Source organism: Sphaeramia orbicularis, chromosome 3, assembly GCF_902148855.1.
Source record: "Sphaeramia orbicularis chromosome 3, fSphaOr1.1, whole genome shotgun sequence".
In the NCBI taxonomy this organism is placed as follows: Eukaryota; Metazoa; Chordata; class Actinopteri; order Kurtiformes; family Apogonidae; genus Sphaeramia; species Sphaeramia orbicularis.
The window spans coordinates 9,558,589-9,630,677 of NC_043959.1; the positions used below are offsets into that span (position 1 = coordinate 9,558,589).

Consider the following 72,089-nt stretch of genomic DNA (forward strand, 5'->3'; position numbering starts at 1 on the left):
GTTACCTCCACCAGGAGGTATTGTGATCGCTTTGCTTTGTGTGTTTGCATGTTTGCGTGTTTGTTTGTTAGCAGGATAACTCAAAAAGTTATGAACAGATTTTCATGAAATTTTCAGGAAATGTTGATACTGGCACAAGGAAGAAATGTGTTTGAATTGTGCTACCATTTACACATTTATTTTTAAGTTTAACACTTTCATGCATAGTGGTTATTGCAGTGGACAGTTACTAAGCTGTTCTTTTCATGGATTCATATCCATATTAGTGGATATATTAAATATATTTCCTCATATTCATGGACTTTGTTGTTTTAGTTCCATATCAGGCAACACAGTGGTTCATTCAGTCACCACTGTATGAATATGAAGACACCTGACCAGACTGTAGTACCCACAGCTTTAATGCCTTTAAACAGATAAGTGCAGGCACGCATTAGTGATGCAACTGTGATAGGACTCCCAGCACACAGGCTGCTCAACTCCAACTCAGGAGGTACATGGTTATAAAAGCTTATTATAGTACAATGACATATGTATTAGTGTGCTATTAATAACAGGTCTATATAATAATCATGGAACAAGTGTATAATTAATATATAACAGCTATTACTATATTATAACTTGATGAACTATGATTGAACATTTATCCAAAAATTAAACATGTACAAAACAATCTAAATACACTTCATTTTAACACAAACAAAACAAAATACTAAAAATAAAATCAGCATTAAAAGTGCAGTACAGTTTTATATGTAATTTCATAAATGAAAAAGAGCATGTGCAGACAAACCTTTAAACAGATAAGTGGAGGCATGTATTAGAGACACAACTTTGATACGGCTCCCTATACGAGCAAAATGGGGGGAAACAAACAAAAACAACCCTTCATATGATTATGTTACAATATTTTTTACTTGTTATAAGTTTATCTTTGTATTTTGAACTCTTATTTGGAGCTCACTTAACTGTAAAAACCGCTAGCTTATCTTATAGGGGCAGTCTAGATGAACCATGACTGACCAGCACACAGGCAGCTCAGCTCCAACTGAGGGGGACAGAGGAACCGTCTGTCAATACCAAGAATGCAGAGTACGCTCTGGTGAACTGGGCAACTGCGGTCTTGGTAAGAACGCTCTCAGAGAACATTAGGGATGGGAATTGAGAACTGGTTCTTTTTGAGAACCGGTTCCCAGTAGCTCAATTCCTTGGAATCGTTTGGATGACACCAGGTCCACTTGTAACACTGTCGAAGCTTCCATTTCTTCTAAAGGGTGAAATCCCTGCAATCTGTTCAAACATTCATCCACAGCATGTGATTCATTTACAGGAATGTCACGTATTTGATTCGCTACTCATCAATGCTTGTGAATGTAGCGGCAGAGTGAACGCCAGGCCCAGTTCTGGTTCTGGTGCGGGCAACAAACGTCGTACCCCCTCAAATACAAGTTTCCGAAGGTAGGGGAAAGGAAATGAGGTGCACAATAACGGGAAACGAGCCGAGCTGAGTCGAACCGGTTTGACGTAGTGGAAATGCGGCAATAGAGGAATTAGAAAAGCATGTTTAGTTTCACTTTCACTGCACACACCCCCCCTCCCCAAACCGGGCCAAGCGTCATCTGTTATTTATATTTGTACATACTGTATATGTTGTATTTTCTGTGCAGAGATGGAAATATAAAAGACAGTTAATGCAAACTCACCTGTTTGTACTCTTTTATTCCCTCACCCAATGAGAATCGATAAGAGAATCGATAAGGAATCAGATTGATAAGCAAAATCAATAATGGAATCGTTTGACAGATTTGATGAAAAATTGGTCACGAAAGTCTCCCGCACCTTTAAAGTAAAAACACAAAAAACACATCTACAAATTGGAAATGGCTATTCTATTATTATGTTGAAACATACCTTGTTGTCATGTAATTGTGCACTACAGTCACAGTTTCATCTATTTACCAGCTTACTCATATCCATCAGCTCACTACCAGCATCTTACCGTAACTACACACACAAATGATTGTAATGTAAAATACATACACAGCAGTGTTAATGTGTTCAGGACCAAATTATTTTTAGACTACAGCTCCGGCACTTCGAATACCCACCCCATCATTTTCACCATCACTACGACCATTAATTTTAATGAGATGCCACACTTTTGGTGACCTCCTGTGGTCCATCGTTCACTGTTGTGACCATACTTCAAGTAGTAAAAATCAGACATAAAATTAACTTTTGATGGCTTCTTGGTACCATTTGGATTTGGTTTTATTATGAGAACAGGTTTTATGCTGCATTTCCACTACGTGGAACCGGCTCGGCTCGGCTCGGCTCGGCTCGACTCTGGTACCAGGTCCTATTCCAGACCGTTTCCGTTACAGGATACTACAGACTTTACAGTACCTGGTGTCATGCGTCGACGTTTATGTTGATTTAGTTTTGGGTTTTTGTCTGTTCCTGTTTTATTTTGGTGATAGTGGTCTCTTTCCTGTTTTATCTGCACTCTATCAGTCTTGTCTCTGTCTTCCCTGTCCCATCATTGCTTGCACCTGGTGTTCCCCTCGTAATTGTCCACACCTGTTTGTGATCCCTGCCTCCCTTATATATTCTCCTCGCTCCTTTTGTCTCGTCAGTGCGTCGTATCTGTGATCTTGTGAAGACCATCTAGTGTTAAGTATCTTGAATCTTGTACTTTGTGTTATCTACTCAGGTTTTTAGTTCTTATAGAGTATGTTGTACTTCTCTTTTAGTTCATTAGGGTTTTTTTTAGGTTTATGTAGAGCATGTTGTGCTTTCTCTTTTTGTTATCCTTTTTGTGCTTTTGAATTTTTGTAAAATAAATCCTTTTTGACCAATGATCTTTGAGTCTCGTTGCATTTGGGTCCACACCAAGCGTCGTGACTTAACACCTGGTCGTCATAGTGATGCAGTGCGTTACTTCTGTGTCGTCTGCTCAGAGTTGCTGATAAACTCACTCGTTGCCTGTTGTCTCGTCAAACTCATGCTGAATTTTTACGTCTGCACCTCCTCAACAAACCATGGTGTAGTTTTACAGAAATGTCATCATGTGGATTAACCTACCGACATATTTACTGTCAACTTCCACATCTGTTTTTTGTAAAAGGGCGGGTCACAGAGATGACTCTGACCAATCAGTGGTCTGCAGTGTTTACACGTCACCTTTTAGTATCTGGTCCCCAGTCCTGGAACCTCAGCGGAGGTGATACCAAAAAACTAGTACCGGGTACCAGATTCCAGGTCCTTTTTCGTAGTGGAAACGCAAAAAGGTCGAGTCGAGCCGATACCACATAATGGAAACACAGCATTAGTGTCAGTTAGTATCCAAATAACATCCATTTCAGTCAGCACAATTAAAAACCTACAATAGACAAATGAAACATCCATGGTTTGACAGACTTCAATTAGGGCTGCGTGATGTAGGCAATGTTATCATGATAAACAATGCACAGATTAGTTTATAATGATCATCATCATAACTGTCAACTTCCTTTGTTTCCAACTTAAAGGCTGACTACGAGTCATGAGTAAAAGTTGAGGGAATCAGATAAGCTACTTGTTTGTGGTTGTATACTCTTCTTCCTGATCAGAACATAAACACCAGCCAAACAGCGGAACATTTCACATATCGAGAGCAATGAAAACATAAGCAATTTATCTGACAACCTGAACAAAATAACCCCCCCAAAAAAACAACCAACAAGTACCAGTTTTGTTGTATTGCCCATTATTACCCTACGGTCAATGTTTTAGTCCACAGGGACAGTTTTTGTCAAATTCCTACAGAAAGTAGTGTGAAAAATCTGTAGGTTAGTATAGTAATAGTCTTTGGAGCCACCATAAAAAGATCTCCAGTATTTGATTGCTTTATCATTTCACACTGCTACTTGTCTGACCTTCTCAGAGAATTGCTTCCTTCTGTGCAGATCCAGTCTGAGACAACAAAGGCAGAAAAGATGGATTTATGATGGACCTCTCTGTAACTCTTAGAGATTCAGCACAAGGTCTACGTGTCCTGGAGGTTTTCCAAGATAGCCTCCTCAAAAGACATGAAGAGTAAAACTCCAGGTTATGCATTGCTTCAGACACACTGTATCTCTATTGTGCTTCAAAGTAAAATGGCCCTGAGCTACCCTAAACAGTTAGTAGTTTATTAATGTTTAAAACCATGTACACGACAGAACTTCAAAATAAGAACTAATAAGTGACCCAAGGCCCTGATCTGGTCAGACAGGCAGCCTACTAAGTATAAATCTAAATGGTGTTAAACTGCGCTGCAAATATAAGGTCCCCTGTTGCTAATGAGACGGTTTAACCCGAGGAGGCCACACATAGCTGGAAAGCCTCTGACTGATCACACTGCTAAGAGGCATTTATTGGAGCTGCCGGATCTTATTTTCACACTCTGAGCAAACCTGACGCCTGGTGCGGCTGGATGTGATATGTGTGTGCCAGCTGCATTTCACTCCTGATGGACACACAGATTTATGGGGGACCAGATGGCTCTTAGGGTGGGTGGATGGAAAGTTGAACTGGCTTTAGGCTTTGTTTTTCACCTGTTCACTGTGCATAATGTTTCTTTGAGGGCAACAGAAGTCATATGGATTCTTCACAGAGGAAACCCACAGTTACATTGTTGGAAAAAATAGCACTGCATAGGGATGGGAATCAATAAGAATTTAACGATTCCGATTTCATTATCGATTCTCTTATCGATTCTCATTGGGTGAGGGAATAAAAGAGTACAAACGGGTGTGTTTGCATTAACTGTCTTTTATATTTCCATCTCTGCACAGAAAATATAACAGTATGTACAAATAATAATAACAGGTGATGCCCGGCCCGGTTTGGGGGCGGGGGGGGCAGGCATTGAAGGTGAAACTAAAGACGCTTTACTAATTCTTCTATTGCCGCATTTCTACTTTGTGGAACCGGTTTGACTCGGCTCATCTCCCATTGTTGTGCACCTCATTTCCTTTCCCCTGCCTTCGGATTTTATTTTGAGGGGGCACGACGTTTGTTGGCCACACCGGAACTGGACCCAGCGTTCACTCTGCCGCGACATTCACAAGCGTCACTAAGTAGTGAATCAAATGAATCACATGCTGTGGACAAAGGTTTGAACAGACTGGAGGGATTCCACCCTTTAGAAGAAATGGAAGCTTTGACAGTGTTCCAGTGGACCTGGTGTGGTCTGCTTGGACCTGGTGTGGTCTGCTTGGACCTGGTGTGGTCTGTCTGGACCTGGTGTGGTCTGTCTGGACCTGGTGTGGTCTGCTTGGACCTGGTGTGGTCTGTCTGGACCTGGTGTGGTCTGTCTGGACCTGGTGTGGTCTGCTTGGACCTGGTGTGGTCTGCTTGGACCTGGTGTGGTCTGTCTGGACCTGGTGTGGTCTGTCTGGACCTGGTGTCATCTGTTAGACCTGGTGTGGTCTGTTTGAACCTGGTGTCATCTGTTAGACCTGGTGTCGTCCGTTTGGACCATTTCTGCCTCAACACCATGTTGGCTACGTTCTGACCAAAACAATTCAGCGTACGTGTGATGTCATCACGCATGCGCCACGAAGGTGGAATCAATAAGCAGAATTGTGAAGCAGGCAGGCAAACGATTCCAAGGAATCGAGCTACTGGGATTCGCTTCTTGAAAAAAAAACAGTTCTCGATTCCCACCCCTAGCACTGCAGCTATCCAAAGCTACCCTAACTGCCAACTTAAAAACAGTATTAGAATACACCTAAGGAGACTTTACAGCCCTGAAATTCATCACTTATCATAAAAGGTTCAATATGTAGATTGGTTTTTAACCAACGGCTGCTGTTGCCACTGTAGAGGAGCAGTAGAGATACAAAGAACTCAAGAGTGAGCACATGGATTTTCACTGAAAACCAACTCCAGTCTTCCACATAGACTTCAGTTACAGGCCTTACCGTGGATGGAACCAACTGCATTCTTTCTTTCTACTATCAGTGTCACAGCCCCTTTATGTCAGTTACACAAACAACAAATCCCCCATTCCCATCCTACTATATAATGTACATTCTGTGTCCAATCGATCGATGTTGCAGCACAGGAGGGTGTTTGTACGGGTTTTCCTCAGCCTTCACAGGCCCGATCTCCGCCAAACTCACCAAATGAATAGAAACATTACCTGACTATCTACTAGGCACAATTTTATGTCCGTATTCAAATGTTGTGAGGTATGCTGGGAGATTTTAGCCTCTCTCTACTTTGAATTCTTCATTCCTTTTTTGGCATATCTTCCTGAGACCCAGCAATGCATTGTGTCCTCTAAAGGGGAAAAAAGGTTGACAGTTTAACTAAAATGCTGTCCATTGCAAAGGACATTCCATTAAAAAAAATCAATAAATAACTAAAAACAATTTTTAAAATGTATCTGAAAAAAACTGTTGCATTATGCAGTTTCCAATCAAGACAAATTTTGTAGTGTAAAAAAGCTAAAATTGTGAATTTCCTGGGTCTCAGAGGATATTATCTCCATGAAATGAGTAATAACTAGTGTTTGAGTAGGATAAAATGTGAGAAAACATCAGATTAGCGGCATTAAAAATGTTTTTATTTCATAGTTTCCACGCAGTTTATCCCTTTCTGATGATGAGTTTTGAATACATGTTTCTTTGCTTCAAAAATTAAATGCATGGTGTCCAGTTGAGTGGACATTTTTGTAACTCCATGAAAAATAGGTTCATAAAAAAAATAAAAATAAAAATAAATAAATAAATTGCATTGTTTTTTAAATGCCTAAAGAGGAATAAAAATACTCAAGAAAAAGGTATTGACTGAGGTTCTGATAATTCATGCATGAAAGGGTTAATCATGTTTGACAGGCAAAACAAATACATGCTCTTCCCTTCATGCCTCACATGTTGGCTCCAATTATTACCTGCACAATGCATGAGTATATGGCAGTTTACAAATGGATAGTGGTGGCAGACAAGTTCTACTTATCATGCTATCATACAATGGCACCACGGGTACAATGTCACTAGTGGTAATTAAATGTCATTTCCACCTACATACACTAGTTTGAAGTTCTGCTTCAGCCCATGGATGGATTATGTTCTGTCAGTCTTGACTTTTTGCTCCCTTGAGTTCTCAGTTCTTAGTGTTAGTTATAGTGTTATACTGTTAACACTGGTTCACTGCATTGAATCTTACTGGAATCAAGTTGAGCACGGACCAGTTTCTGTCATTGAAAGTGCAGTGCAGTAACAGATCACCTGTTAGCTGGTCAGCAAAAATGGTCAGTAAACTGGTTGACCGGCTCGGCTCATTGTAAGACCACAGTGGAGCATGACCAACGATGGTGGTCTGTCATATATCATTAATGGAAAATGTTCAAGTAGATGACATCAGATGTGACTGAAGTTAAGCTGAAGTTATGTTTACAAATGCACTGGGAAAAAAAATTTAAAATTAAAAAAAAAAAAAAAGTATTATTCCGGCAGCAGGGGTGCCAAAAAAATATTGTCAAATAATGGAAAATAGCCATATCATAAAAATACGGTAATTTTCCATAATTAAAATAATTTTTTTTTTTGCTCTAACTTTACATGACATTTTTCTTTTTTTTTTTTTTTTGAGTTTTTAATGTTTACTAAAGAATATTTACATGTATTAAAATAATCAAATTACCTATATATATATATATATATATATATGTATAAAATTTTCAGTGAGACTCAGTTGTACCATCCACTGATAAAAACTGTATTTGGACAGTTTATCAGTGCTTATACATGTTATACGTTCACAAAAATACATTTATTCAACATTTTTGTTGTGAAACCTCCCGTAATTACACAAAATATTTGTCAATTACCAAAAAGTCTTGTTACACTTACAGAACAAATACTTCTTTTACGGTTAATTGTAAGTGATTTTATCTGTTTTTTTTTTTTTTTTGTTTGTTTTTTTTTGCAGTATTAAACTTTAAATTAACAGTTTAATCTCATTAATAGAAAATAAATATTTGTGAAATTATGATACATTTGCAAATGTATTTTAACTGTATTTTTCTGTGAAAAAAATTCTTTTAAAAAATTGAATTTTTTTGGTTATTCACAGTTACAGTTTTTTCATGTTATTTTACATTTGACATGTGAAATCACAGTCTATTTGTGTAATTCCATTGATATTTTCCTGTATCTTAAAAATACAGGAAAAATCTGTAAAATAAACAGTGAAAATTCTGTTAAATTACAGATTTTTTTTTTACAGTGTGCCGTACTGTACTTGTTTGAGAGTACATTTACAAAAGATTCAGTGTGTTTTCATCCAAATGAAAGAACCATGGTAACATCCAATGTTAATGTTAGTGCTGTATAAGGTACTGTACGTGACTCCTCAGACAGAAGACCAAATGTCATTACGTTCAATAAAATTATATTTCCTCTGAGTTAGAATATCGAAAGTATCTGATACACACAAAAAAAAAAGTTACACAGTAATATTTAGAACATATATTGCATGTTTCATGTTATAATTTAATGGGTGTTAATTGGTGGCGCTCTGAGGTGAGTTTGCATCAAGGTTATTTTCGTTAATGAAAACTAACGAAATGATGAAAACTAGAATTGTAAAAACATTTTCGTTAACTGAAATAAATAAAAACTATAATTAAAAGAAAAAAACGATAACTAACTGAAACTGTATTGTGTGTTTACAAAACTAACTAAAACGGATAAAAATTATAGATAAAATTCCCTTCGTTTTCGTCTTTGTCAGTGTCGGATTGATAAGAACTCGATTTATTTCCCTCAAGCAATTTTCTCTGCTATCACCGTACGACACTTGACGGTCCGTCACTTGTGGTTTCCAGTCGTCTTCTGGTCCCCACTCTACCTGGAAACATGGAGACTAAAGTTGGGAGAAAGCAGCAGAGTCCTGTCTGCGATTTATTTGAATACGACGGAGAAGAAGAGAAAAGATATAAAAAAAACCTAAAACTAAACTAAAACTAAGCATTTAGAAAAAAACGAAAACTAATAAAAACTAGCAAACCTGCTTTAAAAACAAATTAAAACTAACTGAATTAAAGAAAAAAAAAAGTCAAAACTAAATAAAACTAAACTATAATGAAAAATCTAAAACTATTAGAGCCTTGGTTTGCATCACATGGTGGAGCTTTTCCTCAGGTCTCTCAGGCCTAATGGTAATAAAAGCAGAAATAATTGCATGTCTTGGACTCGTACTGGAGCCTGTAAGCTGCCTATATATAAAGGTGTAAATTCCAGGCATTGGTCAACCTCCAAACATCTGACAATGCAAATCTAATCTAAGCAAACATACCACAGTAATGTCGTGACTCATTTTAGGTTTGTACTGGTGGCCTTTAACTGGAACGGCTGCACTCAACATCCACTGTCTTCCCTCTGACGCTCCCTGAAGTACAAGAGGGGCTTTTGGGGGGGGGGGTTTAAGAGGAAACGACAGGTGGGCACTCGGGTGCTGAAACTTGGATTGCTGATGGCAGCCTGCTGGTTGCTTTCAGCATGGCCTTGTTGTCACCTCTCCCAACCACTGATCTGCCAACCACCACCCGAGCGCAGACTTCCTCCAGGAGCACTCGCCCTCCGATCTGACCCCCCCACCCCCTTACCCACATGACAGCAAAGACCCCCAAGCAGCTGGAGCTGATGACACTTGTCAGCACAGAGATAGAGTGTCTGACTGTGCACCAGTATCTGTCTGTGACTGATGCATGTACGTTTACACGCTTATGTGTGTTCACTCGTACACACACGTTTCCTAACACTTCCTGAAAGTATATGTCTGCCTCATGTTTCAGGAAGGCCTCTCTGGTACAGGGGACTGTGACACACCACCACACACAGATATAGGAATTATTAGGTAGTCATAGACATATAACATGACATAGTACAAATGTTCGGAGCTTTTCAGAGACAATCTTGTCGTGGACATACAGTAACGAGATTATGTGACTGTTCCACTGCGCTGTAAGCCCAGACTTTGTATTTACTGAAATGCTTCACAGTTTTTCTCAACTGCTAAAACACATTTCACAAAATTTTCCTCCATTTTTCCAAAACTCTAAACATAGCACACTTTTCTAAAGCTACATAAACAAAACTACACCTTCTCTCTTCAAAATTCAAACTTTCACTCCAAAACAGCTGCTCAATGCCTGCAAAAATGTAAACACTATGCACATTATAACACACTACAAAAAAAAAAACAACTGAAAACACAGTGTTCAGTGTATGAGAATGTTCTTTTTTGTCACAACTGCCAAAGCATATTTTTAGACACCTTACAGCATCTGTTCTCAGAACATATCACTGTAAAGTACTGGGCCTTCATAGATGTGTGTTTCATATGAACAGCATGTAAATCTGCAGAAAATACAGTCTGTACACTACTGTACTGGATCACAACTCTATGCAAACACTACAGAGGATCCAGTACACACAACAACACTCACTGAAAACAATGTTCAGGGTGTGATATTTTTTATTTACAGTATTTATCCCACACACGTCATTGCACTGGGTCAGGCCACAGGACCTCATCTACATCACAGGCAATATTGTCCCTTGCTAGGGCAACGTGGGAAAAATGCCTTGGCATGGCGGATCCAGCCTTGGAAGGCCTCCACAGGCACGTCAACACAGGCCAGGTCCATAGCTCTGAGAAGGTTCTCTCTTGTGTAAGGTTGGCGGTCAGATACCTTCCACCTCCATGTGGCATTCTTTCAACTCTAGACAAACAAACATGCATTATAGCACTGACTTGTATGTACTCTACTGTAAAAACCATGCATCTACATCAGTAGAAGCATCAATGGACATGCTCTGCAATATAGCAACTGAGATGAAACCAACTACAGTCTACTCTCGTTAAACCGCCCGCCGTTATACCGCCATTTTCACTCACCGCCGACCAAAACCATTGCACAAAAATCCCCAATGCATTATTCCATTAGCTACCGCCATTTCCGCCTATCGCCATCCGCCAGCCCAGTTCCATGCACAAACAACACTTATACCATTGATTTCCCGACCGTTATACCGCCAGCGTGACTGCCATCGAGTACACATAAATTTTAACAATGCACTGAAACAAATGCGCCAGACGCTGATCACGACAAGCTACGAGTAGGTCTACGGAACGGCCACCGTTCATTTATCGCAGAACACTCAGTAGGTCAGGATGTCGGGAAGAGGACGTGGGATTAAGCCAAAGCCTCAAGATGATGGGGTGTCATTTCCCGACACGGTATAATAACACTTAAAATGTTTCCCCACTTTAAATGATCCCTTACAACATAACAGAATCAAGATTTATTTAGAAACGCAATTAGAACGGGTTAACGGAGGCAGCATAGACATCATATAGTAAAGACATGCACATTATGGACGCAACCCGTTGTAACGCCATTTTCGCTATACCGCCAATTTGGCCGTGAATGGAAGTTGGCGGTATAACGAGAGTAGACTGTATACTCCACTATACTGTAAAAATGTGTTGTAGTGACCAACACAGCAATACAGTACAATACCTGTTGTGTTCTCTGAATGCCCGGTTAATGGTGGACACTGAGAACCTACGCAGGGTTGGACCAACTCTTAGTCCTGCTTCAGTCATTGCCATGCCATAGACAATGACAGGATCAGTGACTGTTGCTCGTATCTTGTCTGTAATGGTGGTGTGAGTTTGTCTTGCTCTCCCTCCTGGGCCTGCTCCTCTCCCTCCTCTCACTGGAACTCCTCTTCCTCTTCCTCTGCCACTGTCCATTGTGTTTGTTTGAACCTTTAGCAAACTGTGCACTCTGAACTGCCTTTTATAGGTGGAATCACATCATCTGCAACAAGTGTCTTCAATTTGAGTCGTTGTGTTTAACCCTTTCATGCATAGTGGTTACTCTACAGCTTTACTCTTGTATATTCATAGGTTTTGTTGTTTTAGTTCCATATCAACCAACACAGTGGACACTTATGCATCATCTCATAAACTGCAATTCATACCATTATTGTAACTTTGCTGTTCTTGATTGGTTCTTGAGTGGAAATCAATTGTTAATATTTATTTTTTGCATATTATCTCCATGAAGTGAGTAATAACTAGTATTAGAACATGTTAAAATGTGCGAAAACATCAGATTAGCAGCATTAAACATGGTTTCATTTCACTGTTTTCATATCATTTTATGATATTGGGTTGTAAATACATGTTTCTTTGCTTCAACAATAAAATTCATGGTGTAGCTGAGTGGACATTTTTGTAACTCCATGAAAAACAAGTTGATTTAAAAAATAAATAAATAAAAAAAAAAATTCAATCACATTGTTTTTGTTTTTTCATGCCTAAAGAGGAATAAAAACGCTCAGGAAAAAAAAATCTTGATTAAGGTTCTCATAATTCATGCATGAAAAGGTTAATGAATGAAGCCAGGTGTGTTCATTGTGTTCAAATTTTGCTGACTGTGGCAAGTGTTTTGCATCCCATGAGCTTTAATTTGAAAATCTGAGCAGAGTTTTTTGCAACTTGTGTTTTAGCAAGACAAATGTGTTTAGATTTATGAAAAAAGGAGGATTGTGTTTTGTGAATTGTGTCTTCATGTGAAATGTGTTTATGGTTTTGGCAAACGGGGGCTACTTTTATTAAATGTGTTTAGAGGACTGGTCATTTGGTTTAGAGAATTAGCTTTTGTGTTTTAGCAATTCGGAAAAACTGTAATTACAATAACTTAAATGATTTAAGTTTTATTGCATTACTATAAAATGTTCAGTATACTCTAATAATTGTAGACATAGTCCAAAGTACAAAACAGTTTCAGTTGAATGGATTTAAATCACTCAGTTTCAGTCCTGACCACACCTTTTTATCTGTGCATTGCATTGTGGGTATTGTTCATGTAGTTGTAAATGTGTTCTTTTTCTGTGCAGGGGTTCAGTGGGGTTGTGCTGTTAGTGTTCATTTGGACTGAATGTGTGTATGTCAGTGTTTATTGGCCTTTTTATGTTTGTTTTTGTATTTTTGTACAGCTGCACCACGAGTCAGAGCCAGAGGAAGAACTATGGATTTACTGTTCAGATAGAATTGTTCTTGTTTAATGTAAATCTTTATGCTTTGCCAAATTAAAAGCTCTTCCTGTACTGGTAAATTACATTGAGCTGACTTCCTGCCTAATGTCCATCCATGCTACAATATATTAAGTCTAATAATTATGCAAAACAATTTATATTGCAGAAGATTTTAATTTAAATCAACTTGGAATTGAGTAAAATGACTTGATGGTAACGAGTCTAAGTCTAGCATTTAAATTTATTAATACACTCAAGTTTTCATTACTCATTACTGAAATTTTTTAAGGCAACAGGTTAGAGTTACATTACTTACGATGTGATCGGTTTCAACTGTTTGTTTTAATTAACTTATTGGGGTTTACAGTGTGTGCCGCCATGAATTCTACCATAATAAATTAAAATAAAATAATGTGTATAATCCCTTGACCCCTTGCACTATAAGCCCGGATAAGTAGAGTTTACTCAAAAAATTTGAGGCAAGTGATTGCACTTAAAAGATTTGAGTAATGATCGACTAATCAATTGGTTTAAGTAGGTTCAACTTTATTGCTAAAAGTATTGAACTTTAACTATTAAGTAGAAAACACTAAAAGACAACTTATTTGTACTTTAAATCTGTTGTAAAATCAACCCCACTATCCAATCATTCAACTCAGCATTTTAGGTTACACTGACTAATGTTCTCAATTGCAGCCAGATTAATTTGTCATTGATTAAACTACTTTTTTTAAGATAATCAAACTCGCAATCCTATCCCTGATAATTATAGTTGTGAAATTATTCTATTTAGTATATTATAGCATAAATAGAAGGTAGCTCAATATCATTTGCTAATAGGGGAAGTGTTTAGAATTTGACAAATCATTAAGATTTCCATTGTGCAATAATGATCTCAGATGAACAGTAAATCCTTAGTTCTTCCTCTGGTTCTGACTCATGGTGCAGCTGTACAAAAATACAAAAACAAACACAAAAAGGCCAATAAACACTGACATACACACATTAAATCCCAATTAACACAAACACCACAACCCCGCTGAACCCCTGCACAGAAAAATAACACATTTTCAACAATATGCCCAATACCCACAATGCAATGCGAAGATAAAAAGGTGTGGTCATGACTAAAACTTAGTGATTTAATTCCATTCAGCTGAAACTTTTTCGTACTTTCAACTATGTCTACAAATTAGTAGAATATACTGAACATTTTATAGTAACATCATAAAACTTAAATCATTTACGTGCATTGTAATTAAAGCATTTTAGTAAATACAAATTCCGGGCTTACAGTGTGGAGTTATCAAGACTTAGCAAAGCTCAATTAGCTCACTGTGTGACCCATTTTTTCAGTAATTTTTTGTAATTCTTTAGCTGTAGGATACCATACATTGCATAAAATCCCCTTTAGGCTGCAGTGCTCGATAGTTTCTAGCTTTAAAGTCAAACTGCCTTTCAGCATATTGTAATTCATGGGGTCAAAGTGAGACATCTGCATCTATTACTTCATAGTATTTTCAAGTCACAGAAAATCTACCCCGTGACACTATGATTTCTGTAATAAATCTATATTTGGTGTATTTTCCTGGTTATTATCCGCTTATATTCTTCAGTCTTACCATTTGTTCCATACAAAGACACACAGTATTAATGGCTCCAGACATGGTCAAAATGGAGAGTTTTAGAGTCAGATACGGTGGCACTGGTTATGGTCCGGTCCAGGAGACACAGGGCACTGGTTTTAATAGGAAGCACAATCCAGTGTTTTATTTAGCATACTGCACCACTGCAGAAAACAACCAAGGCTGCACCTGGGAACGATCACAACAACTAACAGAGACTGGCACAAAGACTTTCATAACTATAAGCACATCAAGCACATCACCCTGGTAACACTTTACAGTAAGTACACACTATGAAGCATTAGGTAAGCATTAACAAATACTGAATTCATTATAAAGCATATTTCTGACATGAATACTCATTAGTATATGGTTTATAAACACGGTTATAAATGTTTTACTATTCATTAATAAGCCCATTAGTTAAGCATTAATAAATACTGAATTTATTATTTATTAAGCATATTTCTGACATGAATACTCATTAGTACATAGTTTATAAGCACAGTTACAAATGTTTAACTCATTAATAAGCACAATAGTAAAGTATTAATAAATACTGAATTCATTATTTATAAAGCATATTTCTGACATGAATACTCATTAGTATATGGTTTATAACCACAGTTGTAAATGTTTTACTCATCATTAATAAGCTCATCTACAGTGTGCTTAATGAGTGTATTTTCATACTTTATAAATTATGGATTTAGAATCAGATTCAGAAAATCTCATTTGTAAATGTTTTATATGTCATAGATAGTGCACACTTTAGATGAGCTCACACCATAGACCTAATTGATGAGTAGTAAGTGCTTTAGAACTACCTGAAATAATGAATTCCTGTATTAATAACTGTTTATAGGACATCTATTGGAAAAGAAATGTGTGAGTTAGTATAAAATACCCACTAACATATTCACTAACCATTAGTACGTGTCTGAATAGTGTATGTGCAGCATAAATGCACATCATAACTGGTTTGTAAGTGATGCAATGCTAAATGTTTAAATGCTGAAACCATAATTTATAAAGTATGAAAATACAATCATTAAGCACATTGTAGATGAGCTATTAATGATGAGTAAAGCCATTATAAACTGTGTTTATAAACCATATATTAATGAGTATTCATGTCAGAAATCTGCTTTATAAATGATGAGTTCAGTATTTGTTAATGCTTAACTAATGCTTCATAGTGTGTACTTATTATGAAGTGTTACCCATCACCCTTATGTTTTCTTTGACAGACTGACAAGTAATACTATCCTCTTCATACGAGAACTGGTTCACAGTCTATATTCTTCCTTTTTTTTGTTTATTTTTTCTGAACACAACAAAGTGTCAAACGGTAGAAAAGGAAGCAGTGAGTTGAATCAGTGTTGGCTTCTGGTACCATATAACCCCTTCTGACACTACTGTGTGTTTACATTCATTTTCAGTGTGTTGTCTGTGTCATTGTTAAGACTATAAATCCGATAATCTGACACAGTGATCACTCCAACTAATGATTATTCCATAGTTGGGTCCAGAAAATGGTGAAAAAGTATTTCCCAAAGCTCACAAGACATCTTGAAAAGTCTTGTTTGAGCCACAACCAAGGTTACTTAGTTTACTGTCACAAAAAAGGCAAAAAAACTGAGGCAATGTTCACGTTTAAAAAGTTGAAATAACAGAATTTAGACTTTTTTTCTTGAAAAATTACTGAAATGTATTACTATTCAGACTGGATTAGTTTTATTTAGGTATGTGGGGTAAAGTAATAATTGACAGAGATTTTAGTCCCGTCCAGTGGTGGCACCAAGGGGGGGCATGGGGGGGACAAATGCCCCCCTAGTCACAACCTTTGCCCCCCCACCCAGATGTGGGCAAATCTTTGGGAAAATTCAGGCAACGAAGAAATATGAAAAATCCGTCAGTGAAAGCGTACATAACACATTTTGATACACTTATAATACAAGTTAGTGTACCTAAGTCTACAGATGTTGTCAGTGATTATATACATGTGCATGTAGTGGAAGCCATTGTATACATACGTTTTGTTTGATTAGCTGGTTAGGCTATTAGTTTTATTTTGTTTTCAACATTTATTAACTTGCATACATTGGCATTGCTATTTGTTTGCTGCATGTTTTTCTGATGTGTTTAGAGAAATATGTGAAAGTAGATTGTACCTATTAAATAATCAGAACAGAAAGTCTTTTATATGTACATATATATATATATATATATATATATATATATATATATATATATATATATATATATATATATATATAATACATACAGGGTGGGGAAGCAAAATGTACAATATTTTGAGGCAGGGATTGAAAAACAGTGTATGACCAATTAGTTTATTGAAAGTCATGAGAATTTATTTGCCACAAGAAATTGACATAATAGAAAATGTTTTATTCTATGTGTCCTCCTTCTTTCTCAATAACTGCCTTCACACGCTTCCTGAAACTTGCGCAAGTGTTCCTCAAATATTCGGGTGACAACTTCTCCCATTCTTCTTTAATAGTATCTTCCAGACTTTCTCGTTAATAGTTTTTGCTCATAGTCATTCTCTTCTTTCCATTATAAACAGTCTTTATGGACACTCCAAACTATTTTTGAAATCTCCTTTGGTGTGACGAGTGCATTCAGCAAATCACACACTCTTTGACGTTTGCTTTCCTGTTTACTCATATGGGCAAAAGTTTCTGAAAAGGTATGGATAATAGTGTTAGGTATGATTATGACATCAATATATGTTTAGTTTCAAAACAACTGACGTAGTGCCTGCTGAGAAAAAAACAACAAAATGTTCATTGTAAATTTTGCTTCCCACCTTGTGTATAATATATATATATATATCTCAGCTGCTAAAGCACAAAGCGTTAATTTCACGCTGTGCGCAAAAATTTTTTTGTTCCGCCCCCCCAACATCTTTCTTTGCCCTCAAGTTTCCCCCCCACTTTTAAAATCCTGGTGCAGCCACTGGTCCTGTCCGAATGTGCTTCGTCAGTAATCATTACCGCACAATGTCAGTAAAGATTACCACGACTTTTACCTTCTGTGAAAGGGTCTGGGAAAATGACCCCAGGTAACACTAACCTGTGTGAATAGACCAGTAGTTAATGTGTGTGAAGGTATTCCATCATATCCTGTTTACAAGTGTTTTTTTGTGGATTTTCAAGCATGGAAGCATTCAGTTCAGAAATGCTTGGGAAATGCTGTTCAAAAGTTAGCTCATAGTGTAATTTTATTTTATTTTTTTGGTGGATAACATGTAGTTGTTCTCCACTACGATGTATGAAGTGCATTGCTTTTTCAGGTCTCACCTTCCTTTCACTTGGTATGTATACAGTATTTCATGAGGAGATCCAGGTTTGACAGCCCATATCCATGTCCAACCTGCTTGCTCAGAGTAGGAAACCAGGCAGTGTCATATGGCAAACGGAATAAAAAGTGATGTCAACACATCCACCCGGGCAGGGATGAATTTCAGCAACTCGCCGACCACTTTGTCAAAGTGACACAAGGGTGAGCACACGTGGCGCCCTGAACGTCTTACCATTCAGAGACACATAACGGAACTGCCTCAGTAAAAGTGCTCTGTATCTAATGTAGTCACAGTCATTGCACGAACATTCATCTAAACTGGGGCTGTCAAACTCATTTTAGTTCAGCTCCACATTCAGCTAAATTTGATCTGGCAGTGGGCCGAACCAGTAAAATAAGAACATAATATATATAAATAAAGTCAACTCCAAACTTTTCTCTATGTTTTAGACCAAAAAAAACTAAATTTACATTATGAAAAGGTTTACATCTACAAACTGTCTTTTCAAATATGTGAATAACAAGAACAAACTGAAAAATAAGTGAATCTTAACAATATTTAGCCTCAGTTTATCATTTACACATGTACATTATAACTTACAGATCACAGTGGATCTACAAAACACACAAAACATTTAATAACAGACAGAATATTGTTAAAATTGCATTTCTCTTAAGACATTTCAGGTTCATATTTGTTCAGGTTATTCACATTTTTTGCGAAATTATACTTTGTTTAGTGTAAATACATGAAAATATTTACATTTACAAAGAGAAACATTTGGACTTGTCATTATTTATATGTTATTATGATAGTATTTTACAAGTCCTGCCCACTGGAGATTGAATTGGTCTGAATGTGGAACCTGAACTAAAAGCATTGATAATATCTTTAGTGTAATTTTTGCATTTCACAAATTCATCCCAAGGGCCGGACTGGGCCCTTTGGCGGGCCAAGATTTGGCCCCTGGGCCGCAGGTTTGACACCTGTGAACTAAACCGTAGCGTAATTCAGATTTTTGAAGAAAAAAACTGTGACTTTAATAATCACAATTACACACATCGTGGTTAAACATTCATTATGTAATTTCTGCCACTTGGGTCCCTCAACCAAAATATTAACAAAACTGCTGCTGCGTTGCATGATAGGCCAGTCAAAATTATGACAGATATTCTACTGAGTTAACTGCAACCATTTAGGATAACTGTGGTAACAGTCTCCATCTGGAAGAAATGTCACTATGTATACACAATGTATTTCTGTTGTCAGTTTTATGTATTTAAGCTATTTTTCCCTAATCTCTCTTGTGCAATTTTTATTTGAAAAGAATAAAAGCAACACACAATTTTTTTTTTTTTTTCATATGTTCCAATGTTCAGTAACAGTAAATGGCTCTTCAGTGTTTGCACTGTACCTGTATAAATAAATTATTGTTGGGTTATACAAGGATTGGGAATCTTAGTTGTAAGGCCAATACGATACGCATCTCGATACAGCATCTCCGATCTGATATATTAAAGATACGTGTATGGCATCTCATGATGCGATGCGATACGATTCACACCCAAATCACGATACAGAGAGATTAAACACATTCTGATTGAACACATTCATTCTGGTAAAAAAATAAAATGTGCAGTGCAATTCAGTGAGCTTGATTACCTTATTTATCAATAAGACCATGACTTTCTACAAAGTGTCTTTAGTTCAGTTTCAGAACACGTGCCTCACATTCAGTCAGGTGAAAAAGTTTGGACTTTGTTTCCAAAGTCATTTCTCTGTTTCTAATGCCTCGTTTCCACTGCATGGTATTGACTCGGTTCGGCTCGGCTCGGCCTTTTTGCATTTCCATTATGAAAAAGGACCTGGAATCTGGTACCTGGTACTACTTTTTTGGTATCACCTCCGCTGAGGTTCCAGGACCGGGGACCAGATACTAAACCATGATGTCTAAGCACTGCAGACCACTGATTGGTCAGACAGTTTTCTCTATGACCCGCCGTTTTACAAAAAACAGATGCGGAAGTGGACAGTAAATATAGCGGTACATTAATCCACATGATAACAGTCGAAAACTGCACCATGGTCGTTCGAGGAGATTCAGTCTTTGGTGGCCGATGTAAAAATTCAGACAAGACAACACGCAACGAGCGAGTTTATCAGCAACTCTCTGAACAGACGACACCGGAAATAACACGCCGCATCGCTTATGACGTCCAGGTACTGTAAAGTCGGTAGTATCTTGTAATGGAAACGGTCTCCAGGAATGCTGAGCCAAGCTGAGTCGAGCTGGTTCCGCGAAGTGTAAATGCGGCATTACACTCAACTTCTTGCTCCTGTGCTCAATCAATTTGTAATGTTATGTATTTGTAATGTAGGTAAAACAGAAAAAGGTTCTGTCACTTTAAGAGACACCTGCACAAGGTACTCTGGGATGTGCTGTTGGATATGTATGTGACTGTTTAAGGAAGGCGACACAGTGGTGCAGTGGATAGCACTGGTGCCTCATAGACAGAGGGTCCTGGGTTCCATTCCAACACCAGTCCATGGGGGTGGGACCTTTCTGTGTGGAGTTTACATGTTCTCCCCATGTCTGCGTGGGTTCTCTCTGGTACTCTGGCTCCTCCCACCATCCAAACACATGCACTGATAGGTTAACTGCTTAATCTAAATTGCCCATAGGTGTGAAAGTGACAGTGATTGTTTGTCTCTGTATGTTCAGCCCTGAGATGAACTGGTCACATGTCCAGGGTGAACCCCGCCTTCATCCATAAGAAGCTGGGATAGGCTCCAAGCGACCCCCATGACCTAGTGAGGATAAAGCGGGTTCAGAAAATGAATGAATGAATGAATTTTTGGTTTTTTCCTCCTTAAGTCGCTTTGGAAAAAAGCCTCTGAATGTGAACGTAATATCAGGAAATGACTGGGCAGAGGAGCCTCACAGCCTGGGCCTCCGTGGACATAAAAAAGGACAAACTGATGAAACTGAAACGCACAGACCACCTCGATGACAGAGTCATTGAAGCTTTCCAGCACAAAGGAGGCTGGATTTTGTATCCTACTTTATAAAACACGTTCTGTGTCCCATCGATGTTGCAGCGCAGGAGGGCATTTGTACGGGTTTTCCTCACCCTTCACAGGCCCGATCTCCGCCAAACTCACCAAATGAATAGAAACATTACCTGACTATCTACTAGGCACAATTTATGTCCGTATTCAAATGTTGTGAGGCATGCTGGGAGATTTTAGCCTCTCTCTACTTTGAATTCTTCATCCCTGCCGCCATACTCCATTTTCAGAAGTGGTTATACTGCCGTTCATGACGTTTCTACTGCTAGCAGACGATGCTACAATGTGAAGGCTGCAGTTCACTACCGCTGGATGAACTGAATCATGCTTGACAGGACAAACAAATACATGCTCTTCCCTTCATGCCTCACATGTTGGCTCAAATTATTACCTGCACAATGCATGATTAAATGGTAGTTTACAAATGGACAGTGGTGGCAGACAACTTCTACTTATGCTATGGTACAATGGCACCACGGGTACAATGCCACTAGTATAAATAATGAGCATCTCTGGTGAGTAGGCTAAGATGTTTTTGATTTAAATTTTGTATGTTTTTGTCATGTTATTTGATAAATATTGATTGTGAACTGCTCCAGATTATGTACATGGCCCAGTTGTGGTTGGAGCGTAGAGGTTTGGAGTTGTCTTAACTGGGTTTCTTGCTTTAGTTATAATGGTATTCACCCTCAATACACAAAATGTCTCTTTGTTGTTGTTGTTTTGGAATTTTTGTATAGTATTGATGGTTTCTATAATTGTGACGTCATGGTGGGGGTATTAAGAGGTAGATTAAGTCAAGTAAGTCCCCAGTGTAGGCCCAGGTATCAAATGCACACCCTGCCACTGGTAAAACTAGACCTAAAAGGAAATGAAGCCTGAATAGTTTTCACTGGACATTGTACCTTTAAAAAGACACTTAACTACACTGTAAAAAAAAAAAATCTGTAATTTAACAGAATTTTCACTGTTTATTTTACAGATTTTTCCCTGTATTTTTAAGATACAGGAAAATAAAATGAAATGACAAAAATAGACTGTGATTTCCACGTCAATTGTAAAATAACATGAGAAAACTGTAACTGTGAATAACCATAAAATTTCAATTTTTTAAAAGAATTTTTTTTTCACAGAAAAATATAGTTAAAATACATTTGCAAATGTATCCTAATTCCACAAGTATTTCTTTTCTTTTTATGAGATTAAACTGTTAATTTAAAGTTAACACTGTAAAAATAAATAAATAAATAAAACCAGATAAATTACTGACAATTAACCGTAAAAGAAAGTATTTGTTCTGTAAGTTTAACCAGACTTGTTTGTTAATTGACAAATATTTTGTGTAATTATGTGAGGTTTCACAACAAAATGTATTTTGTGAATGTATAACATGAATAAGCACTGATAAACTGTCCAAATACAGTTTTTATCAGTGGATTGTACAACTGAGTCTCATTGAAAATTATTCATTCATTCATTCATTTTCTGAACCCGCTTTATCCTCACTAGGGTTACGGGGGTCACTTGGAGCCTATCCAGCTACTTACAGGCAAAGGCGGGGTACAACCCTGGACATTTCGCCAGTTCATCTCAGGGCTGAACATATAGAGACAAACAGTCACTCTCACATTCACACCTATGGGCAATTTAGATTAACCAATTAACCTATCAGTGCATGTCTTTGGATGGTGGGAGGAAGCCGGAGTACCCGGAGAGAACCCACGCAGACACGGGGAGAACATTCAAACTCCACACAGAAAGGTCTCACCCCCCTTCGACTGGTGTTGGAATCGAACCCAGGACCTTCTTGCTGTGAGGCATGAGTGCTAACCACTGCACCACTGTGTCGCCCTCATTGAAAATTATTTATATATATATATTAATAGGTAATTTGATTGTTTTAATACATGAAAATATTCTTTATTAAACATTAAAATGTAAAAAAAAAAAAAAGCAAAATCTCATGTAAGTTAGGGCAAAAAAATGTATTTTAATTATGGAAATTATTGTATTTTTATGAGATGGTTATTTTCCGTTATTTTACAATATTTTTTTGACACCCCAGCTGCCGGAATATTTCCCTTTTTTTTTATGTTTTTTTTTTTTTTTTTTTTTTTCAGTGTAGAATTCTCACCATTCATGAATGTATTCCCAACAAGAACATGTGAGGTCAGTGATGATATAAAGTTTGACATCTGACCAACTTTAACTGGGTTTGGAGTTTGGATATCTAAACAGTGAAAGCTCCTTTCCTCAAGCCTCAGCCTCCTGACAAGCTTATTCCACTTGTCAGACAGACCTGAATTATATTTTGTATTACAGATGCCTTCAAAGGACAATTCTACTATTTGGGCCAAAAATATCTCTGTCAAAGCAGATGATTGAAAATGTCAGAGGATGACGTGTTGTGACAGTCGCTGTGGGGTTTTTATTTTTCACTGGTGGAACAAACCCAGAGTGTTTGTCTAAGTACGCTTGTGCATCTGTCTGTGGGTGGTGGCTGTTCAGAAGTCACATATCTTTGTATTCCTGTTAATTTTAACATTAGTCATACATTATGTTTGTATGTGCTGCTGGGTGGTTCAGAAGTGACACCCATGAACTTACACCTACAGCAGGGGTGTCAAAGTCATTTTCTTTCAGGGGCCACATTCAGCCAATTTAATCTGAAGTGGGCTGAACCAGTAAAATAATAGCATGATAGCCAATAAATAATGACAACTCCAAATTTTTTTAGTGCAAAAAAAAAAATGACATTCAGTTATGCCAATATTTATGTTTACAAACTATCCAAACAAAAACGATGAGAATAACCTGAAAAAATGACATTTGTAAAGAAATATAAGTACAATCTTATCAATATTTTGCCTCGACTTATCATTTATACATATGTATTACAGATCAGATCTACAAAGACACAAAACATTTAGTCACAGGCAAATTCTGTTAAAATTGTACTGAATTTCTTTAGACATTTCAGGTTGTTCATATTTGTTCAGGTATTCATATTTTATTGTTACAGGATAGCTTGTTAATGTAAATATTTTCATAATTTAATGTTATTTTTTGCACAAAAATTTGAAGTTGTCATTATTTATAGGCATAATGTTAGGTGTGGTTTTTTTGGGGGTTTTTTTAGTGATTTTTAGGTGGTTTTGCAGTCATTTTTGGGTGATTTTAGGTGTTTTTTTAGTAATTTTTAGGTGGTTTTAGGGTAATTTATTGGGGAATGTGGGTGATTTTTGAAAAGTAACTTATCATTTCTATATGTCCATTACGGATCCAATCTACAAAGACACTAAACACTTAGTAACAGGCAGAAAATAGTTAAAATTGTGCTTAATTTTCTTTAAACATTTCAGGGTTTTCATATTTGTTCAGGTTATTCATATTTTATTGTTACAGGATCGTTTGTTAATGTAAACATTTTCATATTTTAATGTTTTTTGCACTAAATCAAAGAGAAAAAATGGTGTTGTCATGATTTATAGGTTATTATGATATTATTTTTTAATTGATGCCTTAACTTGCACTTTGCAAATTCATCCTGTGGGCCGGATTGGATCCTATGGCGGGCCGGTTTTGGCCCTCAGGCCACATGTTTGACACCTGTGACCTACAGGATCCCAGCTGAAAGATCAGGGCTCGTATTCCTAAAGATTCTTAGTGCAAAGAGTTGCTCCTAGTGGCCAAATTCTAAGAAAATTCTTAGAATCATGATGTTTTCTTAAAATTTCCCTAACAATGAAGAGTAGATCCTAGTAAAGATAAAAGCTGTTCCTAAAGAATCCTTACCCTTAAGAGAGCTCCTAAGGTGAGATTTGTTCAGAGCAAGGAAGAGGACTTTGAAGTGGCTTAGGAGTTCCCTAAGCAGAGGACAAAATGGCCGACGGAAGAGGCAGGAGGGATATTCTCCAAACACTGGATGACAGTGAATTAATTAAATGCTACAGATTGCACTGTAAAAAAAAAAAAAAAAAAAACGTAAATTTTTTTTTATTATTCTGACAGCAGGGGTACCAAAAAATACTGTTAAAATAACGGAAAAAAAACGTCTAATAAAAATACAGTAATTTTCCATAATTAAAATACAGTTTTTTTGCCCTAACTTACATGAGATTTTGCATATTTTTGACTTTTTAATGTTTAATAAAGAATATGTACATGTATTAAAACAATCAAATTGCCTATATATATATATATATATATATATATATATATATATATATATATATATATATATATATATAATTTTCAATGAGACTCATGTAGTAGTAGTGTTGTAATGTACAATCCACTGATAAAAACTGTATTTGGACAGTTTATCAGTGCTATACATATTATACATTTACAAAAATACATTTATTCAACATTTTTGTTGTGAATCCTCCTGAAATTACACAAGGTATTTGTCAATTAACAAACAAGTCTTGTAAGTCCTGTAATTTTAAAATATAGCTTACTATTCACTGAACAGATATTTTCTTTTATGTGAAATATTATTTACAGTCACACAGTCTTCATAAGATTAGATTCTATGTTTAATTTTATTGATTTGAGGTTTCCATCCCTTCCCCATTATCACCAAAAGTATATGTTTTTTTCTAGCTTTTAGGATCAACCAATCACAGCTTTTGAAATGATGACTCATACCTAGCAACGGGGTCAACCACACCTCCTCACTAAGAGGACTTTCTGTCCATTCCTTGCTCAGAGTTCTCTGAGAGTGTTCTGGAATCACTCCTACGCTAAGACTCCTTGCTAGGAATTTTTAGGTGAAGTTAGGAGCTCTGTGAGAGGATTCTCAGAATCTTTAGGAATACGGGCCCAGGTCTTAAGTCCCAAATGGTTGTCAGTCTTCATCTCCCATCATCAGACCACACCTTCCACAGAGAAGCACATACAGACAAAACTGTCATTGCCACAAACACTTAAAAAAAACAACTTCTTGCCAGGAAACTGAGGAAATGTTTTAATTAGCTGGATCAAGGCAACCAAGAGGGGAACACTGACACACATACAATAAACCTGTTGTTTGTTTGGATCAGATCCGTTCCTTTCTCTGCACACAAGAAAGGATTACAACAGCTCCGCCTTCCAGCACTTCCTCTCATCCCTCCCCGCGCATTCACAGTACTTTGCAGCTTGTTAGTGGGACAGGATGGTTGTTGCGTTGCCCCAGAGGCGGTGGCGTGAAGGTGACATCTATCACTTAGAGAACTGGTGCGCTATAAATACCATGGGCAGGCTCCCCACGGCCCCGCCTTGTGACAGCTACAGCTTGGAGTGGGAGGGAAGGGGGGGGGGGGGGGCTGGATCAGCGATGTGGGGAGATGGAGGGGAGGATTTATCTCAGGCCTCCTACGTTCACTGTCACATCCAGACGTATCTTAATTATACTGTTCAGACACAAAAGCTAACCGTTTGATCACAACAGGAAACAGCCAGTCTTCAACTTCAGGAAGTGTCATATGATCAACAAATACATGAAAAATAACATTACATGTAAGGGCTTTTAAAGGGTTCAGTTCATGATATTTTCAAGCGTCATTAGGTAATGAGGTAAAGAGGAAACTAGGCTCATGCACATATTCTTGGCCAGTGTTTTTCAACCTTGGGGTCGGGACCCCACGTGGGGTCGCCTGGAATTCCAATGGGGTCGCCTGAAATGTCTGGTAATTGATAAAAAAAAAAATGAAGAAAAATGTACTAATAAAAATATATGGTGAGTTCACAGAGACAATCACAATACATAAAAGACATGACAAACTGTGAGTCTGAAACTGAAGCACTGTGGTTCTGTTACTCTGTCAAATGTTCATTGTGGTCAGTTTCAGATGCTGCAGCTCTTTCATAATTCATAGTTTGAGTTCTGGTTTGTTCAGTATTAATTGTCAGCCTTATAAATCACAGCTGGACTGACTGTACATATCCTGACCAAGGAAAAAAAAAAATTCACTTTGTGCAGTAATCTACACCTGGCTTTACTGCCTCTGTCCATAATAATATACATTATACAGACTCAATGTTGTCTAAAATTAACGTTTATTTGTGATATAGTATAGCAAACTACACTGTAAGCCTGGACAAGTAGAGTTTACTCAAAAAATTTGAGGCAAGTGATTGCACTTAAATGATTTGAGTAATGATTGACTAATCAGTTGGTTTAATTTCACAAATATTTATTTTCTATTAATGAGATTAAACTGTTAATTTAAAGTTTAATACTGTGAAAAAAATAAATAAAACAAGATAAAATTACTGACAATTAACTGTAAAAGAAGTATTTGTTCTGTAAGTTTAACAAGACTTATTTGTTAATTGACATATCTTGTGTAATTGCAGGAGGTTTCACAACAAAAATATGGAATAAATATATTTTTGTGAATGTATAACATGTATAAGCACTGATAAACTGTCCAAATACAGTTTTTATCAGTGGATTGTACAACTGGGTGTCATTGAAAATTATATGTATGTATATATATGTATATGTGTGCACACACACACACACACACATATATATATATGTAATTTGATTGTTTTAATACATGTAAATATTCTTTATTAAACATTAAAAAGTAAAAAAAAATATATGCAAAATTAATGTAACGTTAGGGCAAAAAACTGTATTTAAATTATGGAAAATTACCATATTTTTATGAGATGGTTATTTTCTGTTATTTTACAGTACTTTTTGGCACCCCTGCTGCTGAAATATTACTGGGTTTTTTTTTTTTACGTTTTTTTTTTTGTTTTTTGTTTTTTTTTACAGTGTGGTGGGAATGTCGCTGCCAATGTGTGCCGACGTCCTCTCTGACCACCACTAAACATTCACTCACCAGTGTGAGCAACACTGGAGTAAAGGTGGGTGAAGTGTTTTGCACAATGGCAGAGAATGAGATGGAGCGGCATTTGAACCTCTAACCCTTTGGTCATTGGACAACTCTATCTCCTAAGCTACAGCCACCTGTTACTGGGATTAAGCACTAAAGACATCAAAAACACATATGATAGTGTTTCCCCTTGGGTTAACAGTTTATATAATGGTAGGGTAAACACTGTATGAAATGATGCCTCCATCCAGTAAGGATGACCACTGTTATGTTACAAACTGACAGGGAACAAAGGGAAGTTGAGTGGTATAGATAGATAGATAGATAGATAGATAGATAGATAGATAGATAGATAGATAGATAGATAGATAGATAGATAGATAGATAGATAGATAGATAGATAGAGAGAGAGAGAGAGAGAGAGAGAGAGAGAGAGAGAGAGACCATTTCAGAGTGTACATCACAGTTGCATTACTTGCAGTTGCATGCATAGACTGATAGCAGAAAAATTACAAAACCAAATAAAAGATATTGGTGGAGATGCACAAAATAAGCAGTTGAGGTGTTTTTAATGATAGCTGATGTCAAAATAGGAAAATAAATGCCATCAGTTCTTTTCAGTTTTGGTGGCCAGTTGTGAGGACTGATGTACCCAGGAACACAGTGGCAAAGACCGGAGAGCTTAGGAGGCTGCCTGCAAAACCAGCAGCAAGAACTGGGGACAGGGCTATAGATCAGCAGTGGAGGCTGGAGGATTCAGCAGACCAGCCCAGAGGCCAGAACTGAGGGCCATGGGTGGTCGGCCAAGACTGCAGATGGACCCCACTGACTAAAAGCTAGGGGTGGCAAAGTTTCCAGGACCTGGGAGGTTAGCAGCAAAGACAAGCCAACTCGGGAGCCAGCAGTGAAGACTGGGGAATTTAGGCGACTGGCTGGGGGAACAATAGTGAAGACTGGAGGACCCAGGAGGCCAGTGGTGAGGACTCAGGAGACTAGCTCAGAGGCCAGCAGTGAGGCCCATGAGATATCGGCCAAGGGTGGTGACAGGACTTTTCTAGGGATGGAGATGGGGCCTCTCGGCCAGATGGCCTGAGGGTTTCAAGTGGATGGGATCCTCTGGTGAATTGCCCAGGGGGATCACGCAGAGATGGAAGCCTTCTGGATGAGGTGGACAATACAGGAGAACTCAGGAAGTCAGCTGGGAGGCTATCAGTGAAGACATGAGACTGGAAGACTGGCTTTGAGACCAGGGTGAAGATGGGAGGATTCAGGAGGTTAGCTGGGTAGCCAGGGCTAAGAGTGGTTGAACCTCTGGGGCCACAACAAAGACCAGAGAAGTCAGGAGATGGGACAGCTTTGGAGGCTGGCGGTGAATACTTGAGAACTCAAGAAGTCAGTTGGCAAAGACTGGAGAACTCAGAGGGTCAGCTGGCAGGCCAGTGGTGAAGACTGAAGAATTCATGAGGCCAGGGATGACTTGACAAGTCAGAAGGTTGGCTGGGAAATCAACTATAAAGATAGGATAACTCAAATGACCAGACTGGAGAGCCAGCGGTGAAGACTGAAGAACCTAAGGGGCACAGCAAAGACTGGAGAAGTCAGGAGGTTGGCTGGGCGGTCACATGGTGGAGATGGAACAAGTCAGAAGTCCACCTTGCCAGGACAACCAGGGGGCCTCAGGCCAAGGTGGAGACAGGACCCTTTTGACAGTCAGAGAGGGGGATTTAGAAGGAGACCAGACCCTTCTGGCTGATGGCTGGGTTTGTTGTCAAAGGTGAATCTCCTCTGAGGCCTGATGGGGCAACACCGGACCAAGGGCAGCTGCAGCGAATGTAGAAACACTGAGGGGGCTCGAAATTAGGCTGTGCTGCCAACAATGGATGGATCAGTGAGCTGATCAAACCCAGCCATAGGGCAGACAGAGGACCCCTTTGCTGAACAGCTGGGGGTCTGCAGATGAAGGCAGAACACAGATGATTGGACAGATGATTCGCTTTAGGTGAAGGTGGGACCCCTCTTTTGGCCTGATGTGAGTCTGGCAATTGGGGTCAAGTCGGCCAGAGGGAAGCCACAGCTCTGAGCCTGGAGTCGACTGCTGTAATTCCAAACCACTGGAGCCAGATGCTGTGGATGAACACCTTGGCAGCAGCAGGGATGGGAGAAGATGCTCAGGGAATGTAGAATAGGACTGGGGGAAATCTGTGGCACTGGTGAACCCTGGGGAGAGGTGCAGGCAGACTGGAGGAAGAGGATCGGCAGGCACGGTGAAGGCAGACGATCAGTGGCCATCGGGTTGAGGAAATTTACCGTCATCTCTGCCACATACTCTGAATAATAATACTTTACCTGTATCATTGGCTGAGATGATATGAGCACACCACTGAGCAACTGAGACCTCTGAGGGTAAATTGCACTGTAGAACTTTGCAACAGGTTGCTCAAAATGATCTTGCAGCTCCAGGGAAAGAAAATCATCAGAGGCGAGCTCAGGTGTGGACAAGAGTCTGGTACACCAATGTTTAATTCAATTCAATTTTATTTGTACAGTCCAATATCACAACAAATTTGCCTCACAAGGCTTTACAGAAATTGTTGAGTTGATGAAAAAAAAAAAGAAAAAAAAAAAAAGAAAAAAAGAAAATAGTAAAATAGTTTAATCAGTTGCACTGTATGGATAATGAAGGGAGGACCCAGATACAGATGCTGGGGCAAAAAGTAAGTTTATTTACATAACTATATTCATAACCTTAACGGTCAGCCATAACTGAAAGTCCACAAGGTGGGTAATAATAATAATAATAATAATAATAATAATAATAATAATAATGAATTAGATTTATAAAGCACTTTTCTATGGACGCATACTCAAAGCACTGTTATGTGCCAGGCAGTGATGCAGTGCAGGGTGTTTGTGGGTGTTTTTCCCTCCTGGTCTTTCTCTCCTCTAGTCTGTCGGCTCTCCAGGTGTCATCAGACTGACTGGCCTGAACCTGTGGAAGTGGTGGTGGCCAATCCCATCCAGGGCCCTCCTATAAAAGGACCATGCCTGCAGTGATCACTCTTTTTCTCTGCCTGTTGGAGCTGCTGGTCGTGGTGTTCAGCGTGTTATGCACTGAGTTATTGTCAGTCATTTGTGGAGTGAGGTTGTGGGCATAGGGAAGTGAAGAAGTTGGGGTACCCTGTACATTCTTTCCTACATGTAGATCACTTCTGTCTAGACACATCAGGTTAGAGGGTTGGTGCCACTTCTGTATTTATCTTTGGTTAAGTTCTTTTTTTTTTTTTTTTTAGAAAGGCCAGGTTTTTGTTTGGTTTCTGTTTTAAGTGTAGGACCAGATTAGGCACAGTTTCATTGTATTTATCTGATTTTGGTTGGCACAACCCCCTTGTCCCTTCCTCCTCCACATTAGTGATCCTTTGTTAGTTTTTTTGTTCAATAAACCTTTGTCACTTGTTTCACAACCTACACTGACTCATCTTCATTTTGATGTCAGGTTAACATCTCCTTTTCACACCAACAAAGGAGTCGTAACAGCGTGTACAGTGGATCCATTTTTCATTCACTCTCACATTCTCCCTCTGGTGGTGGTAAACTACATCTGTACCCACAGCTGTCCTGGGGCAGACTGACAGACGTGTGGCTGCCAGTCCGCACCTACGGCCCCTCCCACCACCGAACATTCATACACCAGTGTGAGTAGCAGCACTGGAGGCAAGGAGGGTGAAGAGTCTTGCCCGAGGACACAACCGGTACATGCACAGAGCAGGATTCAAACCGCCAACCCTTCGGTTATTGGACGACCTGCTCTACCATCTGAGCCATGGCCGCCCCAAACACCCCCCGCCCCAAAAAACCCCAAAAAAACCCCAGCACAATGGAACACCAGGATCACAGGAGACACAGGCAGAAACAAGGGGGATGAGTGTGAAGTTCCAAACTGACTACAACAAAGGGAAGGTGACTGGTATGTATTCAGAACTTGCAGCTGACGTCACTGGTCATGTGATGTTGATTACACCGCCATATTGGTAGGCACGCTGTCTGGATCCAGAAGTCAGAACTGTTGCTTTATATCGTGTTTTTCTTTGGACTCGTGTTTTGCGTATTTTGTTATTTGCGAGTATGTCTGCATGTGATAAAGGCACCATAGATGAGTTTCAATGTTTACGAACACAGTGATGCGCACACATCTCGGAGGCAAAACAGGGAGTGCCAGCTACTAGCCGGCTCACATCAGCCGTACACCTCTAGGCTCTGCCCGGAACTCGTGAACGAGCCGATATAGCTCCTAAACGGTCCATTAACTATTCTGTCCAAAAGCCGATCCCATCTTCTCTTTCACCGGCCGCATAATTTGACTCGACCGCATCGGGAAGGCTGTCCCATAGTAGAAAGCAGACTGTCACTGTCACCAGCTCCAGCTGAACTCCGTGAACCGCCGTAGCTCCAACTGCAACTTCCATCTGCCTCACCCAGCTGAGGAAAGTTCAAAGGGAGCAGGCAGATCCACATCACTCTGTCTCTATAGGGTGATAGGCCAGGGGAAGCGCCCCGGGTAGGTTTAAAGGGGTTTGCATCATCGTACCACATGAGTGACAATTCTGTTTTTCCACATCGCTAAGTGCATCCAGCACACAGCCTAACTATACTGAGAAGCGACGCGAACCGCGGTAATAACTATAAACAGCGGTCGTCCAGAACAGAACCACCGCTGCCACCAATGGAATCCGAGCGGCCTCTCTGCCTAACTCATACTTGGTGAAAGCTAAGGAATAAACGCACACAGGAGTTTAGTTAGGTCCATCGTTTAACATGCTAGGAACTTGTTGTGACTTTGCCTCCAAGACTTAATGTATGCATACGTCACATGAAACTCCTCTATTGCAACCAACCTGTGGTTACCATGATCACTCGCTGAAAGCTTTATGTTATTGTAGATCACACAGGAGAAAGATAAATATCACCAACAATGGGCAATTGTACGTCTAAGGAAAGCTTGCCTACCATATGGCGTAAACAGAAAACCATGTGATCATGTGATGTATGTGCAAAACCTGAATAGACTGTGTGTTGACAGACTGGAGAACAGGTGAGTGTGAGACGGCACCAAAGGAGGGAAACTGCAGGGGAACACATGAAGGGCTATGCCAGCGGAAAAAGCATAAGTTTGATTATTGCATTACATTCCATTACATTATCCTAGTTCTAAGTACAGCATATGTCCCAGCTGCATGTAAGCTCTTTCCTCTGAGCTTTAGTTCAGGAGAAAAACTTCAGGGTTCTACTTGATCAGATCTTATTACTTTCAGTCTCACTTGGTTTCAGGATAAGTTGTAGTCATAGTTGCAGGAGGATTTCAGTTTTTGTGAGAATAAAGTCAATGTTGCTGACACTACTGTAGGCAGAATCACAAGCATAATCTTGGTTGCAAATGCACGTTGGGTGTGACTCAATAATTTATTTATTTATTTATTATTTATTTATTTATTTATTTATTTATTTTAATTTTCATGACTAGAGGCTTAATGTAATTCTGCTGCCACCCAACTGGAAAAAGCAGTTGGAGGAGCAAGAAATATATGAAATTACATCAGAAAGAGTGCTGGCTGGCAAAGTTGGGAGCTGCACATCACATCCAATATTCACGTAAGCAAAGAAATTGCTGTTTTTTTAATGATAAAAACCCATCAGAAATTAAAAAAAAAAAAAAAAAAAAAAAAAAAGAGAAGGTTTCATATTGACTCTACAATGAGGTGATGAATCAAATAACTGTCATTAACATGAAGTCTGTTTAACACTGGGCTGAGCTTCAGGCTGTTAAAAAATGATGTTTATGCTATGTATACATTTGTGTGTTACTACAAGCTCTTCTAAATCAATAAAAATATGTGTACAGAACTGGGGATGTGCCAAACTCACTGTTCACTTCTGATACTATCATCTAGGCTTTGGATCAACCACTACTGAGTACCATTCCTATACTAAGTTTAATTCAAAAGGTCCTGCATGCTAAAGATTTTGTTTATTTGGTTTTTTTTTTTGTTTTGGGTTTTTTTTGTTTTTGTTTTTGTGTTTTTTGCATAAAGTGTACAAATCTAAATGTTGAAACCATGAACCAAACTGATTGTCAGGATGCCAGACCTTCTCTTGGCTACACAGATGACACAGAGTCACAGGGATTTGTCCTTTAATCACTGATGGACCAACAGACATTAGAAAAATATGGAGAAATATATTCTTTACGACAGTACAATAGCTGCATAAACTAATCAGTTTCTTAGAATTTAACAAATATGTATTATTTAAAAGTGCAATCCATATTCAAATTCAAGTCAGATTTATTAATTATTGGAGAAATTTCCATCAGTCATTACCGGGAAAAGTTAGTCTGGGATCCAGACCCATCTGGAAGATCAGTCTGGCACTGCCCCCATTCAGACTGATTTCCACTGAGCTTCGATAGAGCAGAACCAGTCTCAACCACTTATCTGATATGAGGCTAGTCAGACATCAGGTCCCACCTGTGACTGTTGTCTGTCCAGTACTGGCATGTTAGACTGAGCCTGTAGGTAACACTACCTGGAAATTAAAAAAAAAAAAAAAAAAAAAAAAAAAGAGCTGAAAGGACCAGACTGACTCATTTTAGAATGAGGATTTTAAGATGACTGTTTTCACAAACCCCTAACCCAGTGTTGTTCAACCTTGGGGTCAGGACCCCACATGGGTCGCCTGAAATTCAAATGGGGTCACCTGAAATTTCTAATAATTGATAAAATAATAATTAAAAACATATTTAAAAATATATGGTGAGTTGAGAGAGGACAATCCCATACATAAAAGACATGACAAAGTGTGAAGCTGAAATATGAAGCACTGTGGTTCTGTTTATCTGTCAATGTTCATTGTGGTCAGTTCAGATGCTGCAGCTCTTTCATAATTCATAGTTTCAGTTCTTGTTTGTTCAGTATTAATTGTCAGCCTTGTTAATCACAGCTGGACTGACTGTACATATCCTGACCAAGGAAAATAAAATTCTCCCTTTGTGCAGTAATCTACACCTGGATTTACTGCCTCCATCCATAATAATATATATTATGTGGACTAAATGTCATCTAAAATTAACATTTATTGCAACATAGTACAGCAAACTATTACAGGATCAAAAACAAATTAATTTTAGCAAAAAAAAAAAAAAGTCTCTGTTTGACTGTCTGGGGTTGCCTGAAATTTGTGACGTTTAAAATGGGGTCAGGAGTAGAAAAAGGTTTGGAACAATGCCCTAACCTTTAAAGGTGGGGGTAGGAGATCTTAGAAAAACAGTTCGAACAGCTACATTTTGAAAATACTCAGTTCAAAAGTCCAAACCCCTTTCTTCTGGCATTCCCCCGAAGCCACGCCTCCACAACTACCGGCACACACAATGCTTGTTCTCAAGGGTTCACGAATGCTGCACAGCAACAGTTCACCTGGCTCCGACCCCGGCTCTGATCCATGCATACCTCCTTCAGTCTCCTCCAAACCCCCCTGCCTTCCAGATCAGCCCAGTTCAGACCTAATCTGACTGACGTTACATTTCCTACTGACTTATCTTAGTGACTAAACAGTTTGCCGGTGAACTTTTCCACCTAATATAGCCAGGCTCTGGCTTCATTTCCGAACAAGTGCTCCAAACTAGGGCACTAATGAAAAGTTGGTTTGTTTGTCGATGCGTCGACGGTGTGGCACAAGTCGACGTTCCTAGTGGAGTCGACTAGTCGTGTGTTATTCTCTCTCTCCCTTCCATCACCGGACAGCGCGTGAGCTGTTTTTGATACGCTCATCTTCTACATGAAAAATGGGCGTAGTGAGGACGGTAGTGATGTGCGGATCAGTGGACCCGGGTCGGGTTTGGTCCAAAAAATGTCACTTATTTGTGGGGAGGGTCAAAAAATTCCACAAAGCGGGTTTAAAAAAAAAGACCCGCACATCACTAGCACAAGACCAAGACTGAAGGAAGAAGACGACTCAGAGTAGGAATTAAACTGAGTGTGATCTGGAAAAAGTCTGGTCTAATGTTCTGAACCATGGAAGCACACCAATAATGAAGAATACTGTGTGTTTGGATTATTCTGTTCATTGATTTCATTAATGCACTCTTTTCTCTAACATTGCTGTGTGTCTTTCTGCCGTTGTCTGAACCTTTTTCCCACTTCATGTTGTTCAGTTAAATTTAAAAGAAAATTCCAGGTGTTAGTCTGTGTTTAGTTTTGGTTAAATGTTGATGCTTGTGTCTTAGTTTTTTATTCTGCTCTTTACTGCACATTGTTCATGATCCAGTGAACGTCAGTATAAGCTGCTCTTTGTTGAACTTCTGTGTGTCTGTGTTGTTCCTCCACTGTCAATGTGATGACGTCATCATACAACAAGTCGACTCGACTTCGACTTTATTGACGAATAAGTCGATCTGAAAAATCTGGAGTCACTAATGCCCTAGTCCAAACCTCTGAGAACGCACGAAGAGGGGTATGCGCAGAGGGGGGAGGGGCCAATGGCAGTTGTAGTTTGATAGACAATATCACCGTTCAATCATTTCGATTGGGCACTCAAATGATTGGATGGTGTTTTTTCAGTCCTGTCCATTCTACAGGTGACAAAATTTTTTAATTTTTGTGTGTTATAGCATTTAATTAATTGGTTGTAATCAGGTGTGAAGGGGATTTTAAGCAATATAGCAAAAAATGCTCCAGGAAAACAGTAAATTTTAGTAAGTGTAATCAGGTTAGCTATAACAGCCATATTAATTTGAGGTTCTTTATCTCAGCAGAAGCAGTGGAGTGCTGTCACAGTGGTACTGGAGTAAACAGAGAAATACAGGGAGCCTCAGGAACAATTCATTAGCCACATAATGCATATGCTAATGATCGATGAATTTTGAATTTAGCGCCTATTTGCATCTAACGAGGGCTCTCAAACTCATGTTCTTTCAGGTTCCACATTAAGTCTGATTTGATCTGCAGTGGGCCGGACCAGTAAAATAAAAACAGAATAACCTATATATAATGACAACTCCAAATTTATGTCTTTGTTTAGTGCAACCCCCCCCCCACCCCCCATTAAAATTATGATGAAACCAGTTACTTTTAGAAACTATCCAAACAAAAAAAACATGACTAACCTGAAAAAAAAATGAAATTCTTAAGAAAAATCAGTGCATTTTTTACAATATTCTGCCTCCACTTCTCATTGTCCATGTGCATTATGGTCAGATCTACAAAGACACTAAACACTGAGGAACAGCAGAAAATAGCTAAAATTGGGCTGACTTCTTAAGACATTCAGGTTGTTTGTATTTGTTCAGGTTTTTCACATTTTATTGTTACAGGATACTTGTCAATATAAATATTTTCATAATTTAATGTTTATTTTTGCACTAAAACAAAGACAAAAATTTGAAGTTGTCATTATTGATATGCATAATAGTAATATTATTTTTTTTCAAATAAACCGTGAAGAAAATATAGTCATTATTTTTTGTAGGTTATTATGCTATCACTTTACTTGAGATCATTTTTGTCTGTATGTAGAACCGAAACTAAAATGAGTTCCACAGCCTTGACTGTGGAATTTTTACACGTTGTAAATTCATCCAACATTGGAACCTTTGGCAGGATGCATTTGGCCCCCGGGACGCATGTTTGACACACCCTGATCTAACCCTGTCTGACGTCTGCTAATGTATGAGACACTGTGACTGGGTGTAGGTACTTGACAGATTTCTATTTTGTTTCTATCTTGTGTAGTGCTGGGTTTTGTGTGTGTGTCTGAGTAAGTCATTGGTTGCTTGGGCAGCAGCGGTGCTTGGTTCATTACCCTCCTAACGACAGGCTGATAGAGGTGCCTTAAGAGGCTCTCCTTCCTCTCGCTCTCCTTCTGTTTCTCTTTCCCTGCTTTCATCTTCAGGACACATCTCCTGCTGATTGCCTTCTCTCAGTGACTCTCACAATACCAATATTGAGGTAGAGTGGAGCGAGGCACCACTGGCCACGAGTGGAGGGCTAGATTACAATGCACCCTTCTTTTTCTTTTCTGTTGTGACTGCCTACTTCACACAAAAACATGCTCATGATTTCAGCATTCAGTCTCTGCATTTGCTTTTTTGTTTGTGGCCGAACCTTAACCCTGTCATGCTAGTATGGTCACTACAGGAAACAGTTATTCTCCAGCATGTTCTCATGTATATTCATGGATTTTATTGATTTTAGTTCCATAATCAGCCAACACAGTGGACACCTATGCATCATCCCATACATTGCAGTTCATACCATTACTGTAACTTTTGAGTGTTTGAGTGGTAAATCAGTTGCTAGTTATTGTTAATAAACTGTAATTAACCATTTCTCTTTAAACAAAAAAAGGTTTTTTTTTGCACATTATCTCCATAATTGATGCAGTAATTTTACACATGCCAAAAATCAACAGGAAGCCTCCCAAACCTTGACAGGCAACCATGACCCATGTGCAGAACTGGGTCAAGAGGAATCCTGTTTCCAGTTGAATACAAGAAAACATTCTGCATGGGTGTTCACCAAAAAGCCAACTGAACTGAAACAGTCGAACATCTTTCTTGAAGGGTGTGGAACTGGATTTAGTCAAAGAGTTCAAGTACCTCGGGTTAACCTTAGACCCAACATTAACATTTAAACAACACATAAAGCGACTGAAGAAGACAGTACATTTTAATGTGCAAAATTTTAAACAAGTCAGACCCTTTTTGACCCTAACATGCTGCTATGATGTTTTTATACTCCATGATTTTCTCTCATATTGAACACTGTAGAACCTCCTGGTCACTTGCTGCTGGCACAACACTCACACCCATAGAATCACTTTTTAAAAAAGCCATAAAATATTTGACAAAAAAACATTGAATTTCCACCACTGCATTGTTTTAGATAAATATAAATTTCTTAATTTTAATAATTTTGTGAATTTTAAAAATTGCTTGCCTGATATTTAAAGTCTTGCATGGACTTGCCCCTCCTCCTTTGACAGATTTGATCAAATCCCGTTCTGTCAGTGGGAGGGGCCACCAGGGCCACAGCTCCAGGAGATTGTTGAGGGACACGCAGGTGCACTACTGTTGGACAACCTACACTTTCCGTCACTGGAACTGAATATTGGAAACAGGTTTACCGCTCAAACAAACAGATTCACAGTCATACTTAGGGATGGGAATCGAGAACCGTTCTTTTTGAGAACCGGTTCCCAGTAGCTGATTCCTTGGAATCATTTGCCTGCCTGCTTACTGATTCTGCTTATTGATTCCGCCTTCGTTTTGTATGCACGATGACGTCACATGTATGCTGCATTGTTTTGGTCGAAACGTAGCCAACATGGTGTTGAGGCAGAAACGGTCTCAAACCGACGACCACCAGGTCCACTTACTTGGAACACTGTCACAAGCTTCCATGTCTTCAAAAGGGTGGAATCCCTCCAATATCCTCAACATTTGTCCACAGCATGTGGAATCATTTACAGGAATGTCACGTATTGATACTCTACTTAGAGGTGCTTGTGAATGTAGCGGCAGAGTGAACGCCGCGCCGGTTCCGGTGTGGACAACAAACGTCGTAACTCCTCAAGTACAAGTTTCCAAAGGTAAGAAGGGAAAGGAAATGAGGTGCACAACGAGGGGAGACAAGCCAAGCTGAGTGGAGTCGAACCGGTTCCATGTAGTAGAAATTCGGCAATAAAGGAATTAGTAATGGGGGGGCGGGGGGGGCATTTTCACTGCCCCCCCCCCCCCCCCCCCCCCCCCCCCCGAACCGGCCCGGAGTCATCTGTTATTATTTGTACATGCTGTATATGTTATATTTTCTGTGCAGAGATGCAAATATAAAAGACAGTTAATGCAAACACACCTGTTTGTACTCTTTTATTCCCTCACCCAATGAGAATTGATAAGAGAATCGATAAGGAATCGGATCGATAAGCAGTATCGATAATGGAATCGGAATCGTTAAATTCTTAACGATTCCTATCCCTAGTCATACATCCTTCAAATCACAACTTCAACATTGGATGAAGGAAAACCAAACCTGTGACCATCAGTAGATCGTCCTCACTGTGTTGTTCTGTGTGTTTTTATGATGTTTTGTCTTTTGTCGGACTCTCTGTCCTGTCACCTGCCTAGGGACTACAGATGGAAATGAGCACTGCTGCTACAGTCTGGCATATTTACAGCTGCAATTGTTGTAGATGTTCATTAATATGCACTGTCCCAAATAAATAAATAAATAAATAAATAAATAAATAAATAAGTGAGTAATACTACTATTAAAGTATGTTAAAATGTGACAAAATACCAGATTAGCAGCATTTAAAAAAAAAAATTCATAGTTTCACTCAGTATGTCAGTAATACAGTGTTTCCTTTGCTTCAAAAATTAAATGCATGATGTCAAGCTGAGTGGACATTTTTGCAACTCCATGAAAAATAGGTTCTACAAAATTTTTCAATCGCACTGTTTTTTTCATGCCTAAAGAGGAATAAAAACAGTCAGATATCTTGATTAGGATCAAACAGCGGTATTCAAAATCTCTCTGACGGGACATTTTAGAGACAATCTGACCCACATTTTTACTTTTAAATTCATTTTTGCTTTAGTTGGACCATAAGGGACTATCCAACACAAGGAGCTACTTTATTATTGAAATAAATGTTGGAATGGTAATCATTAACCCTTTCACGCATGAATTATGACCACCTTTAAGATTCTTTTGCCTGAGTGTTTTTATTCCTTTTAGGTATATAAGAAACAATGTGTTTGAAACGTTTTAAACTAACCCTATTTTTCATGGAGTTCTAAAAATGTCCACTCAGTTGACACCATGCGTTTAATATTTGAAGCAAAGGCATGTATTTAAAACCCATTATCAGAAAGTGATGCACTGTGGAGAAAACTATGAAATAAAGACATGTTTAATGCTGATAATCTGATGTTTTCTCATATTTTGACATACTCTGAGCACTGGCAAAAATCTAAATTTTACCAAGTGTATTTTTCCTCATTTCTAGTCCAAATATCTCATCACACTTAAAATAAGACAAAATCACCTAAAGAGTACTTTCCAGTGAGAAATAAGAACTGATTTATAGACAATAGATCTGAAAATGTTATTTCATAAAAAATTACCAAGATAATTTTCATTTGTTTCACTGGCAGGTTTTTTTTTTGTTTTTTCTTAATTCAAGATTTTTTTTGCTCAATTCAAGCAAAAAAAAAAATCTGCCAATGGAAACAGTGATAATTATCATGGTAAGATTTCTTCAAATAACATTTTCCAGATCTATTGTCTAAAATCAGTTCTTATATCTCACTGAAAAGTTACTCTTTTGGTGATTCTGTCTTATTTTAAGTGTGATGAGATATTTGGACTAGAAATGAGAACAATACGCTTGGTAAGGTTTAAGATTTTGCAGTGTAATACTAGTTGTTACTCACTTCAAGAGAAAATATGCACAAAAAAAAAAAAAACTTTTGTTTAAGAAAACTATTAATTACAGTCTAAGAACAATTAGCAATTGATTTACCCTAAAACATGTAATGCAGATCAGTTTATGAAGAACAGCAAAGTTACATTAATGGTCTGAATGTCAGTGTATGGGATGGTGCATTAGTGTCCACTGTGTTGGCTGATATGGAACTAAAACAACAAAACCCGTGAATATACAAGAGAACAGCTGGAGATAACTGTCCACTGCAGTGACCACTATGCATGAAAGGGAAAAAGTTCGCATCTCTGACTGGACATTACTGTGTTTTGACCCATTAAGGTTCTCATAATTCTTTAGAGTCCAGTATTAATAACGACAGTGAGGCCTGTTTATGGATGATGTTGTACTGATAATCTGCTGTAATTAGTGAAGAATATGGTTGAATTGTTGAGTCTGTTTTGTAGTGACTGGTACTGCCATGAATATAATTGTTGTGTGTAATTCATTTATTGCATTATGTATTTGTTGTGGTTTGATGCTAAATTAGGAAAATAGTATTGTTTGACTCCTTCTATCAAGTTAGTGATAAAGGTGTAAAAGCACTGAGGGGTCGGATTAAATAAGTGTTATACTTCTTCCTACTCCTTTTCGACCATGGAAAGATTCAGACTTGTATGTGCTTGGAGATAGATTCCGTTGCATTTAAATGTTTTATTTTGTTTTATTTTGTTTTGTTCTTGCATGTTTGAAATAAATAAATAAAATCAAATCAAAAATTCATGCATGAAAGGGTTAATCTAGTTTCCTCTTGTTTTCACACTGTATACACAGTAACATCAAGTAGTGCAAATAAAGCCACACACATGCATATCCACATCATGTATAAGCGCATTGAAAGGCACACTATACACAGTGATACATGCTTCAAGTGTGCCAGTATCCATGTCAAAATCCAATTCAAACCAAGTGCTCTGTCTGTTTTTGTGTCTTCTGTCATTTACATGAAAAGAAGTGGTACAGGAACAAAAAGGCCTGGCAAGACACCCTGCTCTGCTACCCACAGATAACATTCACTTATTAATTTGTTCCCATCATAAGACAGGCAGATTGTACATTTGAAGCCCATGTCAGCCCATGTCAGATGCTTCTATTCATTTCACAGAGAAATGAGGGGGCTGAATTGCGCCACTGCTTAGAAAATTCGCCAGAGAAAAATTAACCATGATGGTTCTGGAGAAAAGCAAAATGAGGAAAAAGCACATTTTCTTAAGTATGCAGTCGGAGCTTTTTTTATTTCTAATTAACCATCTGGCCTTGTTCTTGGCTCTGCAGGCCAGAATAGTTTAATAAAAGGGATAAAGACACTGATTAAAAGAAGCCATTGAAGCCAGACAATATTCCACTCAGTTCTTGTGTCCTGTATGAGGTGGTACTAGTGTTTACCTCTCTCGTGTGTAAAGCCTTTCTGATGATGCCAGACAGTGCTTCAACACACAGTTACACTGTGTGCACTAAAATGAACCAAACAAAACGTATCCCGCCTGCCAAGTATAGCATCCAATTTTTCACACAGGACAACAGATTTAAAGGAGCACATTAGGAGGCTCTCAAAATGAATTTTTGGATTCTCACTCTGTTACCATGAATTACTATCTTTTAAAACTAAAATAAAAATTATCTCAGTTTATTTTTTGGGATATAATGTACTCTCATATATTAAGAAAAGTGTGGTATGCTAAATATTTGCACTTTCCTTGAGGAACGGCACTTTTTGGCATTCTTTCCAAACTTTGAATAACTGCTGTATGTTTTTCTTCGCTCTGTTACTTTGTCGATGATAAATTCATGTTTTTATTAAATATTTGATTATTATTCCTTAATGGGATGTTAAAGTACTTGCTTAGACCTACAATGATTAGTGTTGCTGCACAGTGCTTTCTCACTCTGTTACTCACTTGGCCAGGCCCATGTATAAATTGTACAACACAGAGTATTGTTTAAAACATTGTAGAGATCTCATTTGTAGATTAAAGGGAGTCTACACTGAGATAACTTAACTTTTTTGCTCCACAGACAAACCTGAGAAGTGGGAGACAAAAGCGATAATCTTATTTTTATATCACTGTGATCTGATTATTGTCTAGGAGACACAATTGTGAACAAGAAAAGCATCAGAGAGCGCAGACCTCCGCCAAGACAGATCTGCCTTCCGTGCATGCGTGTTTGTTTGTTTGTTGCCCCACCAACCCACCCGATCACCACCAAAACTTAATAATTCTTCCTTGTGCCAGTATCAACATTTCCTGAAAATTTCATGCAACTCCGTCCATAAATTCAGTTTCAACAGATGTCTGGTTTGCAGAGTAATGGACTCCAATACCAACTTCACAGGAGCAACCAAAGCATAACGCACTCTCTAAATTACTGGGTACTGTAACTAATATAGGGTCCAAAACTTTGGAAAAATGCATTTTCAGTCAAATAACTGCATCAAAGAAGTAATCACAGCACTTCACAGCCCTCCACCCAGAGGAAAGACATTTTTAAAAAGAGATCTTTTCTCTTTACCCACCGCCAGGAGGTACTGTGATCACTTTGCTTTGTTTGTTTGTGTGCGTGCGTGTTTGCATGTTTGTTTGTTTTCTCAGCAAGATAACTCAAAAGTTATGGACGAGTTGCATGAAATTTTCAGGAAATGTTGATACTGCACAAGGAAGAAATTATTAAGTTTTGTTGGTGATCGGGGCGGGGGGGGCATATCTCACCTAGGGGCGCCAGAATGCCTGGAACCAGCCCTGATAAGCAGTAATGACATTTTGTTGCCACACAGCCAGTCATGGATACTGTTACATGAACAGTTGCCACAGTACTGTGGTGACATATGGCGTATACAGACAATGAAATTATGTAAAGCCGCACAAGTTAATATCATTTGGCCTTTCATCCACATGACACCGGCATTGCCGGTGCCCTGAAATGGTATTTTTGGCTATGTCCAAATGACAACGTTCGTGGTACTTTTCTTTTGTGGATTCTAAAAGTTTCGTGTCCATACATGTATCGTTTCAAGAAATATCTGGGTCCAGGTGGAAGTGGGAAAACTTGGTTAAAACGGTGTAATACATATGCTCCATCTATAGGTGGCGCTGTACACAAACGCATACAGAGCCGCAGGATACACTAAAATTACAGAATGCAGTCAGTATGCGCATGAGGTTATGTCTGAATGATATTAAACTTTTGCGGATTTACATAATTTTGTTGTCGAGTGTACGGGCTATACATGCTATATATCACCACAGTACTGTGGCAACAAGACGCTAATGAGTTCATGGAACAGTATCCATGACTGGCTCTGTGACAGCTAAATGTCATTACTGCTTATTGTCACAGTACAAATGCAAACATTTGATTGGCTCTGTGGCAATAATCAAACTGATATTTGTGCCACAGTACTGTGGCAGTAGACATTGCCAGAAGATAATGCAAATTACAATCAAAGTTAACAAAATAATATAGAAAAAAAGCCTCTGCAAACATGGGAAGACACTGATTACCTTCCTATGCTTGATGGTGTTGCACTCAAACTTTGCTGACGCACTTAGTCTGAAAATATGCTACAAGACAGCATTCCAACAATGTATGTAAATGTTTTAAAATGTTTTTTGCATCTCTTACTGGAAATTGCAAATATTGTTAAATACCAATAACAGATTACATATTGAATGGGGTGGTGAGAGAGGAGGAAAAGACAACAAATACAAAAACAAAACAACAGGCATGAACCAATATAACAATGTGTTAAAGCTATACCGTATGATGTGGCATTTTTACACTTTTCTTTTGTCATCTTAAAAATGCTCCTAATAAGCATGTGTCAAACTAAAATGTAAAAGAAATCCACCAGGTATTGAAACTCAAAAATGTTTAATTCTCATATATTTCTAATAACAGTCTGACCAATCATTTAGTTGGTCCGAATGAAATAATTGGCCGAACCTGGCTGAGCCTCCTGTCATCATCCATTACGGCCGTCCAGCATCCGATCCAGTATCGCCGTCCCCGCATCCGATATGTGTCCCTCTGAATCTGACCTTCACTGGCGCTGCTTCTCCTGTCACTGACCACATTCTACTGTCTAGAGTGTTGGATAGAACTGACATGCGCATGTGGAAGGGAAAAACGGATTTATGAACAGAAACGACAACTGAGGGGAAGAAACGGGAGTCTGATGAATGAAGGATGGAGATAAAAGTTCCAGAAGTCAGCTGTACTGGACTGAACAGGTTCTGCATAAAGCTCAGCTTTTATGACGGTGGGACTCATACAGGTACATGTACATGGTGTCACACAATGTGAGTGATGTAGGATGATAATTATATGGACTATGAAACCTCAAATGTCCATGGAAAATTCGCGGAGGCCGCGCGTTCACAGTGCGCGCGCCCTCCCCTGGGCACTGCAGTGAAGACACTGACCCAGTACTGCACAGACCAGGTCTACTGATGAACAGGAGCCGCGGGGCACCGCGCAGGTGGTGATACATCTGATACTGAGGGAGGGGTCCGCGGACACGCCAAAACGACCGGACCTCCACCCTGCTTCCTCCTCTGTTTCCATCGCGCATCAGGAGAGAGGAGGAGAGGAGGAGGAGCCTCAGAGCTCAGGCAGCGGGAAAGGGGGCGGGGGCTTTGGAGGGAGGCGGGTTGTTCATGTTCAACTTTACTAATGCTGTGAGAAATGCCACATCGTAGGTATAGCTTTAAATTACCCAAACTGGTTGTATACTATTACTTGTGTGTGTGTGTATATGTGTGTGTGTGTGTGTGTATATATGTATGTGTGTGTATATATATGTATGTATGTAATGTGTCATATCTCAGTCTGTTTCTCCTGCTCTTTTTCTCTCTCTGGCCCTTTAAATCTATCACACCTCATCATCAGCCTCATTCCACTCACCTGTGAGCGTAAGCTGCAGCTCATTAGGTGGGGTGTATATATTCACTGCTCTGCTCTTTGCCAGATTGGCTTCAGCCCCGTGCGAAACTTCCAGTGTTGTTCCCCGCCTGATTAATCCGTTCCAGAACCTGACCTGTCTGCCTGATTCTGTCCGTTCATCTGATTCCTGGTAACCTACCTGCCTTCATCCTTGACCACGTCTCTCCGTCCGCCGCCTGGTAACGACCTGCTTCCGTCCCTGACCATGTCTTCTGCCTCTGCTCCTCTGGTTTCTACTGACCCTCCTGGTACTGGACCTCCTGCCTGTCCCTGACGCCCCTTTTGCCTTTCTGCTGTCAGATCTACAGAGACTCTGTTTGAGACTGTTTGTTGGACAATTGAACACCTGTTGCCCTTTTATAGTTTGAATGAAGACTATTGAACTATTACCTCTGTGTCAGTCTGCATTTGGGTTCCGGTGTGTGTGTGTGTGTGTGGGTGTGTAGGTGTGTGTGTGTGTGTGGGTGTGTAGGTGTGTGTGTGGTGTGTGTGTAGGTGTGTGTGTGTGTGGTGTACTATGATATCCAACCTGACTGTCATTCTCAATGATCAGAGATAATAATCATTGTAATGATGGCTGAAGGGGGTGAGGGGTAAAATATTTCTTGTCATCATAAAAAAAGAAGAAGAAATTAATAGATAAGGTAGTAATTAAGCACATGTCACAAATAAACAGGAAATATATGAATATTTGCCTCATAATGTAAGCGTTTTACTGAAGAGAATATGAGGATGTAAACCTTTAACTACTAAAAAGTTAATACATTTTATAAAATTATGTTTAATCTGCTCACAAAAAAAATAGCCTTGGATAACCTCACCAGCATGGTTGTGTCCAAAACTGAAAGCACTGAACCATATGAAATGTGTACAATAATGACCGTATCCATTTATAGGTTGCGTTGTAGACATCATATTGCCGTAGCTACTTGTAATGATGTTTCATCTGAGGCCTCCTAGTTTTGCTCTAGTTGGTTTCAGCCTATTTGCTCCCACATGAACAAACACAAAGCTTTGTCTCTGTAACTATTCACCCACACTCATCCCCTCTTCCCTTCCTCATCCTCACTATCTTTCTTGCCTTTCTCTCATTCTATGAAGAGGGGATTTTCAAGGCCCTCACAGCCTATTTTCTTTATTTTCCCCTGGTGGCCTCATCATCAGGATTCAGACGCACTGCCTCAAGCCATGTTTTTAATTCAATCCACAAATCCATATCTAAGCATCCATTTATTTAGTTATTTTTACTTCCAAGCTGTTTTTTTTTTTTTTTTCCAAATGAGAGAGTTAGTTTCAGAAGATACATAGATGTGTTCTATATGGGGGACCCCCGTCACCCCTGGACTTGCCATCTGGAACTTTTGATAAGAGCACATTCACATACTTAGTTCACCTTGACACACACTTAGGCCCGAAATAATATACCAATTGCACTGTATATATTGTAGATGGTTTCTAAAAAAAAAAATCAACTCAGTATAGTGAGCATGAACTTTTCTCCACTTTATACAGGGCTTCACATTTCACCAATTGTGGTGGCTGTTATTTTTTGATTTGTCACATTCCGTCTCCTCACACAAAGGTATCAGCCTATATTTACCTCCACTAGGAGGTATTGTGATCACTTTGCTTTGTGTGTTTGTTTGCATGTTTGTTTGTTAGCAGCTTTAGGGAAAAACTATTCCAACCATCTTAACCAATCTTCCCCACAGATAGGCCTAGGCCCTGGACCAACCCATTCAATTTTGGGCCAAGTAGGCCAAAGTTCAAGGTCACAGCAAGGTCACAAAATCTACAATTCTCCTATCTGTCATCATTCAGCAATTTTCCAAAATTCATGAAAAATTCAAAACAACTCTGATTAGCCTCCAATTTGATCCACCTGTAGCTTAGAACAATATCTTGTATCTGGCACAAAATTGTCCACATCCACTGTGGAATGTGGACTCTGTGGACATTTACATTTAACACTGAAATCCCATTTACCACACATTTTCATTATAACTCAACAAATATTGATTGGAATTAATATAATTTGACATACACATGACTGGTACCAAGCTTCAACTTTTTCTGCTGTATGGAACAACCTGGAAACTGTTGAATTCAAAAAGAAATAGTCGATCCTCACATGCACAGCATTCAGGGTGCTTGGCGAGGTTTGTGTTCTCTGGACACTTGTTTCATGTGCCTCTTAATCTTTTGGTTAACTTACTTGAAACTTCACCCAAAAAAAAGTACTGATCTCCGATATATTGGCCGATAACCATATATCAGCCAATATATGAAATAAGAAAATTCCATGCGTTACCATGACAACTTTTATTCCTGGTTTAATCTGATTAAAGGTAGATCCTATTTCAGATGCCCATGTAAACACCTTATTCCAGTTGAAAAAGAAAAGTTTGGATTAAATTTAAACCCAAATAAAGTCACTGGTTTAATCCACTTTTGAATCCGTCTAAAATTATTCCTTGGACATGTAAACCCTTTATTCTGTTTGGACTTTATTCCTTCCATTCTGCACATGCTCGTTGCCTTGTCCTGTCGTGATGACGCACACATTCTGCGCTGGCGGAAGAATATGCACTGCAGTCTAGTCAACACCAAAACCGTTCCATTGGGCTATTCGATGGGATCTACCACCCTGGAAAACCCTGAAGGAAGAGTTCACCACTTGTTTTTGATTCATTCATTTGTCATGCACTAATGAGTTCGATAAGTGTTCAAATCAGTTTGCACTGCAGTGCACTGATTACCTTGTTCTCACAGCCCTTCCGTTAGCTTAGCCTAGTTTAGCATAATCGCTTCATTCCTGTAGTCAGACGTAGCCAGGCTTTCATGGGTGATTTGTAGTATTTTATGAGTGATTTTGTGAAATTCAATTCTCCCTAATCATTCCTTTAGTCCGGTGGGGTCAATATGATCACAAATTGAGGCTCAATCATGGCCATGTGACTTACTGCACTAATAAAATCTGGGGAAATAAAAACTAATGCAAAGCTAAAACAGTAAAGCAAAGCTAATTTAGCGCATGCATCCCTTCCAACAAAAAGATTTTCCAACTTCTGTCAACACAACAGTCCCAAGATTGTATGAGTGCAGTAATTCGCAGATCTAAAGAAATAATTAGGGAGAATCGGATTTCATAATCACTTACAAAAGACAACAATTCACCTTTAAAAAACTGGCTACATGTGACCATGGAAATGCAGTGACTATGCTAAGCTAAGCTAACAGAAGGGCTGCCAGAACAAGGCAACGTGAGCACTGCAGCACAAACCCTTTTGCTCACTGATCTACCTCATTAATACCTCATGTAAACCTTTATTCGGGTTTAACATTCCCATGTAAACAGAAGAGAAAATACTTTAGTTCTGATTTTCTTCTGGAAAAATAAATCAGATTTAAAAAACATTATGTAATCGTACCCATTGATATACACAGGATAGAATGTTGGATAATGTGAATAACATGTGAATTAACAATTGCATAAATCCTTCTTATCTCACAAAGATAATTTACACAACTTTAAAATGCTGTATAATAGTCTGATATTAGACTAGTCTGTGACCTGTGGGGAACCACAGGTTGTAGATGTGGTAGTTTTTATGCAGGGGAGAGCAGACTTCTGAAAAAGATGTGAGTCTATATTTTATAAGTACTGACATAAAAATGATTTGGTAAATTATTCTGGAAAATTTAAGCGAAAATTACTATACAGTATTAATACCCAGGCACGCCTTGTTAAGCCGCATTATGTAATAAATTCCCATTATGTAATAAAAGTTCAAAATGTAATAAAAATGTCACGTCATCTTGTAATAAAGCCGCATTATGTAATAAACTGACGCATTTGTAATAAAATAACTCAGTGCATTATGTAGTAAATTTTTTCGCATTATGTAGTAAGTTATTACAATTTGAGAATTATTACAAAATGCACTTGACACATTTTTATTTTCAGGAAAATGTAATAACATGGTTCATTATGTAATAACATGGTTCATTACGTAATAACGACACTCAAGTAGATTTTTTTGCCCTCTTTAATTGAAGTAGCCCTGCAGATTAGTATTGTAGTTAGTGCTAATGATAGCCTACCTCTATATATATATATATATATATATATATATATATAATATATATATATATATATATATTATATTATATATAGATAGATAGATATAGATATTACCATTTCATTCACAATTAGTACACACACTCCAACATGCACACACAAAGTAGAAAATGCTGATGTTGAACAATAAATGGCTTTATTTCTAAACAGAACCTTTTAAGGCAAATTAAAATATTTTGATCAATATAAGATGTCTATGCCAGTTAAAAAAAAAAAAACCTCAGGAAAGTGTCTTTAACAATGTAAACAACATTTCTGGATATAAAAAAAAGAGCTAAACTGTCACACCTTTGGTGGCTAACTTGCAACTAAAATGTATTTGCCGGTAAACACACACTAATCAGTGCCAAACACGTGTCTAATGACAATTTCCAAAAGACATCTTTAATTTTAAATTGTCCATGACTAGTATGCTCGATTAACAGCCATGCCATAATCCACTTGGAATTTTTGCTAAACAGCTCATTAAGTCTTACTGCCACACCACTAGAGCGTCCTGCTGCTTTGTACAGTTTTTGTACACTTATTGTGTGGTCTCCATGTGTCCAATTCAAGGCTTTGGCTTAACGTTTCCCTTAGATAGATGTATGGATGGAATTGAGCCGCAAGGTGTTTGAAAAGATCAGACACTCTGTTGAAGGTGCCAAGCATTGACATGTCATCTTCAAGGGTCATTTGGATTATTGTCGTCAAAATTTCTGTTGGCACAACAGGCTGATCGATTCAATGAGGCTGGACAGATTGGGCGCGCAGGTCAGGAGAGAAGGTAAAACAGGTGGGGAGAGGTATGTTCTGTAATACAGTCACAGACTGTGGGTGATCTGGGTGACAGTTCTCTTGATAATTAACATGGTTGGTCCACATCTTGATTACTTAACTGGTTTGGTTCAAGGTCTTCTGATGAATCTAGCTGGACACTTTGAAGTTGAATCTTATTGATGTTAATTTTCTTATTTGTTTCGTTGTTTGGAAAAATCCTTTCTGCCTGAACGGTCAAAATGTTTTCAATAAAGGATGAGACAGGACCCTCCAGACTCAAATAGTGCTCTCCATGCCCTTCCGCTATGTGCCCAAGGACTAACAACGGACTGCTGTCACAATACATGTTGGATGGAGATATAATGGTGGAAGCGTTGATACCCAGTGAGGAAACAATTAGAAACTGAAAAAACTAAAAATTTCAGCCGCTCTTTGCAGTGTTATGTGGTCACCATAGGTTCCATTTTGTGCCATTTATCCAAATATCTATCCACGTCATTTCCATCTACAAAGTTTGACAAAGGTGTTCCATTTCAGTGTAAGGATTATACCTGAGATCCACGTATCTGACAGCAGTCAGTTGTTAGTCCTTGGGCGCATAGCAGAAGAAAAACAGAAAATCGACATTCTATCCGTTCCTCGAGCCAGGACCACTTGTACTTATTCTTGATTGGTCATATTCACTAATCTTTGAAGGCTCACTGAAAATGTTGCGTTAGGTGTATGTGAACACTGGATACATCAGAAGAAAGAACAGAACTTCAACTTTAAACAGAAAAAAACAATTTATTCTATATTCATTTGTTCGTGAGATGTAAACATTTGAAGATTTGTGATTTTCAGGAAAAAACTGAATTTGAGCAAAAAACTGAGAAAATTGTTGGGTTTTTTTTCAAAGACATTGATTTTAAAGATAAAACTGATTTCCTATTTAAATTTTTGACTCTTTCTTATTTACAAACAGTAACACTGTCTTCAAAATCACAAAATAAAATACTAATAACAACAGTAATAATAACAAACAGCTCTAAGATATCCCATCATTCCACAAAATATTAGGAGAATCCACACCAAACTTTAGACAAAACATCTTCTAAAGCACCAGGTTCCTTATAAACTTTACACATTGACATACATCAATTATGAGTCTTCCACATATTAGTTTAACTTTTTGATATCAGCACTTCAATAATCCTTATTTTCAACAAAAACAAGAAACAAATGCACTAAATACTGTAGATTTCTGGCCTTTCCTTGGCAGCACCACGTCCTCCTGTTGACCACCTGCTGTGTTTGATCTGTAAATAATTATATTAGAGCCCGATCGATTAATCGGGCCGACTATAGCGTATCACCAATTAATCAACATCGGCCAATATGTAGCCTATGTAGCCAATATATTAACTTATTTTTGCTGCGCGGAGATTCTGTCGCTCGCTGCTCCTGTGTGTGTGTGTATGTGTGCTTGCCCGGAGAATAAGAGGAACTTTAAAGCGAGTTAGTTTCACTTTCACTCCTGCTCAGACAATGATGCTATCACCCCCCCACACACACAATCAGATAATCATGGAGCAACAACAACACCACCACCCTGCTCGCACGCTCTGACAAGGATGGACTGCTTATCCCCCCCACCCCGGCGAAAATCACGGACCGCTACCATGCACTCTGATGAACCCCCGCCCCCCCTGCTCAGAAAATCACGGACCTCCCCTGTCTTATGAAGTATTCACACCCCCATGTCCGTGCACTTCCTGTCTCCCTCACAGTTTCATTCTGCAGACAGGCCTGGGTGTTAATAGTGTAGGGGAGACTGGGGACAGTTGTAACACGGGTCAGTTGTAACTCTTGCAGTTTGCTCCAATCAGGAACAACTTAGGACTCATCTAATTCACTCTGCACATGCTCAGTTTAGTCCTTAGTCACATAAGAAGTTGTAGTGCCGTGAGGCAGACACATCAAAATTTGTGAGTGAAAACATAATTGTGTGCTCAGTCATATTTTTGCTCTAATTATTTTTGTGATTGCATAGTTTGCATTTGAAAGTTGGGGTCCATTATCTGTATGAGATAAACACAGATTTATGCAACTGTTTATCCATCTGTCCACAATTATCTAATATAAGATTACTATATCCTGTGTAGATCAGTGTTCTTATTTCATATATCGCCAATATATCGGTTATCGGCCAATATCGCATATCGGCCGATATATTGGATATAGGCTTTTTTTAGCCCCCAGTTTCGGTATTGGCATCGGCCCCAAAAACCCCATATCGGTCGGGCCTCTAAATTATATGGACATCTACTTATTTATCTGTTTATGAATATATGTATTTATTTATTTCATACTAAAGCCAAATCAACAGTGTCTTACCTGTGTCCCCGCTGACATTATAGAGCTGAATCTGTTCAGTGTCCACAGTCTGAATTTGAACTCACACTGTCTAACAGAATGTAAAAGATGCAGACTAGCTGTCCTTTGTCTTGTCCCACATCTGGTTATCTGTCTTCTCCTTGAATGTCCACTATAAACGTCTCTTTTCTCTTCCCCCTGTCTGTCATTGTCTCCGTGCTGCTCCATGCCCCCCCGCGTCATCCTCATCCTGTCAGACCAGAGCCGATCCGTGTTTCCCGTGTTCCGTGTCCGTTTCCCTCACCTTCTATTTCTCCGTTCCTGTCTCCAATGGTTCCTCTGTAGCTCCATCATATATTGAATTGTCAGACTCTGTCTCCATAATTATCTTAAGGCTTTTGAAACTGCATGCGGTTCCTGCAGAGTCGCATTTCCTCATTCAGAGTGACTGGTGCTGTATGCATCGCTATGGATACGGTGAGTCGAAAGCTACAACTATAACAGTGAAAACACGGATTGATGGAAAATCTCGTCATTGGTGTAGAAAGAGTTAATTACCGTAACATATGCTCAGTTTTCAGAAAAAAACTGATTTCCGGCAAAAAAACGGAAAACTTTCATCACTAATAAGTGTACGGCGTAACTGTGAGCTTTGGGATAAAAGCAAAAAAAAAAACATTGAAATTTTGGTAAGGGGGTACTAGCCGAAAGTATGATGACACAGCGCCCCTGTTCCCCAGTTAAGAAAACCCCTGGACACTTTATATTGATCGTAATATATTCAGTAAAATACATTTTAGTTGCAAGTTAGCCACCAAAGGTGTGACAGTTTAGCTCTTTTTTTTATATCCAGAAATGTTGTTTACATTGTTAAAGGCACTTTCCTGAGGTTTTTTTTTTTTTCAACTGGCATAGACACCTTATATTGATCAAAATATTTTAATTTGCCTTAAAAAGGTTCTGTTTAGAAATAAAGCCATTTATTGTTCAACATCAGCATTTTCTACTTTGTGTGTGCATGTTGGAGTGTGTGGACTAGTTGTGAATGTAATGCTAACAGGTAGGTTATCATTAGCACTACTACAACTACTAATCTGCAGGGCTACTTCAACTAAAGAGGGGGAAAAAATCTACTTGAGTGTCGTTATTACATAATGAACCATGTTATTACATTTTCCTGAAAATAAAAATGTGTCAAGTGCATTTTGTAATAAATTTCTCAAATTGTAATAACTTACTACATAATGTGAAAAAATTTACTACATAATGCACTGAGGTAGTTTATTACAAAATGCGTCAGTTTATTACATAATGCGGCTTTATTACAAGATGACGTGACATTTTATTACATTTTGAACTTTATTACATAATGGGAATTTATTACATAATGCGGCTCAACACGCCTGCAGAATGAAATTGTGAGGTACACAGGAAGTGGGAGTACTTAGTTTCATAAGACGGGGGCGGATAACAGTCCATCCTTGTCAGAGGAGGGGGATAGCTGTGTGTGTGTGTGTGTGTGGTGTGGGGGGGGGGGGGGTAGCAGTCCTGGTGCTCAGAGCGGAAGTGAAGTGAAACTGACACGCTTTACCATTCCTCGAACTCTCCAGGCAACACAGACACACTGAAGGCAGCAAGCGACAGAATCTTCACGCAGCAAAAAAAGTTCATACATCGGTTACATATTGACCAAGGTTGATTAATTGGTGAGACCTATAATCTGCCCGATTAATTGGAGGGCTGATTAATCAGGCAGGCAGGCTCTGATGTGAACCCTTGTAAATTTCCAGTTGTCTGCATGAATTGGTCATAAAATGTCATGTGATCTTCATATAACCACCAGTACAGATTAACACATTAATACTACACAAACAATTATAACATTCCATGTCTGTATTGAGCACAGCTATTAAACACCTACAATTCTGTTGGAAGAAGTATGTTAACCCTTAGACTAATTACTCCAAAATGAGATAATTCGAGTCAGGAATTTGTAAACCTGGATTCTGATCAACAAAATGAGATTTGAACCATGCACGGAGGTACTTTGACTTGTAAAAAGAAAGCAACTGAAACGTCTTAAGTCTGTGGTTCACAAGAAGCATCTGCTCACAACAAAAAAAAGGCCTCTACAGGCCTTCAGTCAAAATGTTGGATTTGCATGTGACTGGGAGGGGTAACAAAGGGATCTCAAAGACTTTAAGGATTTACCATTCACCAGGGAGACAAACTGTTTTTAAATGTATTTTCCTTTCCTTTTTATTTTTATGAACACCATTTAATGTAATCTGTGATTAAAAATGAACTGCTGATTTTTTTCTTTCTTTTCTTGCTATTCCAATGTCTTTACTTATGGCCTGATCACAATCCAGGGTACCAGAAAGGGTGCACATCTAGATAAAAAATAATAATGCTCTATCAAAAAATCAGACAGGCCATTTTATTTGTCTAAAATTTCTCTTTTAAAGTCCAAAATATCTTTGTATTATGGTGTCTACTAAAAATTTGGCAGGCTTGTACCCCTGTCAAATCAGAAATTATTGGGTGCACGACACTCCAGCCTAATAGCCTCCATATTTAATGCCTACAAAGATATACAAATGTTTCAGCACTCAGGATAATCATGCATTGTTTATTACATAGATGTCATGTCCAAGCATGTGTGCTGAAAATTCCATATATTGACAGAAACAATAAACTAGACCTACATATTTTGAATATAGTGTACGGATACTACTTGATGTACAGACTCTACAAGATTGGAATGGAAATCTGGCTTACCACATGGTCGCATCTCATGACATTTTGTAAAATCATGATTTTGCAATACATGATTTATTCTCATAACATTGTGATTCTTTTTGTATTCCACTTTATTCTCATAAAATTACCGGTTTTATACCGAGATTTTATGACTTTATACATGTAGTGACCAGTGTTTTATTTTCTTATGTGGTCCTAATACTCTGTCGTAGCTTTATTCTCCAGTTCCCCCGTATTTGAAAAACTAGGTTAGCCTCAGTTTCAGTTAGTTTACTAATCATGTAGGAGCACAAGGTTTAGAATCACAAAATGAAGACAAAAACCATGAAAGATCTGATCATAAAACCAAGAGCTTTACTAAGAAGTAACGTTAGCCAAAACAATAGGTCATTTCAGGTCTGATTTGACCCAAAAATACAGCATAAATTAATGTTAGCTGACACCAAAATGGATCCACAGATCTGGGTGTCACATCTCTGCTCTGCTCTCTTTTTCTTTCTCCCTCTCTTGGCCACACCTCCTCGTCTCTCTCTGCCACACCTGCCAATCAGCCTAACTCCGTCCACCTGTGTTCCCCAGCTGCAGCTCATTAGCTGGGGCGTATATATTCACCTCTTCTGCTCTTTGTCACTCACCAGATTGTTCTACCTTCATGTGTAGTCACCAGCATTATTCTCCAGCCTGAATCTAGATCCTGACCCTGCTTGTTCTGACCTGACCCGCCTGCCGCCTGGATTCCTACCCTGCCTGCCTGCTTGACCTCGCCTGCCTGTCTTCGTCCCCAGTAAACGACCAGCCTTCCGTCCCCGACCACGTCTCCAGCCTTCGCCCTCCTGGTCCTGTTCGGGTTCCCCAGCTCCCGACCCACCGCCTGTCTTTGACTCTCCTGCTGCCTGTCCCCTGTCTGATGATAGTTTGCCTGTAAATAAAACTATTAAAGACTTTACTCGGTGGTTCTGCTTTTGGGTCCTCCATTGTACTTGTGTCACTAGGTTTGGTTTCCTGGATTTGTGGATCCATCTACTTCTCTTTCTTTGTCTTTCGGTGTCTGTAAAACGATAGCTCCCACTGCTTTCAAACCTGTTCATACAATCAGTCTCACAACAGCTCTTCCCCATTTTTTTCTTAAATATTGTTTCTTCAGTTTAGACAGTATTGAAGCCAACGCTGTCACTCATCTCCCTCTTTCTGCTACTCAGTGGGCAGAACCGCCATGACCTCTGCAAGCGCTGAGTGTCACGTGCATACCCTCTACAAAGTAAAAACTCTTGTCCACAAATGTGGACAGAAAACCCATAGCTGGGTCTGAGGAGGTTTAGTATGCTTGAAGTGAAAGCCTTCACAATTGCAGATGAAAGTGAGGGGTTCATGTATTGTATAGTTTCCCATCTTAGATTAAAGACACAACTAAAATACAAAATATGATGTGCCATTAAGGAAAAAAAAAGGGGGAGAGGATAAAAAGATAGTATTTACCTTAGGCAACCTTATGCCTTCTCTACTTGGGATGAACTGTTGTTTCCAACTATTCAATAAGGAAATACCAATGAGTCTGGCCTCCTGTCTGCATCTGTAAAATAGATCGCTGTTTTTGAGGCTGGAGGAAGTAGAAATAAGACATGGAGGTGTGAGGAAAGCAGGCAGGCAGCAGTGTGGATAAACATGGGAAAGTGTGTCTGAGCGAGTGCACCGGGATTGAATCATGCTCCAGTGCCGATGGAACTCAATCATATGTGCAATGTGTTTTTATGAATTAATAAAGGCAACGTTTGAAGCAGAGCTGAGAGCCGGAAATGGAAGAGGGTGACAGGAGACGTATAACAGCGCAAATAAGACAAAAAAGAAGATGAACGGCAAAAATTTACTCAGGGGGACAAATGAGTGGCCATTTTTGTCAAAAAAAAAAAAGTTGTAAGAAATGCATAGAACTGTGTTGAAATAATGCTAATACATTTGTGCACAGATTACTGATATTATTTGACAGTGGAAGCTATATTTTCAGAAATATTGGATTTTGAATAACACGTGTATGTGAAAACTTTAGCTGGTGGATGGACGTGACTTACCCATGATGCTCTGGTCAGTACCAGTACTTATTAGGAATAAACTTATAGACTTACTATTGCTAATTCTCCTCTTATTCATAAATGTTAGTATTGTGGATCTAAAACAATAACAGCTGACACAAAAAACACAAAATGTGGCAGTGGACGGATGTGACATGGTTGTTCCAGATCCCATCATACTGATGCTCTGCAGCCATGTCACCGTTTCCACAAATGATCCCTGTGCAAAAACTAGGATCAGAATTATTTATTGTATAGTTTATCATCATACTAAAGAGGAAATAACAATATAGAATTGTTATTTCTTTATAAAAATGCTTATTATTAGAAAATTGTTGATTTAAAAAGTGATATATGATGTTCTTAATGTATGTATTGGCGTAACATAAGCAGGAGGGATCAGCACCAAACTCCACATTGAACCTGTAAAAATAAAACATGTGATATGTAGGATAGAATCTGGTAAGAAAAACTGGGGAATCTAAAAGAATAGAATATTTGTTTTTCAGGTAAATTCAGTTCAAATATAACTTGGCCATTTGTGACATGAAAATATAGCATTAATTGAGATGAAATTGGACATTTTCGACCTGAAAACATAGTTCATATGACCATCACATGTTGCAACAGAACTGAAGTCCTGTCCATTTGCATAACTTGCATTTACCAACACAAAGTTCCTTTGGGGATTCACTTATATTGATTTCTTATGCACAAGACAGAAATAAGACCTCTGAGTAAATTTTAGCCATTGAAGGGAAAAGGAGTAAATAAACCAATGGGCTAATCTCCTTAAACTGGACAGTGAGTCAGCCACACAAACACAACTCCAGCCTCCGTGGCGTCCTCCTGTACGCCCAGGCGTGCCCCACATACGTACGGCACATACAAACACACGCTTTGTCAGTCCACATGACTATCATTACCCAGGTAAATACATGTGGCCTTGGGAGCCGTGCACATTCTCATCACTTCTCTGTCTGCTGATGTGATTTTTCTCCCTAACCCTTTTCACGCTCTACCTCCTGCCCATTACTTTGCCCCCCCCACCCCGCCTGCAGACACATACTTTGCTCAAGTACATGGTCGACAGAGAGAGAGGGTGTAAAATGGAGGTTTGTGCTGTTCCACAGATTCACCTGCCTCATCAAATGGGCAATTATTTCAGCACAATCATACTTGAATTGCACTGAAGGATAAAGCACTTAAAGAGGTCAGTGGTTTTGGATGAGTAACTGCACACAGTATCAAAGGTGACAAACATACTCCCATTATTTATTCAAGTCGAAGCACAGATACTTACAGTGGCAAGAAAAAGTAGGTGAACCCTTTGAAATTTCCCAGTTTTCTGCATGAAATGGTCATAAAATGTGGCCCGATCTGCATCAGTATAGAAAAACAGAATGTGCTTACAATGTAAAAAAAAAAAAAAAAAAAAAAATCTGTAATCTAACAGAATTTTTACCGTTTATTTTACAGGCTTTTCCTGTATTTTTAAGATACAGGAAAATATCAATGAAACTACAAAAATAGACTGTGATTTTATATGTCAAATGTAAAATAACATGAAAAAACTGTAACTGTGAACAACCATAAAATTTCAATTTTTTAAAAGAATTTTTTTTCTTTTTTCATAAAAAAAAAACAGTTAAAATACATTTGCAAATGTATCATAATTTCACAAATATGTCTTTTCTATTTATGTGATTAAACTGTTAATTTAAAGCGTAATACTGCAAAAAATAATAAAACCAGATAAAATTACTGACAATGAACCGTAAAAGAAGTATTTGTTCTGTGAGTTTAACAAGACTTGTTTGTTAATTGACAAATATCTTGTTTAATTACGGGAGGTTTCACAACAAAAATGTTGAATAAATGTATTTTTGTGAATGTATAACATGTATAAGCACTGATAAACTGTCCAAATACAGTTTTTATCAGTGGATTGTACAACTGAGTCTCACTGAAAATTATTTATATATATATATATATATATATATGTGTGTGTGTGTGTGTGTGTGTGTGTGTGTGTGTGTGTGTGTGTGTGTGTGTGTATATATATATATATATGTATATATTTATAGGTAATTTGATTGTTTTAATACATGTCAATATTCTTTATTAAACATTAAAAAGTCAAAAATACGCAAAATCTCATGTAAAGTTAGGGCAAAAAACTATATTTTAATTGTGGAAAATTACGGTATTTTATGAGATGGTTATTTTCCGTTATTTCCAGTATTTTTCGGCACCCCTGCTGCCGGAATATTATCTTTTTTTTTTTTTTTTTTTTTTTTTTTTACAATGTAACCTAATACCACTCAGATAGTTCCAATATGTCATGTCTTTATTGAACACATCTATTAAAAATTCCCAATTCTGCTGGGAAGCAGTAAGCAAACCCTTAGGCTAATGACCTCTGAAAAGAGATGATTAGAATCAGGAATTTGCAAACTTGAATTATAATCAACAAAATGAGATATTGCAAGTGTTCCTGCTGGGATTCGAACATCATAGACCAGGGGTGTCAAACTCATTTTCTTTCAGAGGTCAGATTCAGCTAAATTTGATCTCCAGTGGGACGGACCAGTAAATGATAGCATAATATCCTACAAATAATGACAACTCCAACTTTTTTATATGCAAAAAATTAAATTAAATTATGAAATCATTTACATTTTACAAAATATTCAAACAAAAAGGATGTAAATAACCTGAAAAAACTGAAATTTTTGAAGAAAAATAAGAAGAAATAATAAGAATCTGATCAATATTATGCCTCAACTTATGATTTCTACATGTGCATTACAGATCAGAGCTACCAAGACACAAAACAGGCAGAATATTGTTCAAATTACATGTATTTTTCTTTAGACGTTTCAGGTTGGTCAAATTTGTTCAGGTTATCGACATTTTATTATTAAAGATATCGGAGTTTAGTGTTCTTTGCTGTAAATCAAAGAAAAGAAATTGGAGTTGACATTATTTATAGGTATGTCATATTTTTTTCACATTAACCAAGAAGAACATTTGGAGTCAGTATTTCTAGGTTATTATGCTGTTATTTTTGAGTTCGACACCCTTGACTGTTAATATCTTCTGCACTTTGCAAAGCCAACCTGCAGGCCGGATTGGAACTTTTGGCGGGCCTGTTTTGGCCCCCCGGCCACATGTGTGACACCTGTGTCGCAGACCGTGGTGTTACTAAAGCCTCAGTCACAAACGCCGTTACGAACTGCAAACACCATGCGAATGATTTCTGGGTCATTTCGTACCACCTTCTCAAGATGGTTGTATAAGAATAGTGTGTTCATGGAGTGTTCGTGGACTGTTCCTAAGTTCGTAGCCAGGTCAACGATCTTGTCCAAGATTTCCTATGAACGCAGTACGAAACCCCCATTCACACGGTGCACTAACGAATGCCTTATGAACTACGTAAGAAAAACACACGACGTCCGCGGATCAGGAGGCCTTTCCAAAACCCACATGTTCCTGCGGTGGCCGATGTAGTGAATGAAGAAACACCGTCGTTTTCTCCAACACTGATTCACTGGTAAAACCCATGGAGTTGGATCAACGACAGTGGACGGAACACTTGTTTTTATGTAGAGCTGATGATATGTTTTGCTGAAAATGACATGTTTTCTTCAGTTTTCTGTTTTGACATAATAACCTTTGAATTTACTCTGGGCTCTGATGAACAACTACATGATCAGTGAATTAAATATAGGAGAATACATGATTTACACTGAAAAATGCAAAGGATAATATTATAATATAGGGTGATAAATCACTTGGTAATGGGTAAATGTAGCGAAAAATTCAGAAGTTACCACAAAATATAGTTCTGGGTCTGTATGGGTTAAATACAGTAGTAGAAATGCAAAATGATACATATGTTATTCAGATTATTATTAATAATAATAATAATAATAATAATAATAATAATAATACATTTTATTTATAGGTGCCTTTCTTGGCACTCAAGGACACCGTACGGTAAAACAGGAGAATGTATTATATTATATATAGTATATATATATATATATTAACTCTTTCATGGATGATTTATGAGACCCTTTTTTTCCTGAGCGTTTTTATTCCTCTTTAGGCATGAAAAAAACATGCCTAAAGAAAATTTTCTTCTGAACCTATTTTTCATAGAGCCGCAAAAATGTCCACTCAGCTGGACACCACACATTTAATTTTTGGAGCAAAGAAATATATATTTTGTGAAAACTATGACATAAAAACACTTTAATGCTCATTGTAGGTAATTCATTTCTCAGACAGGAGTAGTTGTTTGTTTACCTGCTTTACTAGTTTGTCTGATAAATGAATTATCGGCAAAAATTATATGTGGAAGAGAGTATGAACCTTTACCAGACATTTTTAATGCTGCTAATCTGATGTTTTCTCACATTTTAACACTCTAATACCAGGCATTACTCACTTTGTGGAGATAATATGCAAAAAAAACCAAAACAACTTTTTACAAAAGCTGTTAATTACAGATTAATAACAATAGCAAGCAATTTATTTACACTTGAACATGTTACTCTAGATGTGGTTAATCAAGAACAGCAAAGTTACAGAAATGGTATGAATGCCAGTGTATGGGATGATGCATAAGCGTCCACTATGTTGGCTGATATCGAACTAAAACAACAAAATCCATGAATATATAAGAGAACAGCTGTAGAATAACTGTCCACTGGAGTGACCACTATGCATGAAAGGGTTAAAGCCTGGTACTTCCTGCTGCTGACATAAATAAAGGTCTTGGTCAAAGATGTAGGGAATAAAAGTAAAAAGGGGCCAAAAAATAAACATTCTAATAAAGAGAGTGTAGGTACAGACACCAGAAACCCCTTAAGTAAAGTATTTGTACTCTGCTGTATACACACATCTAACATCCAACTGATAACTGTTCCTTCTTTTTTCATTGTGATATACTGTGTATCCTCTTGCGTTTCTGTGACTTCATGCTAGTTTTTTTCCATCTGCCCATGTCTCTCAGATTACCTCTCCCTCTGCTTCATAGATGAGTCCCTTCGTTACATCACTCATTGATTTAAAAGCTGCCACAGGCTTTGATCTGACACAGACATGCTTCCAACTGCACATAATGTCATTTTTACTTGCTAGACTGCTAATGACTTGAAGAAATGCCCCCTACCCAGACAAATACACACACATGCTCTGTTTGGGTTGAGCTTGTGTGTGTATGTGTGCTTTTTGCGCACATTGAGCAGGTGTAAATAGTGAAATCACATGTCAAGTAAACAGTGTCAGGTAATTACTGATCTAGCAGCTCCATGCTACAGTAGCTAACGGCCTGATCACAATCAAAGTGTACAAGTATATTTGCATCAGTTATTAATCAGTATTGCAAACAGATCCCCCCAAAACCATTCCCAAAATGTTTCTTTGGCCATCTTATTTCTAGATCTTGCAATCCTCCAAATTTGAAGAAAATCAGATAAAAACTGATAAAATGGCGACCCAATGAGCGTGAAAACATGTGCACAATTTTATTGTTATAAGAGAGCAAAATTATTGGACATAATGTTTTGTAACACAATAAATAATTACTACTCAACTCCTGTGTCTTTTTTATTACAAAATACACACATCACATTGCTTTTCATTTACTGATCATTTTTGTTGAACAGCTGTTTGATTATCAATTCTTATTTTCAGTATTAAGACAATCAACCATTTTGTTGTGAAAACCTTTCTTTTACAGCCTTTCAATTGTAATAATAGAATGGGAACCTGTTATTTCAGTATCATTAGGACTAAATATGCACAACTAGACAGATTTTGGTATGCTCCCTGGCTGCAGAAAATTTGGTAACAATGTGGCTGTGGTGTCAAAAAATCAGCATCTTAATCAAAAGTATTCAATTTGTAATCAAAAGTATTTAACCTGTGTTCATTTGCATGCCAGAATTTATTCTTAGTGAAATGTGTGGATTGTACCAGAATAGCTGACTTTTTTCCTGGGAGACCCTCGAAAGAACCCGTGAAATGGTGGAAAGTTACAAAATGGGGCGGTCAGAAAGACCATGTGAGCTCATGGAAAGTTTCGGCGAACGTGGTGTACAAGAGAAGTACACGTGAGGAAAAATTTTGGACATTCTGGGAAATAATTTACATTTTCTGGGAAAAAGTTTAATATTAATATCCATCCATCCATTATCCACCGCTTATCCGGGGCCGAGTCACGGGGGTAACATTCTAAGCAGGGATGCCCAGACTTCCCTCTCCTCAGACTCCTCCTCCAGCTCTTCCGGGGGGACCCCGAGGCGTTCCCAGGCCAGCCGAGAGACATAGTCTCTCCAACGTGTCCTGGGTCTTAACCGAGGTCTCCTCCCTGTGGGACATGCCTGGAACACCTCCCCAGGGAGGCGTCCAGGAGGTATCTGAAACAGATGCCCGAGCCACCTCAGCTGGCCCCTCTCGACGCGGAGGAGCAGCGGTTCTACTCTGAGCTCCTCTCTGGTGACTGAGCTCCTCACCCTATCCCTCAGGGTGCGCCCAGCCACCCTGCAGAGGAAACTCATTTCGACCGCTTGTATCCGGGATCTTGTCCTTTCGGTCATGACCCAAATCTCATGACCATAGGTGAGGGTAGAAACGTAGATTGACCAGTAAATAGAGAGCTTCGCCTCTCGGCTCAGCTCCTTCTTCACCACGACAGACCAATACAACGACCGCATCACTGCAGACGCTGCACCGATCCACCTGTCAATCTCACGCTCCATCCTTCCCTCACTCGTGAACAAGACCCCGAGATTCTTAAACTCCTCCACTTGGGGCAAAGACTCCCCACCGACCTGGAGAGGGCAGACCACCTTTTTCCGGTCGAGAACCATGGCCTCGGATTTGGAGGTGCTGATCCTCATCCCGCTCGCTTCACACTCGGCTGCAAACCACCCCAGGGCACGCTGAAGGTCCAGGTTCGATGAGGCCAACAGGACAACGTCATCTGCAAAAAAAAAAAAAATAATAATAATAATAATAATAAATGTTAATATATGATAAATTAATTATAGGAATCAACTGCATATGTATATTCTCAGACCAATCCTGATAGACACCAAGAAAACCATACCCTATCAGAGACAAGCTAAAAAAAGGGAGTTTCCGACGTGACTAGATTAATGTTCAAAATATGATAAAAAATGGGTATGGTTTGTAGCTAAACCCAACCTACTTCTGAAAATATTAAAATGGTCTCCCGGAGCAAAAAAGTCAGTTGCTTCTGCGGATATCAACTCAGTGATTATTTTATGCATGAATAAACACTTTATGCGGCTCCAATTCTGCTCGATCTCCGACTTTGACTTGACTCTGTGTGCATTTACTTGACGAAGCTCCACTACGTAGATGGGAGTACAGAGACCTAAATTCAACATGCCAGAGTACAGTGAGGAAGAGCGTCAAAGGGACCAAAGATGTCTCCCACCTGCAGCAGTAAATTTTTCACTGCATGTCAAATGGATGTTTACGTCGAACTACATGTTTTTAATGGTGCGTTGTTCACCAAAATTCATGTAGTGTCCGTACACCAATATACTTCCATCAATAATATGGCCTATATGCTTTATAGATATATTGTTCTAACTTGTTCACAAATGTTTCTTTCCTCCTGTACCAGGAAGACTTAGTTACAGATCTAACACAGATGCCACCATGTGGTAAGCCAGATTTCCATTCCAATCTTGTAGAGTCCGTACACCAAGTAGTGTCCGTACACCAGATTCAAAATATGTAGGTCTAATTTTATTGTTTCTGTCAATATATGGAATTTTTCAGCACGCATGCTTTGTACACGACATCTATGCAATAAACAATGCATGATTATCCTGAGTGCTGAAACATTTGTATATCTTTGTAGGCATTAAATATGGAGGCTATTAGGCTGGAGTGTCCGTACACCCAATAATATCTGATTTGACAGGGGTACAAGCCTGCGAAATTTTTAGTAGACACCATAATACAAAAATATTTTGGACTTTAAAAGAGAAATATCAGACAAATAAAAATGGCCTGTCTGATTTTTTGATAGAGCATTATTATTTTTTATCTACATGTGCACCCTTTCTGGTACCCTTTGTCACACCTGCAGCCAGACGTTAGTCTGGTTTTGTCTGTCTTTTATGTTTTGTTTGTCACTTCCTGTTTTATTTTGTTAAGTTTCCCCTCATGTGTCTTGTCTGTCGTCTTTACTTCCTGTTCCCTGATCATTCTCACCTCTCACCTGATTACCTGTCTCCGCCCTGATTTGCTCCACCTGTGTCTAGTTGTCTTCCCTCCTTTTTGTGTATTTAAACCCTGTCTCTTCCCCCTGTCAGATGCCAGTTTGTAACTCCTGTAGTTCTTACCAGCGTTTTGACCTCGTTTGTTCGTTTGCCTGCCTGTTTTTGACCTGTTTTGGATTCCTCGGTTTTCTCGTCTTCTGCCTGCTCCCTTTCGGTTTTTGTCTGCCTCTTCTGATACCTGGTTTTGACCTTCTCGCCCTGACTACCGGTACGTGAGTTTTTTGCCTTGTCCTTATGTCCTGTTGCCCGAGTATTTGCCTACCTGTGTATGACCTGTTTCCGTCCCTGACCTCCCTTTGCTTTTCCTTAGTCGGGAAAAACACCCCTAACACCGCTCGGGGAGACGGGCTGTCGCCCTCGATCCGGAGGACGAATCAGAGGAGGATATCACCAACCATTATCCTCAAGATTCTGTCACTGATCATTATTTTTCACCTGTGTGTGATAAATAAACCTTTTGAACTATATTTTTGGCGTTTGAGTTCTGCATTTGGATTCTGTGTTTGTACTAGCACCATTACACCCTTCATTGTGATCAGGCCGTAAGGAACTACTTTAGTGTTGCTTCAAAACTTCCTTTGGTGCCCATAATGGTTTTTTTTTTTTTCCCCCAATCCAATAAAAGAGGTATTTTAAAAGAAACACTGGTGCACATGTTCAGGGTTCAGTACTCTAGTTTTAAAGTTGTTCTGACACTTAATAAGCTTTCAGATATCATAGATGAGGGGACGTCCTTGCCTTGGTGTTGACAGTGTTCTAATGGGGTGGGGCATGAGCGGTATGTTTGTGTATTCTGAGCAGAATGGAAGTACAGCCCTTCAAACTACTTATCTGCTTTGTTTTGCCCACTGTTCCACTGGGGATTATTGTAATCAATGCCAATTTCAAAACCACAAAGCTTCATACAAACAAAGGCAATTCTTTAAAAGGCATGAGCGTTTACACAATCCTGCACAATGCCAACTTTTGCTGCACAATTACTTTGTGTACTTACTGGAGCAAAGACCAGCAAAATTCACTGTAATGAAGCAAACTTTGAATTTAGGTTCATCACAAACACACAACTGCATAAACACCAAAGTTAAATAAAATGCTGCTGTAACATTTCAGTAATCATAGTCTATACTATACTAATCTATACTGTGACTAGGTTGCAGCGGCTCAGTGTCCCTAATAATCGATCTTAATTTCGTTTGATGTACTGTACATTGTACTGTGCTGTCAAATGAGAATAAAAGCTATTCTTCTTCTTCTATAACTGAAAAGGTACATTTTGGAATATAGTAGTGTTTCTTAGTACATGCCGTTGACAACGATTTAGTGTATTAAGACAATAATATAACATATATAATTAAAAATTATTAAAATTTTCTCAGAAGTCCACAACTGCAACCGAACAGTTTTTTAGTTGTTTTTTTTTATATATATGTTGGTGTGACTCACCTGTATGGCTGTAACTGTACCCACAGGGAAGAGTCACATTGTTGGATCACTTTTAGAGCCATTTGATGAATGCTAAAAACATTCACAGCTAATCCACCTATGTTTGACTACAGGGACTCATGCCTAGCATGTCACCTGATTTGGTTTTATTTATTTTACTTAGTTGTAGAAATATGAATTATAAGTCAAGTAAACAGTTGGGCTACACACCATGTTGCTGAACACTTCAGGTCAAGTCAATCAGTAACAGTAAAGGCAGACTGAAGCAAAAGTTTTGTGATGGGAATTTTATTGGCCTGTGAACATTTTCTAGACCTTTGGAGGTAAACTGGAGCATTTTGTGTCAAAGACTTTACTGAATTTTTTCATGTCCTATTTGGTAAAAACACTGTCAAAACCACAGACAGACAAATATGGAAAATCTCCCTCAAACTGTAATATAACATCAGTCACATATGTATATCTTGGCTATGACATGTCTGCAGACTATATAATAGGGTGGTTCACAATAGGATGGTATAAATACAAGTTTTCTAAATTATGCCAGATCATATTTTGCCTTGTTCCTATTGCCATTGTGAACATCTGTACCAAAAATTGAGCCAATGGGATGCCAGCAAAGGGTGGCACACTTTTTCACAATTTTTATTGTTCTACATAAGAATGCGTAACTTTGGCAGAAACATAACTTGAACAATACAAAGATAAATATGCTCATTAATAATCTCTCCCAGTCTCCCAGTGCTTATGCTACATGTGTTACAACATTAGAACAGTTCAAACACTATATTCCATGTATGATGACTTTGTTCTCTTTGATACTTTATCTCTGTGTCCTTGCACAACGTGGAGCAAAAATTGCTTTTGGTCTTCATTTTGCACAGATTGTTGACAGCGTTTAATAAGAGCAATGCCTCTGTCTGCACTGTTATTGATGACCCTAAAGAAACAGACTTTTTGTGGCAGATTCTCGTCTGTGAGAATGGACCTCACATCATCAGGGTTACTTGTGCTGTTAATTTGGCCTTCAGAAAGAACTTCAAAGAAGTGGATTGAGCGGCAAGTGACGAGGCTAGCGATGGTAGTTGTACTGTTCTTGCAGAAGAAAGACTTGGCATCAAGTCTTTTGGGCATCTTCTCAGGGCGTCTTTCAAGATTTTTCAGCATTGCCTCCTTTACTTCAGTGCGAGCATCAAAAAATGCCAGGGCGACGAGTTCTTCTGACAGATACCACAAATGTCGTCCAATGCTCTTCAGTGCAGCGTCTGTAATGCTTTTATCTGGATATAGATGCAAACTCTGGATCAAGTCCAAATCATTCTTTGGAGCATGTGTTGCCAGGGAAGCCTCATGCCAATACATTATGTAGACCAAACAGATGAAGTTGGTAACTATCCTCACCGATTGCTTCTGCTTCAATGTCAGACTTGTCTGGGCCTCGAATAAAGTTATTCTGATGCAGTAAATAGCCTTAGCCATCCACCGTGCCTGATGGTAAGCTCCTGGTGCTCGAAAATGGAACGTTAACAATTTCCAAATTTGTGAAAAGTGTGTCATCCATAACTGTGCAGCAATTGACTCCATTTTTGGTACAGATGCTTCTAATATCAATTGAATTAACACTGAAATGTAATTTATCTGTACTGCTACTGATGTAAACAAGGAAACTGAGCTGGTGATAGTGCTGTTACAGCGGTGGTGTTGGTGTAAACCAAAAATCCAGAGTTGAGAAGGAAGACAATGTGAACCCAGTTGTAACCTGGAAAAAGATGCCAACTTGGGATGATAATTTTGATCACAGATTATAATAAAAATACAATTCAAGAGCAAAGAGGCAGAAAAAAAGACATTATTTTTGTAATGAATTAATCTTTCGATTACATTTTTTTTTTTATTAATTTAAACAATTATTTGAAACGGTGAAAAAAATTGTAAAAATGTGAAACGGATATGTGACAGCTGAAACAACCATAAAAAGTATAAAAGTAAAAGGATATATAAATAAATATCTATATAGAAATAACAATGACAACAGTATAATAGTATATATAAAAATATCTATAGATATAAAGAACAACAAACAAGTCCAATGACATCTACAGACAATATGTGCACTGCAGTCTTCAGCACATTTGTGTCCAACTAACTTACAACTGAACATGGAACTAACATACAACAGAAAAAAATAAAGACAAATATTGTAATGTTTTTGAAAAAGCTTCAAAGTTTAAAGGAGTAAGTGATGGTTCCAATGTAGAAAAGTGAACATATAGACATTTTCTGCCTTTTTGTCTTCGTCTCTTCTGAACTATTCGTGATGTGTCATGCTTATAAGAGCTGAATCTGAGAGCCGATGGTTTGTAGTGAATCAGAAGGCCCAAAAAAATTGGGGAGCCAGCTGTGACTCGATGGGGGGGGCAGACGCTCCACCCTGCTGCTGGCCCAAGTCTGTTATATTGAGGACTTGCGGCTGACGTTACTGGTCATGTGATTGTTGTTTACACCGCCATATTGGTAGGCACGCTATCTGGGTCCAGAAAGTCAGAACTGTTGCTTTATATCGTGTTTTTCTTTGGACTCATGTTTGCGTGTTTTGTTATTTGCGAGTATGTCTGCTTGTGATAAAGGCACCATTGTCCTGTCCGATATTACCAGAGCCTTTGATAGCACCTCCAAGGTTCGTTATGTGGAAGAGATCAGATCTATTGCCGTGGACCCCTACAGCTTGACCTTGGATAAACTCTGTGCTACTGTCAGTGCTTAGCAGTACCCGGCAGTTAGCTACCCACATATTTACAACTATCTGGTATATCAGGTGTGAAAACAACGAAGGCACGTAATCAGGGGACGTAGGATTGTCACCTTTTCCTGGAACAAGAATAAAGGAAGTCTAAACATCTGAACAAACATCTAAAAATAAACCCAAACTTAGAACGGTAGGGGGGGGGGGTGGGGTGCCTATGGTACATGTTTATTGAGCTAAATACTCGTAACGTCTATGAAGCCATAAACTAATTTGTCTTTTAATGCATTCACTTACCCTCAATAAAATGGTCACTAAATATTTGGCTGGTGCTGGATGGTTGTCAGCCTTCGCGTTTTATGGCTGCAATCCACAGCCCCCTCCGTTCTGGATCATTTGGAAATCTATAGAAGGATTTATCGGTGTTTTTTCTTGCAGATTATTGCAACCAACCGCAACACATGTGGTTACCATGATCCCACTGGTTACAGCTATACGTTATTGTAGTCTACACAGGAGAAAAACATCACCAACAATGGGCAATTGTACGATCCAATGAAAGCTTGCCTACCAATATGGCGTCGTAAACAGAAAACCACGTGATCATGTGACATATGTGCAAAACTTCAATACTCCGTGAGAGCAGAGGACTTTCTTCTCGCTCCCGGAATTGCGAGAACAAAATGCCATTATTTTGTTTCTTCCGGTTTAGGAGTTCTAGCAGCTTGTGCTCAATACACCGTCTGGGCAGAACTTTCATCTCATGCGAGAACTGTTGCACGATTCGTCAGAAATTCAAAGTGGGTGTGATTAATGCGGAGAAGCAGAAGACTCCCAAAAAAAATTCAGCATTTCAGTTTCTTTTGAAGAATGAAATATCCTGGCCACAACGAACTTTGTTCTTGTTCTTGTCACTGACCACTGAATGCAAAAGTATTTATTAACACATAAACCATTCATAATTTTAAAGTTAGAGCTAAAACATGAGGTTACAAATGATAACACTACTGAAAACACTATTTCACCTCTAAAATTGTATGTTTTAATCTGTTCTGTCACTTCCTGGTAA

The 72,089-nt window shown here is 38.6% G+C and overlaps 1 long non-coding RNA gene across 1 annotated transcript; it reads right to left on the bottom strand.

Annotated features, from left to right (window-relative positions):
- Nucleotides 1–31,135: 31,135 nt before the first annotated feature.
- LOC115437142 (uncharacterized) lies at nucleotides 31,136–47,789 on the bottom strand. The gene is made up of 3 exons (XR_003937919.1): nucleotides 47,777–47,789; nucleotides 45,548–45,553; nucleotides 31,136–31,213 (listed from the first exon to the last, which is right to left on the bottom strand). It is a non-coding gene; the product is annotated as an uncharacterized LOC115437142 (long non-coding RNA).
- Between the last annotated feature and the right edge of the window lie 24,300 nt (nucleotides 47,790–72,089).